Here is a 70,979-nt window from a genome sequence, read left to right as displayed (position 1 = left end):
AGGTGCAGTGAGACAATGCCACAGGAAGAGAACCAGAGAAATTTACTTACTTAAACTATTAATTCTACAATGACATCAATTATATATACTAGGTATTAAAAAGTGCTCTTAACACTTAAGCTATACCATCTTCAGTGGTGGGAATGGAAGGTGAAAGTGAATTCCTTGATTCATCATAGTCCTCTCCAAGGGGTGATTGCTCCACCCTGATCTCTTCAATCATCTTTGCAACTTCTGCCATCGTTGGCCTCTTCTCCGGCTGCGGCGCCACACAAGCCAACCCAACATGCAGCATTGAAACAAGCTCCTCCTCAATGTTCTTGTACCTCAATAACTCCTGATCAAACACCTCACCGGTCCACTCTTCCTTCACGACCGACCGAACCCATTTAGGAAGATCCAAAGCAAGTTCTTCCTCGTCATCTGGGCCACCACGAGGGCGAGCAGGAGAAGGGTAAGCCGATGAGGGAGCCCTTCCAGTTAGGACTTCCAAAAGCAAGACACCAAAACTATACACATCAGCCTGCTGAGACAGCCTCTTTTGTTCGGCCTGTTCCGGAGCTCTGTACCCTCCCAACCTTGCAATGGCATGAACAGGGTTCAATAGAAGGGATAAACCAAAGTCTGAGATGCAAGCAACACCATTCTTGTCAAGAAGCACATTGGAAGATTTCACATTTCCATGAGGCACTTTGGCTGAACTATACTCTGCATGGATCCTAGCAAGGCCTCTAGCTGCTCCTAACACCAAGCTTATTCTTGTGGTCCAATCTAATGGAATTCTTCCAGGGCCACGGTTCCCTATCAGTATCCAATATCCAAAAGAATAATCAGAGCAAGACAATTAATTAGTAAGGATTGAATTCAATAGTGTTAGTCTTCAAGTTTCAACACTAATTAGTAATATATGCAGCTTCTCATTTCTTGTATGTAACATAATCATGGTATCATGGTATATAGACAAACATAGATACTAATACAAAAATTGAATATCACTGAATTAGTTACCATGAAGAAGAGCATGGAGGCTTCCATTGGGGAGATAATCATAGACAAGAAGCTTCTCTTCCTTAGCATAGTAATATGCTCTGAGTCTAACAATGTTTGGATGCTTCAACCTCCCTATAACCTCCATGTATTGTTCAAATTCATGCCTTACACAAGGGTTTGTATCTTTAAGCCTTTTAACTGCAACAGTGCAACCATCATCAAGCACTGCCCTATACACAGTTCCCAAACTACCCTTCCCAAGCATCTCAGCAGAAGCTCTTAGCAGATCCTCAAGCTCAAACTGGTTCCTCCTATCAAAGAACACAAGCTTACTTCCATCACTTCCACTAGTTCCATCACTATCACCACCACCATTAACAACAACACCATTTGCATAAACCTTCTTGTTCTTGTTCCTGTTCTTGTTCTTGTTCTTTTCACTGCCGTAGCCGCCGCTAGTACTACTTCCACTACTCTTCCTCTTACCACTCTCACTTCCAACATAGGAACCAGAATTAGACCCTCTTTCTCTTCCACAACATTGAGCAACAAGAAAAGATGTTACCACCACCAATGCAACACAATTTGCCAAAACAATGGCTACAATGGCACCAGGGCTTAACCCTTTATGATGGTGGTGTGGTGTTCCTGGCCTTGCAACCTCACTTGTTTGTGGCATTGAGCTTGGATTTGAAGGAACAGTTTGTCCCAAATCATCATCATGACCATCTTCACCACCATAATTAGGAGGAGAATTCTCATTGGCAAATGAACAAACAGGTAGTGGGCTTGCACCACAGAGACCCTCATTTCCATAGAAGCTTTCAGCACCAAACTTCTTGAGCATTTGGTCAGGTAACTTTCCATATAACTCATTGTTGGTCATGTTGAGTTCACTGAGATTCTCCATGGAAGATGAAAGGTCAGGTATGAAGCCACTGAGCACATTGTCTTGAAGCCTCAGAGTAAGAAGCTTTGTCAAATTCAACAGTTCCTTTGGAACCTGATCCAAAATAATCTTAGCTTAGCCAAATGCAGCTACATTAATTATTTCTTACTTAATTACTTAACAAATATATATCATATAATTAAATTGTAGTTGGACTCGTAATTAAGTTGTGCAAAAATATATATAATTATAAAGGTAAAAATGTACGTGCAGTTTATTGATAATTAAAAATTATTATATAATAATTTAGTTAAATATATTAAATTATTTAAATTGCGTTATTAGCATGCACCTTGCCACCTATGTTGTTGCCGGATAGGTCGAGGCGGAGGAGGCCGGTGACAGAAGATATCTCCGGTGGAATCTCGCCGGAGAGATCGTTGCCGGAGAGATAGAGAAGCACGAGGTTGGTGCAATTGGAGATCAAAGGTGCAATGGTGCCGTTTAAACGGTTGTCGTGAAGATCAAGAAAGCGAAGGTGAGTGAGGAAGGAGAGAGGTGTTAAGGGTCCTCTAAGGTTCAGGGAAGGTAGGGAGAGTGTGGTGACACGGTTGTTTGGGGAGCAAGAAACTCCGCGCCATGGCGCGGCCAAGGAGCAGGCGTCGGCGCCGGTCCAGTTAGGGAGGAGGTGGCCGTGGATGTCGGCTTGGAGGCGGAAGAGGGTGAGTGCATGTGTGTCATTGTGGTGGCTCAATGCTTGTTGTGGTGTAAGAACAATGATAATGGTGGTGATGATGGTGAAGAACAAGAGCTTGTTCATGATAATATGTTGATCTTTGATCGTTTTGAGAATGTTTGCATTGATTGTTTGTGTTTGTGTTTTGATATTTGTTAAAAGGAGGGAAGTGGAAGCAATAATAATAATAATGAGTGTGTTTTGCATTTAAAAGAAGTGAAAGTGTGTTCTTCTTTTTCTTTCTCTTCTTTAAAAAAATGTGTAGTAGCTTAGGGATTTTTTTTTGTCTACGATATTTTTCGATTCGACAGTGATCTGAACTCTATTTTAATTATTGTATATACAAGATAGAATTCAAATTCTCGACACTCGTTTAAGTTAACGAATGAATTTACTACTCGACTAACTATTGTAATTTAGGGTTTTATTTATTTTGATACGTGTTCTCACTCTAAATTATTTTCTTAATAGTCACAAATCCGACATATAGCAACGGTTTTAAAAATAGTTACTACTTACCGATTTTTTTAAAGTCCGGCTCATGAATTATCTTGTCATTATGTAGAAAATTATGACCTAATAGTTAGATGTATTTTTCATTTATCTAATACTAGCTAGATGTAATTTTATCCCACCTAGTATTTTTCATGGCAATTAATTATATAATAGTGTAACTCTTTTTTATAATCATAATACTTATAATATATAACAATTAAACCCTAAGTTGTTGTGTTTGTGAGAGAGAAAACTAGGAAAGGTTCCAATAATTATGATATGGGATGGTGATTAGGATAGAGGTAATATTAAGCATGATGATTAAAGGTGGCAGCTAATTTTGGGATGGTTGTTGTGTGAATGATTGTTGTTGTCCACTCCTCTAAAGAAACAAGAATGATTTGTGTTCAGAGATTTTTGCTTTTTCTTTTTTCATGTTTTGTTCTGCAAAAAGTGGGAAAAGGAAGAAAAATGTTATGCTTTGCTTCTTGATCTTGGTGACCATGAGCTATGGTGTATGGTCCCTAATATTTTATAATATAGGGAGTGTCACTCACATAACATGCTCCTATGTTATAGGATTGAATTTAGTAGTAATAGAAAAGATTAATAATAAAAGAGTGAAATGAAGAGAAAAAAAATTACAATAATTTAAATTTAAATTTGGGTGAAATTATTGTATGTTTTCTTGTTTTTTCCTTTAATTTGATGTTTTCTTTTTGATAAGTCACTAAATAGTAAATACTACTCCACATTTTGTTATTTAGTAACATAAAATAATGGCCTAATGTTTATAGATTCAAGATCCTAGCTCATGGGCATTTGATTTGATGAAACACTTTTGATTCTAATTAATGGAGGATATGAAACTGATTTTCATGCATGTAATAGTTTTCAACAAAGGAAGCCTATTCCTATGAACTTTCCGACAATATTAGGTGTATGTTAATAAGTATTGTATTAATTCAAAGGAATTTTTTGGTATCTATGAATTTTTTTTTGTCAAATTTATCTAAAAGTAAAAATAAAAAAAGTGATTATATTTTTATTTTTAAATTCTATATCTAAAATTTAGGTATGAATCTAATATTCAAACCATATTTACATTTTGACTTTCAAATGATAATATTTATTAGTGGACAATAGCATGCACAAAAATAAACCTAATACATTATTATATATAAATTATTGATATCTATATGAATGAAACTTTATTTAATCCACATTAATATTATGGTAGCCTTATGTTGACTACCCATACAAATACTATTTTCTCATATATGCTGCTGAAAGTTGAGACTCAATAAACTCATCAAGGAAAAAATTGGTTAAATAATTATATGGCAATTGTATTACACAAGTAGAAAAAAAAAATTCCGACAGATTCTCTCAAAAATTTTATTTAATACTCTTTATTATATTATAGTTATGATATACTTTTAAATTTTTTAAAGACTTGTATAGAGATATATTTAATGATTATTCACCAAGGATTCATAATTTTTTCTGCATTAACTAACTACTTAATAGAACTAATAAATATATTATTATATCATCATGAAAAAATAATTTTGACAAAAATTTATGGCTAACACTAACATACTATAATCTTCTTATCTCTTGAATGCACTGGGGTGAGTATATATATATATATATATATATATATATATAAGTTTGATATAATATTTTTTTAAAATATATTAATGATATAATATTTTTTTAAAATATATTAATTATATATAATTTATAAAAAAATATTTTGTTAACACCAGAAATTAAAATTATGATCTTTTAATTTTAGTATAACATATTTATCATTAATTCTAAATAATCTATTATTATCATCCATATTTGTAAAAACCTATTGATACCTTCTATCCTTCTAAGGTCAACTTTTTCTTATTGAGGAAGTATAAAGCTTTTGAGAGAGTTGACTGTTGACAGTAATATTCACATCTAAATAATTGTTAGGTGATCACTTTCCTCATTTTGTTTTTATCTTTCAATTTTTCAACACAGGCAATAATTCCGTTTAATTTGCTTTCTCCACAGAAATTATTACCTCAATAATAAGGCCACAATAACTATTTGTTTCCTTACATAAATATCAATGTAAATTTTTACATTAACAATGTATGGAAAAACTAAGATTATATTATAACACAAAAATAACTTTTTTATTATAAATAATTTTTTTACGTTTAAACTTTAAAGGACTATTTTGATTATAAATAACTTTTTTATATCTTAAATGACACGTGGCGTGTCAGATGTCACTGACACGTCAACCAATCTTCTTATGACACGTAGCATTAATCCACCACGTCATCATCCAACTGATGAAATGACTAATATGACTAAGTCGTGTATCTTTCGGGAACGATTTCGATTAATTTTATCTTTTGAGAATCAAAATAAAAATCGAAATATCTTTCAGGACAATTTTGACTATTAACTCCACGTATTAATATATTTAACCAAATGAACTTTGATGCACATTTTCTTTAGCAAACTTTTGAAGTTTTCAACAACAAAAAATTAAAAAAGTGCATAGATGGTCTCATGATTTGATTTGCTTGCTGCCCCTCTTCAATCTTTTTTCATGTCCTGCTAAAAAAAGAAAAGAAGAAAAAAAAAAAGAAGAGTCTATGATATATAGAAACTTTAAGTCATGTTCAAGCAAAGTTTTTCTCTCACCAGTCTTAAAGTGATATAAACATGCAAAGCAACTAAAAAAAAAAAGCTTATTTATTTGATCTATAAAAGGAATAATATGATTTAATTTATAAATTATTGTCCTGACTATTAATATTCAAGTCAAATATACAATATATAATGTATAGTCAAATCAAAATATATACTTGAAACTGACAAAAAAGAACTTATTTAGAAAAAAATAGCATGACACAAATTAAGTCACAAACAATGCAGCCAAAGGACATATAATCTGAATACAATATAATAATGCACTTACACTTAATAAAGTACATGTATATATAGTTACTTCATCGTATATATCTGCTAGAATAATCCATAAAAACATATGATCTATATGAAATTTAATTCTATTATTATAAATTAAAGATACCTAGCTAATTAATGACACATGGGTGGGGGCAGTATAGTTGGTACTCTCATAGACTGCTATGTCACTACTCTTGTCTCTTCCCATAGTTCTTAATTATAAAATATTTTTTATTTTTAATTGTAGGTTGCAAATTTTGAATTACTGACGTATATAATATTATTTTTTCTATCAGTTATAAATCTCAACAACATAGATCATTCAATATTTTAAAAAAAATTTATGAGTGAATTATTAACTTTACATATTTGGATTAATTTTTTGAATTTACATATTATAAATATGTAAAATTTGTAGAATTCAATTTTAAAATACATTATTGTTATTTTTATAAAATTTGTGAGATTAAATTTAAATTTGTTGAAATACAATATTATTTCTAAAGAATTTAATTTTTATATTAAAAAGTTTTGATGTTGAAGAGATTATAATAATAGTTTAAAACAGTCAAATATATAAAAAAAAATTGTTATAGGAATTAATAATTTAGTAACGGTTTTAAATCGAAAAACTGTACTAAAAATATTGTGACGGTTTAAATAATCACTAAATATATTTAAAATTGTCATAAAAACTAATAATTTAGTGACGGTTTCAAATTGTCGTTATATATTGTCATGGTTTAAAATAATCACGAAATATAATTGTCACATGATTTAGTAATTTAACAACAGTTTTAAAACGTCACAAAATATGACATAAAAAATACCTTGACAAGTGTTACAAATTAGTAACGATTTTTTACTTTAAAAATCGTAACAAACAATTTAGTAACACTCTTTATCAACAGGAGTCTAAAATCATCACTATATTAACTAGCGACGTTTAAATCTATGACGCTTTATTTAACCATCATAAAAATATTTAGTAAAACTATCGCCAAATATGAACAAAAAAAAAACATTGTAAAAACACTGTTTTTGTTTTGTTGTAGTGATGAGTACAACATATCAAATATGTATATCACTTCTTCATACATACATATATAGATTTGATTCTTATACAGGGACAATCAAGTAATTTAATACCTCATCATATCTGGGGACGGAGTTTCATAAGGGAAATGGAGACTATAGCCCTCCCAAATATTTAAAAAAAAAGTTATTACTATTTATTTTAAATATATAAATATTACTGAGTTGTCTTTTATTCTTCTTGTAAATTTTGCACAATAATAAGTTTAATTTTTGCTACAATCGTCTCTTTTTTTTTAACGTCATCAAATCTTCATTTTTCTATTTTTATTTATTTATATATTTATTTTATATTATAATTATAGACAATATTTTTTAAGTTTATAATTAGAAAGACAAATTAATTATTTTAAATTATAATAATTTTACTAAATAAAATTCAACTATAAAATATTAAATAATATAAACAAATAATTTTATATTATTTTAGTAAGTTTAATATTTTATAATACAAAATTATATTTCAATTAACCTATAAAATAGATAAACTAATTTCACATTATTTCATATATATGTATATATATAAGTTTTATTAAATAAGTCTAATTTTTTAATATTCTATCTCATTGTTAAAATATGTTGCACAATAGAATAAGTAATATCATAAAATCAAATACAAAATATTGTTATTAGATTTTAAGCAATCCTATAATTATGAATTTATACTGATCAAAAAGTAATTTTTTTTGACACATTTAGTTTAAAATAAACATTTTTACATAATTTATATACTTAGTTATATATTTGGCCCTAAATTGTTTTTCAAGATCTGATCATATCTCTTTAACTAAGTTTATAGACAAAAATAAATAATAATAAATAGATTATATTCTACATACTCATCTCATCAAATATATGGGTGATGTTACATTGTTTGAAAACTTGTTTTGTTGTCAGAAAGTTTTGTAACACCCTTGATATTATATGAGTGATTTGATGAAAATCATAGACGATTAAATATTTAAAGTGTGTCTATCATATTTTGCCATAAAATTGTGGCAAATATATTTTGACAAAGATTTTGCTGTGAAATATGTTTTATTTATCAAGGTATACTCTTATTCATAAATTTTATCAAAATTTACATTGAATGCATTCAAATATGATATAGTAAATCTGTCCCACCTAAAAATATTTCTACTTCACATTAAAATCAATAATATAGACATGATTATTAGATGATTATCCAATTTCTTTTTCTTTTTTAATTCTTAATAGTAGAAAATTAAAACAAAATCTTGTACAGATAAAATGATGTGTATATAAATATGTATCAATAAATCAAATATTAATATGTACAGCATTGTTGTCCAAAAAGTGAAGGACTTGATTCAGCTTTAATTTATATATTTTTCCTTTATTGTTGGTTGTTGCATTAGATAGGGTGGCACAATAAGAAACATATAAAAGCAAAAGGAAAATAAAGCAAGCATGGATTCAAGGCGAGATTGGCGTTCTAAATCCAAAAAATAAAAAATAAAAAATCATAAAATAAAATAAAAATGCCAGCCATTCATTGAGTCAGCTAGATTTGAAAAAGAACACTTTTTTTTTCTTTTGGTACAGGAAAAGAAGAATATAGTACTGCATGAAGAGTAGCTGTATATGGAATCAAAATTTAGAGGTCTTCAAATTTAAATCAATCCAAATTATAACGTTCATTCAATTTAATTTAAATTGATTAAAATCGTACTAATTTGATATTGAATTGATAATTCTATTTTTTACAAACAGTTGGATCGGATAAGATTTTGGATCTACTTTTCATAATCGATCCAATCCAATTCAAATTGCACAATGTGCTATGATATTATTATTTTATTATTATATTTACAATCATACTTATAATATGTTCAATTTGTTATATATTTGTATATTATTCATGTATTATTATTATTTAATAAATATTTTATATTCAAAATGTGATTTATTTATTTATTTTAACTAACCTATCATTTTATTTCTGTTGTTATGTTATTGTTGGTTTTTAAGATATTATTAAGACTTGTTATTATGTCGTTGTTCGTTATTTAAAATTTGATATTGAGACTTATTATATATATTTAATTTTTTTAATTTACAAAACCATAAATTCGATCCAATCTAAACTACACTATAAATAAAATTAGTATTCAAATCAGATAAAATTTTAACTCAAAATTGACCAGACTGCACAACAAACACCCCAATCAAAATCTATATCATATTGGAAAATGTGGCAAATGGAATTGAAGTGTCTTTTTTTTCAAGAACATTCTTTATTTTGAGATAGAGGCCGAAGATCAAAGATTGCTTTAGTCACCAAAATATATCCATTTAATAATAGAAAAATGCTAGAGAGTAGAGATTATATATTATATTAGTCGCTGAAATATGTGACATGATTAATAATAATAATTTACATTTAGGTTAATTAGATGATATTATAACACAACAACACGTACCATTTGATTTATCAAGCTTTTATAATTAAATTAACTTTTCGAGAGAGGTAATTAAGTTTCATATTTATTGTATATGAAGGTTGAAGCTATTATTGGAAAGAATGAAGAGGCCATTAATTAATTTACATGCATTTACTAGCTGTAATTATTAATTTACATCATAACATACATGGATGAGTATGCAATAATGCTTCTGATCTAAATCCATTATTTCTAGGTTTGGTTCACACATATTTGGCTCAGAGGCTTTATATGCTTCCAGAGAAACAAATTAAATGTTAACATGAAATTTTTTCAGGCTAATATTTGAACTTGTCATGTCAATTTGATCTGTTACATTAGTTAATGTTAATAGTTAACGGGATAAACAAATTACAAAAAACAAAAGCCAAAAATTCATAGTTTATAGAAACTAAACTTATTTTAATCCTTTGTTATTTATAAAATTTGAACCTGAAAAACAATTATTTATTTTTTTGTGCTTTGACAACAATAAAATTTAAAATTAGAATTATATATATATATTATTTAATTTATTTTTAATATATATTTTGTATTTTAATATATATTATATACAGATGACTAATTTGATAACTAATTTTCGGTGTACACATAATATAATTATTACTAATTTTATAATTTTATAACATTAATAAATAGTTTTATGAAATAAAAGACACGTCATTGTCAACTCAACGAAAATAAAAGAACCATTTGTCTGTAATGTGTATCTCTTCTAATATTTTAGATACTCGAATAATTAAAAGAACCATCAATAAACTTCAAAATGAATGTTATAAGTACATTATTGTCCTCTTATTGAAAAATGAATATTATTTAAGGATAATTTTTCCTTTAATTAAGTTATAAAAATAATGTAACTATAAAAGCAGTTAAAAAACAAAATCAATATTATTTTCAAAGCAAAAGAAAAGTTAATAGATAAGTGAGGGGTGATGGACCATATATATATATATATATAGTTCTTCTACACCTGATGAATTGTCATTGAACTTTTTTTTTAAAGAGATCAAAGTGGTTTGCTTCTCTTTCTTCTTTCGTTTATTGGTACACTTTATTGGATAATTAAAGTGTAGCAATTAGAATCTTTTTGTTTTTTCTGTATTTTAGAATTAAAAATATTATTCAAATATATTTTTTGTGGTCATCTTTAAATGTTTATATATTGTACCTATTAAAATACTTGACATTTTTTGTCAAACAGTTCTTATAGTAATAAATGAGCAAAATATATAAACACCTAAAGGTGTTCCCCCAAAAAATATTTAAATAACACTGTTGTTTTAAATTCTCTTTACAACCCTTAAAAAACAGTAGCTGATTTTATCATCTACTTGACGATATATAACATATAATACTATATTACCAGCAAAAATATATAAATTAAACTATAGTGTAACAGCTAGTATGATTAGTTACTTTATCCATTATTTAAAATTTAAAGCATCAAAAAAAATATAATATATTTAAATTTCTAATAAAGGAATTAATTAATTATGAGTATGTAACTTTTATTTTGTTGACAAAATGGGAGATCTAACTAAGAAAGCGGCAGATAGAGACATGTGAAGGGATTGTTAGTTGTTAATATATCACTCATCTGAACCTTGCTGTTCAACAATAGTAGTATGCCAAAAAGTTTAATTAAGATGTGGATATATTATTTCTTGCTAGCTAGTGTAAACTGAAAAAAAATGAAGAATTAAAAAAAAAGTATTCTTTGTCTATAAATCAATTTTTTCCAATTTAGTTATTCCATTTACTTGAATGATCTCTTAATTTGTAATGATTATATCACACATAATTTACTAAAAGATGCTTTTTCTGTCAAAACAATAATATAATTATTTTATGAAATTATGTAATGTTTACAATATTCTAGCTAATACACATATTAAAATCTTAAAAAATATAATATAGAATTTTCAAAAATTATTTTTAATATAGAGATAAAGATGGTATTTTGAGTTGAATATTGATATTTGAAGTGTATTACAGTATTTTGAATATGTAAAAAAGGTATCCAACATGCATCCTACGTGTTGACCAGAATGTTGATACATGTACAACACGCACTCTGTTTGTTATCAGGATGATGATACATGTCCAACGCACATCTTACGTATTGACTCTCCACTTACAAAATCTACACACCTATAATTACGCCAAATAATATCATTTTCAACAAAAACACATTTTTTTCATATAAAAAAAATTAGCCTAGAATTTGTGGATGGGAAAAATTTGCATATCTAAGTTAGAGATAGCTACTAGCATGTGTTTTGGATTTGAATAGAGTAGTACCAAGTCCATGTGAGATCTTCATATAGTGCCTAGACCAAGGTGGAGAACAAGAAAAGGGTTATAGCTATCCAAAAAAGTTGTCACTAGTCTATGTTGCACATGTTAATTTGCTATTTCCATGTTAAGACCTTTAGGTACACCTTTGGAAAGTGATAATCTTCCTTAGCCCCTAGTTCCAAAGATAAGTGTATTTTTTAATAGAATTTCCATGAATTGGTCCAAGACTAGGACCTTAATTTAATACTTAGGAAAAACACCAACATGACCAAACAAAAATTAGGACAAGAAAAGGAAAACACACATTGTTGCAAGTGCTCGTGTTACCCTTATACCATTGTGTTTTTCTTACATATTCCTTATTTTTCAAACTAGTTTTTCATATTATAGTTTATGAACATGGAAAATAAAAAGAAGGAAAAAAAAAAGAAGGTTAATGGTTACCGACTAAAGAATTTCTCATATGATAATGAAGTGTCATAGATACAATTACGTATTTGTTAATGCTACTCACACACTTTCTGGTACATATCTAATCTAAAATTGGAGATGGTTAAATAAAACCTTCACATGGTAATTGGTCCTCAATGTCTATGTTATTATATAGCTAAGAGCCAAGTGAGCTACCATTATTTATTGGGCTTTATTAAGCTCCTTCTAGTTTCATCACATTTGATATATAAGAACATATATTCTTGTACATCATTTTCTATTTTAAACATCTATTTATACACAAACTTTATTTATTAATTTTAAACGTTTACATCATCAACTCCACATTTCAATAATTGAGGATCACTTTCATTCTCAATTTAGGCAATGCTATTTACACTTTTTTCGTAAAGATGGAGGGATAATCCTTCAGAGCTCTTTGGTTTTAATTATTTAGTTAACAAGAGCAAGAATTTAACATAATACAGTTAAAAAAAAAAAACCCTTTATGCAATAATTAATAAGATGTTTAAAAGAATTCATTAAAAAGATAAGTTATCTCTATAAATACAAATAAAGTTAAAAGTTTAGCTAATATGTGTACAATTAAAAAATTTATAAAAAATATAAAGTTTAAGTTTCCAATATATTTATTAAAATAAAAAACTTTAAAACTTCTACTAAATAATAACCTTAACATAGGACCAATTTTAGTTAAACTCTAAAGTTTACCTATGTATACTTCTAACTAATTTTGGACCATTGCCCCAAACTATCCAGTATGGACAATGACTATTAATCTCTAATCTCAAGACATTACTCTCCATACACATAGTTAAGGAGTCAAATTTTTCACTAGATGCTTAAAGATAATTGTTATGGTTTGGTATTGTTGGCCTTTAAGACTGTTTTTTTAAGAGAAGACTAAAACTGAAAGATAGAAATTAGAATATTAAAATTAAATTAATTTTAGTATCTTTGATGTAAAATATATAAAATTAAATTATGTTTTAGTATTTTATTTGATTTAAGATAAATATAAAAATAAAATAAAAATATTTACTAAAATACTTTTAATTGTTAAAAAAAATGTTAAAACTTCAATCTTCGTTCCCATAATTTTCAGTCACTTGTATTATCATTTTCGGAAATACTGAAAAGACCATAATTTTAATTTTAGTTTTTGACTACCAAACGCAATACTAACTTCAATCTCCCGATTTTAATTTCAGTTTCTGGAAACAAACACTACTTAAATGAATCGTTATATATGATATATGATGCAATATACAAATACAATGGCAAGAGGCCTCCAAAGTGATGAAAATAAATTTGGCGAATGATGATTCTTACTGAAACATGAGGTTGTGTTATATTGTCGGTCCCAATGCATTAACATTTAACAATAACATGTGAGGACACATGAGACACAGAGAAAAAGAAGCACACCAACTCTGAACTAACAACACTAATGGTACGTTTTCCTGGAATTGGTGCCATTTCCGTATACTTTTCCATTTCGTTTTGGGATAATCCTTGTGATTTAAACAGTACATTTAGGTTTATTGTGTACTAGTTTATGAAAAAATAATAATAATAAATTGTCAGTTACTGTTTGAAACAATGTTATTGATTAGGTGCAAAACATAGATCACGTTTCCTCGGTCCCTACTAGTCGGCAATTACCTTTACGGCATTGATCATTTTTTATTATATAGGCATAGTTATTCTCTTCTAATATATATTCAAATTTATAGGATTTAATAAGATATTAATAATGCAAAATTTTTTCATGACTATCCAATTATATTAATCCTTATTAGTGGTTAAATTTATAGTTTGGGTTCTTAAGGTTCATTTCAAAGTCAATAATTTAACCACTAATAACCAACAAGGATTAATATAAGAATTACTCAAAAAATAAAACTTGTGAAATTATATGTTAAAGGGGAACTTACATCTTCAAATTGAATTGGTGTGTTATTAGTTTAATAATTCAGCAACTTTCATGGTTAGTCCATACTTCCCGAAAGGTAATTAGTTGTTGGCTCTTAGTTGATGGATACCTGAAAGTTTACACCTAGTAAACCAAAAACAAATTTGGATAATTCAAAGTTCTTATAATAAAATTTGGATACTGGTTAAAACAGAAAAAATAAAGCAAAAAACCAAAAAGGATCGAGTTAGGAAAGATAACAAAATGATCAGCAAAAGCACAGAGTTGTGCCACTCCAAAATCATTAATAAGAGGCAACCAAATGCACTGTTTGTTAATTATTAATGACAAATTAAAGGAATCAATATAAAATATAAATAATGGAAACAGTAATGGCCTGGCAGCAGTGGGACAAAAAGGACTGCAGCAAACTACCATACCCAACCTTTGTCAAAATAATAATATTATGGATTTTGCTTCAGTCCTTTTCCTTAGCACACAATGTGTCTTCAATTTCATATCATAAAATGAAATATTAAAAGCGTATAATATAAATACAAGTATATGGTATGATTCATATATGCATATCACAACAATTAAGTCTACATACTCGATAGTCTACACCCCCAAAATAAGAACTTCAACCTCTTCATAAAAAAACAAGCATGGCTTGCATGTGGCTCAAGCAAGCTTGCAGTGGTGGCGGCTGTGGGAAGAAGCTTCCAGCCGATGTGCCACGAGGACACCTAGCCGTAACAGTTGGGGAAGCAAACCGGAGGTTCGTGATAAGGGCAGATTATTTGAACCATCCAGTACTACAACAATTGCTAGATCAATATGAAGGGCATGGATTCAACAAGAGTGGTCCTCTGTCTATACCTTGTGATGAGTTCCTCTTTGAGGACATAATTCAGTCCCTTAGAGGCGGTGGCACCGCAGCTGAATCACGTAGACCCTCTTGTCCCCATGTGCCAATGAAGGAGTCTACACCACTACTTCATAGCTTTGATAGCAAAAGGAGAAGTAGGAGCTAAAAAGCACTAAGGAGAACCAAATCTCTATTCAACTTTTTTCTTGAATGAAGCCTCCATTGAGGACAGTCTACAAGAACAGTTTCTTAGTAACTATGTTAGATTTACAAATAAAATCTGCAACCTACCCCCTTTTATTCAGTAGTCGAATTATATCACAAAAAGTACCCTTAGTACATTATATTGCATATGTAATTATATAATCTCTTCTTTTTTTTTCTCCCCCTTCACATTTATGATATGATCTGTGATGCATAAATACAGCTCATGATTATTAATATTATTACGACAGAGTAGAATATAGTCTTTAAGCTGGAAATAGAGGGAAAAGTGAAGGTTTTCAAAAGTGCACAATGGGCGGGCCAAAGATGTATCAGTGAATTAGGGACCATAAATAATCACCAGTAAATCTTGGTAGTTGACAGCAGAGGTCAAGATACAGCACAAGCTGAAGAGTTACCTATCTATCAAACCAAGTGTTTAATTTTTCTTCTCTTACAAACAAAACCAAGATTATAATGTGACAGATTGTGCTAGCAGCAAATTTTCTTGTTAGCTAAGTAAATTTCAGTGCCACCTGCCTACCTAGATAGTAGATACCTACCAGAGCAGGGTTCCATAATCCATAAGGGTTCAGAAAACCTTCATAGATTTGGATTTGATCAATGAGTAAATCTAATTCACCTTCAAAAATTAATTCAAGGAGTGAAAATTTGCCCATCACTTATAAAAAAGATTATGATCATATTTCCAAACAATGTGAAACTTCTAATAATTGCCCACCTTAAATTTGATTGTTATTCAGCCCATGAACTCAAAGGTTTTGAACTTTGAAGCATAAATTTAACAGTCAATATCAAATAAATTGTTTTATACATTGGTGACACTAAACTTAGAACCTCAAGTAAATCTCCCAAACCCCTAAACTCGTCCTTATGTACTTCATCAAGGTCTCATTTTTTAAGAAAAATAAAAAATCATAACACCACTCTACAATGGAAGTGAAAGTTACATCCTACTTACGATCTTCAAGTTCTAAACAGCAATAAGCTTCTAATATAAACAAAATAAATTTGATGAAAACTACAAAGCTTTAAGAAGTGTGAAGCTAATATGAAAAACAGAGAATGATTAACTTTATCTTCTATAATTTATAGCAATTTCTATTGAGATAATAAAAACCAATCATTCTAGGGAATGGGTTGCAATTTTATTATTCCTCTGTAGCAGGGATTAAATGAATTTAGTAAATAGGTATTCCTCGTTTTTCATATAATTTTAGTTTCCTATGCAGAAAATTTACTAAAGATCCGAGAATTTAGCAAATTCCATACGTTTGTGACAATGTCACTGGACAAACGAGAAAATGCTTCCTTTGCAGCTTTGCGATGTGCTTCCAATAGTGTTGCATTTGTCAAAAGCTGAATGAGAGTTTTTTCAAGCTCCATTTTTCCAGAGACCTACAAGTCCGCAATAATAGAGAACACTGTAAGAAAAATGCATACTGTGGTTATTTTCCAATGACATGCAAATAAGATGCCATTCCCACCTGAAGGACTGACAATGGATTCAATCGTTGCATTTCCAGCACCATGTGTGAGAAATGTCCAATATGACAACCTGAATCAATACTTTGTTCAAGTCACTGAAATTAAAATAACATGTTTTGAATTACATAAAAGGTCATACAAAATCAACCTGTCAAAACAGCACATCCAGCCGAAGCAGCTTCCGAGATATTATGGCCAGTTGAACCAGGGAGGAATGAACCCCCAATCACAGCGATTGGTGTTAACATATACAAGTGTCTTAATTCGCCTGCCAGATAGGGTGGTCAAGAATATATGTGATGGATGACTATCCTAAATAAGCATAAAAATCCCCATCAAAAACTCACTCAGGTACCCTTTACGCAAGTAATAGCCTTCAAATTGAAGTTCCATATTACTTAAAATCCGAGTAAACACCAAATTCAGTCTTTGTCCATTTTTACGAAGGACAAAGTGATCCCTATCCAAAAAAAGGGACACTTCGACCCTCAACCTTTTTATTTTGGGACAATACGATCCCTCTGTTAAAAAAATTAGTTAAATAATAATAAAAATTGGTTTTGTGGGGGTTTTATTTGTATTTTGTGGGAGTTTTAAACCTTCACAAAATTATTTTCAATAATATAGCTAATTACTACCACTACTACCACTACCTTCTTCATTTTCATTATTATGCCTCCTACTTCTATTATTTTTATTGATTTATCATCATCATCTCCTCTACCGTCATCATCACTAATACCAATATTATCAACATTAAAGTTCTCTTTTTTCATTTCTTATTCGATGTTATTTTTTTCTTTTAAAAAGTATTTGTACTATAATTACTATTTTTTTTGTGGCATCATTTTTATTGATAGTTTTTCTTCACTTTAACCACCATTGGTGAAGGAATTTTTCAAAAACAAACTTATTAATAGTTTGTGGAGGTTTAAAACCCCATAAAATGCAGATAAAATTCTCAAAAAATTAATTTTTATTATTATTTAAATAATTTTTTTAACAGATGGATCATATTGTTCCAAAATAAAAAGGTTGAGGATCGAAGTGTCCCTTTTTTTTAGACAGGGATCGCTTTGTCCTTCGTGAAAATGGACAAGGACCGGATTGGGTGTTTACTCTTAAAACCCAGCTTTCAAATTTGAATTTGCATAAGTGTGTTTCCATATATCATAGCATTTTATGTCGTGAAGAAAAAAACATACCCAGAGTGTCCACCACATATATGTTTGTTTCTGGCTTAAGCTTCTTATGTTGGGACCTCAAAATTACATTTTGTCCTTCCTTCTCCAGTTTCTGCACTATATCAAGTAGAAGCGTAATGAATTTGGAGATGACAAAATTATAAAAAAGAATGGCAAAATGTCATTATAATTTTTGCATAAGCAACATTTCTGTTGTATGAGAATGACTATGCGAAAGATTTACAAGTTAATTCCCATTCACATGCACCATGATTACAAACATAATTGAGTTGAGCTTTTAACATTTAAGAAGAACATAGCTGAAACCATATTTTGAGTTTGAACAAGTAATAACAAGGAGAAAAGGACAGTTGAAACATATTTTTAGTAACTTAGAATTTTACGCATCGATGATGGCATCAATATTGAATGAAGCCAAGGAGGGAATCAAGACATCCATAGCAAACATTTTTTAAGTCAAAGGATGGGATCAAAAGCTTACTTTGGCAATCTCACGCCCATGCTGTGGATGACGAGGGACAATAATAATCAATATATTAGGTTGCAGTTGCATAAGGGTAGTGTGAACTCCTAATATTACTGCAATCAAATCTTAATACATTACAACAAAGAAAGAACAGTGAATCACCAAAATACAGAGGGCAATGAATGAGATCCAGTTAACATATTAAGCTCATTCTGAATTAATCTAACAGGACGATCTATAAAAATATTTCAATTGCTAAGAATTAAAAATTATATAATAGTTAAATGAGGAAGAATATGAGAATATGAATAGCATATATGTTTAGTACTAGCATATGGAAAAAATTGAATCAACATTTATGTTATAATGCCCCTCACAGGTTTTTTATGCTACGAAAAATGTTTTAAGTGTTTCTTTGAACTCTGTTGGATAAACCAAAAAAAGTTATCGTGGAACAACGCCAAAGGTATAGAAAAAAAAAAACTAACTTTCTTCTTCTCCCCTATGAATGGAAGAAGCCATCCAAACCTGTTTGTGAGCAAGCTGTAATCTCAGATCATCTATACTTTTCCCCCCTCTTCCATTGACTCCAAAATCTTCTATTACTGAACAGAATGATAAATAAGACAAGCTTAGTACAGACCACTTCACCAATTCAATAAATCAACAATGGTGTAGCATACAACAAAAAACCGATATCAAATTTCAATTGAATAAGAAACTTAAGACTTACCGTACTTTAAATCACCAGAAAAGCTTATGATAGCAGGAGGAGCTTGCAGTAGCTGGAACCGGATGCCCTGCTCTGTACTCTATGACATTCAAAATCTTAACTGCCACCATCAAAGAAACAATAACATAAAAAATATTGGTGTCAAAAGATCTAGGGCTACATACCAATGGAGCAATCAAGGAAAATTTGGATAACATCAATGAAATTAGGGGTAGAAGCACTGGTCTTGACCAAACTTCAAAGGACTTTTCAGACATCCGAGCATTTAACAATGCCAGTGTTATCTGATGAGAATAAAAGAATATGTGAAAACCTGTTATATGATGCACTTGCAACATGCATAAGTGAACCATGCATATGTGCAAAGAAATTAATTGCTATTTGACCATTCTTTTTGTTTTAAAAAAAAAAAAGTAGGTCTCACATATTCGTTAACTACCATTTTCGAAGTAGGTTATCTAGTTCTAATTCTAGCGGATAGAGAATGAATCTATTCTTTGTAAGTGGTTGACGAGGGTATATCATGAGCCAAAGATAATAACTACTTACACCATTTTGGGAAGCATGCATGATAAGATTTGGCCAGAGTTCACTTTCCATCAGTATAATAGCTTTTGGTTTCCAGTAACGAAGGAATGAATCAATGGAACTAGGTGTATCAAGTGGAGAAAACTGCCAAATGTGAACAATTGAGAAAATCAAAACAATGTATTAATGCCTGATCTGAAAATTTGAAAGTAAGATATAGATCAAATGATTTCTTTATAAGCAAATTTAGGAACTGCTTCTCAAAATTTCAACTGGAAATAAAATTAATTCAACAAAAAAGAAGAGATTACTGCACCCATGTTAGCATTTCCAACATTTTACCTGAAAAATGATTTCACTTGGCAGCCAGTTCCTTAATACTTCACTGCATTACACCAAGAAACAAGTTTAGCCATGTTTCTTTCTCTACTAACAATGTCAAATTATCGGATATTCATTCATCTCCTTTAAGAAGCACCAACCCATCACCATAGCTAGCAGATGCCTATTTGATTAGAAAAATGATGCTCATGGAACATGGTTCACATTTCACTAGAATTTGGAAAAAGCATTATAAAATAACCAGATAAATGCAAAACTTATGCTTATGTCACAACTCACAAGTCCATCTTTTCAATAAGATTCTTGAAAAAACAAAACCTGGAAAACAACTAAATCTGTCTTCATTATTTAGCTTAATCTTTCTCTCTAACGTACTCTATGTCTAACCATTATGCTATACTCCATATACTTTTCTCTGCTCACAGGAAATTCTACACATCTTCACTAATCACTACACATAATTTGAAATTCTAAGATGTCTTGTCTCTTCCAGTTCCAAAATGATTTGATATCCCAACTTCAATTCATTTGTCACCCTATCCTTCACGCAAAATCAATCATACAAGAACCAATTTCCAACAACTGTTGAAAATCGCCATTTTTTGAAAAGTTTATCCAAACACAGAATAATCATAATCGTGAATCTGAAATTATGATACTTCCTAACATTTCAACATATTCAACTGCTAACTACACTTAGAAAGCAAAAGTAATTAATTCAAAATATGTCAATTTTTCTTCGAAGTTTTGCACGCATAAACAACTAAAAAGCATGCAAACAACGCAATTCGAATTAGAGTTTATCTTACAACGCAGACATAGTAGTGATTGTCATCAACACGTTCACGTTCGGCATCTTCCGAACGCACTCTCTGATCACTGGAACCGCCGCCATTCCTTCTCCTAATGACACAGCGTGAAACCACACCAGAGGTCCCGGTCGCCGTGGTAGGGAAGGGCGACCGAGTCGCTCCGGCCACCGGCAACGGTGGTCGAGGCCTCGGGAAATGCGCCACCTCAAGTGGAGCCGAATCAGCGGCGAGAGAGCGTAGGTTAAAGTTCTATATACGTTGTACAGTAGCAAACCCTTCTTCGTTGAATACGCCATTGCTGCTTCTTCAGCTTCAGCTACTACTACTACAGAAGGAAGTGTAATATTCGGTGGGCGAGGGTGTATGATAGAGGCCCAAGGAATAAGCACATTAATTGGGCCTATCGGCCCAATCAAGTGGAACACTTCTAATAACGGGCTCCAGACGTGTTTGGTTCGTAGACCCAAAAAAACTGTTTTTTTTTTCACCAAAAATTTGGTTTTTTATATTTTAATGAAAACAATTTATTTTGCAAATAAATATTGATACTTTTAGGGATAAATGCAAATTTTAAAATAATAATAAAAATTATAGACAATTGGTGAATTGGACAGATAGACAGTTACAAGCTTCAATTACGGATTGGAAAAACAAAATTGGTGCTTTGAGTTTATATTTTTTTCTCCCCTAAAGTTACTAGTGACATTCAAACTCAAGACCGATAAAAAAATTATGTCATTTGAATTTATATGTTTATTTTTTATTTTGATGATTTTGTGGAAAAAATAATAAAAATAATAAAAAATTCTGTTTTTTTTTTTATATATACAAAATTCTAATAACAAAAAACGTTAAAAAAATGAGAACACAAATCAAACACACTCTAAATAGCGCATAGTTATTTTTTCACATTCTAACTATGCAAATGAGAAAGAATGAAAGATAAATAATATGGAGGTCACTCAGATAAAGACGCTTAAAACGTCTTTTTTTAAAGATGTTTTCATGTTGTGTTTTAATTGGTTTCTGTATAATTTATTCGGTGTCCCTCATCATATATTATTAAATTTCTCAAAAGATTTTCTTTTCAAAAAGAATAAAAAATATTTAATTTGAACTGAAACAAAAAGGTAATAGATTAACTATTAGATTTTTTTTAAAAGATTATTTACATAAAAAAAAATATATCACATTCATCAATATATATATATATATATATATATATATATATATATATATATATATATATATATATATATATATATATATATATATATATATAACAAGCTCAAACCTCTTAAAATTTTTATAAATAAAAAAATAATTAATTTATATTTATACAATATATAAAATAATTACTATATTATTATTATATTATAGATTAAGATTCACTAATTTAAATTTTTTTTATTTTTAATATAAGCATTAGAAATAAATAAAATTTTTATAATTAAATATAGTGTAACAAAATATATATAATATTAATTAATTCTTAAAAAATTCTAAAAAAATAGTTTCTTTTATTTTTAGTAAAATAACTATTTATTAAAGTAGGCAAATTAATTATTTTCTTCTCATATACAATTTTTTTAAGACATAAAAGTAATTAATTAGAACATTGGTTAAGATAATTAAAGTCACTATTTCATTAAATTTTTAATTTAAAGAAAATCATAGTTAATTTTGGTATAGAAATTTTGAATTTGAAAACATTGATAAAAATTATGTTGAATTTTGATTTATTTGATTCTCATTTAAATTAATCACTACATAAGTTAAAGTTATATTTTGAAGTTATATTCGAGCTTTAATCTGATTTTTAAATTTTCAATTTACTTAGTTTGATTTTTTAACTTAGGTATCCATGACTCATATTAGGGTTTTAAGTGTTTAGTTAAAAAAATAAGGTAAAAAAATTTTCAATTGTCATAACTATTAAGTTGGGAGACTAATTGAGTAAATCGAAATTTTTAAAATTAGATTGAAACATAGTTGTTAGAACCGAACCAGTGATCGAACCGGTCAAGCTACTGGTTTACTGGTTTATTGGTTCAATCGATAAATCACTGATTGAACTGATAAAACTGGTCTCACGTAAATATAAAATATAAAATAGTTAAAAACTTAAAATTAAAATTTGAAATACATATCTTCACTAACATTTTATGGAGAATCAAGTCTCAACTTCTAAAAATAACTAATATAAAAAACCATAAAATTTTAATACTACAATAGTATTTTATTTTGACACAATAAAAAAATAATTAATTCACAAAACCTATCATCTAACTATAATATCAGTAGATTTTAACACTAACATCAAAACAAATAACCTTAATCACAATACTAGCAATAAAATAGATCAAGTAAATTAATAAATTTTTAGTGAAATTTATATTTATATTAATAATGGTATATAATTAAAATATAATTAATTTTAAAAATAGAAAAAAATAAAAATTATATTATATTAGATATTTATGTATACTATATAATTAGTATTTGTCAAATAAAGTACTTAGAAGTGCAATAGCTAAGTGGCAAATAGAGGTTGTTTTTGCTTCAAGGTTCTTGGTTCGAGACCTTGTGGAGACATTTTAAAAAATTTTTCAAGCAAACTAGTTCGATTAGACCGGTTCTTACCAGTTAACACCGGTTTTATTCCTTAGACGGTCTAAGGAGTAAACCGAATCGATTCTAGTCCGATTCACTAATTTTTCGGTCGAACCAGCCAATCCAGTTCAGTTTTTACAACTATAGTTTGAAATACGAACATAATTTCAGAGACCAATAAGTATTATCTCTTTGTTGACAATTAAGTTGTTTTAATGGTAATTAAGATCTAATAATGATTTATAATAAAAGAAGCATTCTTTTGCAACAATGAACCTATAGTAGTAGTTAGGAGTGTTCATAGATTAGATCATATCCATATAAATCTACAGTATTTATCCGTATCTGATTTGTAATTTGAGGATATGATCTGATCTGTAAGATGATCGGATTGGATCGAATCGGATCCACACTCTAATTAGATAGAAGTAAATATGATTTAAAAAGTAAACAAAAAAATTATTGACTTTTTTTATAAAAATAAAATTTTTTAATATTTTTTATTTTATGGATATATTTGATACATGATCCAAACATAAAAAGTGCGAATATCGAATTTGATCTAATAAGTTTAGTGTGGATTTGATCGAAATTTCAGTCATATCCTATCTGTAAACACCCCTAGCAATAATAACTACAAAATTATAATGATTATATTTGTAACTAAGAGGAAGTGCCAAAAAAAGTACTAAATACAAGAACATTTAATCAAATATTAAAAGAAAATTTTACTTTAAAACAGTTGGACTTTTTTTGCTCATATATATATATATATATATATATATATATATATATATATATATATATATATATATATAATGTAATAATAATAATAATATGATAATTGTTTTATATATCACACAAATATAAACTTTTTTTTCTATGATCTTAAGAAAGGTTTTGTAAGTCCCTAACCTTGTTATCGATTTTTGTAGTGTTAGCCCTCATATTATCAATTTGATTCATATATAATTCGGATGATAAATTATTTGGTGACAGGCTTCCTTTTTTACTGTGATATACTTATTTATTATTATTATTATTATTATTATTATTATTATTATTATTATTATTATTATGTACATTAAAAAATAACAGGCTAAATTATTGCCATAACATAATAGAAGTATGGAAGTTTATCATTCTTCTCTAGTGGAGAAAACAAAATTATTTTCAATAGTTTATTTAACGTTTAGTAGAATAAAAATAAATTTTATTAGAATAAATTTTAGTACGAGTTTAATATTTTTATTCATCATAAAATATTTATAGAATTACTCGTAGATAAATTTTGGAAAAAAAGAAAAAAAACCATGATTTTTAATTTTAAAATAAATTTTATTTTTATTTTTTAATAATATTAATTTTTCACCGTATATAATTATTCAATTATTTTTGAATCATATATAAATAAATTACTCTTAATAAGACTTTTTTATGTTATTCAATTATCTTTTTTAAAAAATAATTAATTATTAAAATAATTAAACTTTTCACAACAAAAATAATAAAAAAAATTATGAACGAAAAAAATTAACCATCCTAATAATTTTTGTATTTTTATTTATATTTTAATTATAAACATAAATATAATTTAATTATATTATTTATGAAATGTGACTACAGATATAGATAAAATTTAGTTATATTACTTATATATAATTTCATTATATTGTATTGCTTATAAAATTAGATTATAATTATGACAATAGAATTGTTTTTGTACTTTTATATGTGTGACTAATTGGTGGTGTTAAAACATTACTCTTAATTATAAATAAGGTTTATAATTTAAAAAATCAAAGACTCAATTAAAAAGATACGAAAAAAATGATGTTAAAATATTCTAACTCTTTAAAATAAAAATTTTTAAAATTCAATTAAAAATTATTTAAAATTTAAACTCAATAAAAATTTATATTCAATATTTTTTGTATTAAATATATTTAATAACCTATTATATCATATTGGTTGAAATTAGTTTTATCATGTTAATTTTTTAATAACACTTTATTAGAAAAAACCATCTTTTCAGAATTTTTTAAAAACTAATTAATATTATATATATTTTGTTACGTTACATCTTGTTATAAAAAATTTATTTATTTATAATGCTTATATTAAAAATAAAAACAAAATTTAAATTAGTAAATTTTAATCTATAATATAATAATAATATAGTAATTGTTTTAAATATTATACGAATAAAAATTAATTATTTTTTTATTTATAAAAATTTTAAGAGCTTGTTATATATATATATATATATATATATATATATATATATATATATATATTATGAATGTGATATATTTTTTATGTAAATAATCTTTTAAAAAAATCTAATAGTTAATTTATTACCTTTTTTTGTTTTAGTCCAAATTAAATATTTTTTATTGTTTTTGGAAAGAAAATCTTTTGAGAAATTTAATAATATGTAGTGAGGAATACCGAATGAATTATACAAAAACTAATTAAAACACAACATGAAAACATCTTTAAAAAAAGACGTTTTAAGCGTCTTTATCTGAGTGGCCTCCAAATAATATACTTTGAACATTAATAATCTGATATAAGTACATCAAAGCAAAATTGATTCATCCGAATGTAACATTTGCTAAGAATAAGCATCTTAATATTCAAAGTACTATTTGGAGGAAAAATAGAAAAAGAAACCTCCCATATGAAAAATGAGAGCTATACAAGAGAGAGTGATCTATTCATACAGTGCACAAAAGCATAGTCTATTAAATCTCATAGCACAAATCATGATTTCTCAATTGAGCACGATTGAAAGACCTTGATCTAGAGAATTCCGGCTGCCGCGCCTCTCGGATTTGAGCTTCTCTGTTAATCCGGCAAACATAGTTTAGACCAACAAGGAGCTCAACAATTGCAGCTTCAGTTTTTGCTTTGTTTGCAAAGTAAAGTGTTTGAACAAGCAAAACACTTGCTTCTGAAGTAGTGTGTTCCTTCTCAAAGTTCCTCTCTTCATGCCACCTTATCATGTTGTGAGCAAGCGGCGCCAACCATCCAAGAATCTGTGTCATCGCCACGCTCCATTCGGCTGCAATGCTCGGATCATGCTTGCGTTTTGCATACCATTTAAGCTTTGCCCTCAGATCAGTCCTTATTGTAGTTGGTAACTTGCTATACAAGTCATCTCTAGTATGATGATCAATAAGATGCGGGGATGACACTATTTTCTCTATCAATTCAATCACATTTGCATAATGCAGGGCTAAAGCCGCATCACCTAGGGTCAATTGCGCCGTCTTTAAGAAACAACCCTTTTCAGGTAGTTTAGAATATATTCTAATTCTACAAGATTGAGAGTCAATATACCTCTTAGAAACACCTTGGAAGGCGCCGATATGCCTCGACTGCTGCAGTTCTTTCTTTATGTTCTTGTTCTTGTTCTTATTCTTTTTCTTTTCAGCTTCGGATTCAGAGCTCACCGGCCTCTTAGTCTCAGAAGGATGAACATAAGAACTAGTATTAACCGGTAAGGAAGGGCTGCGCCGAAGAGCATGCTTAGATTCTATAATTATAGAATCGCCCTGTTGTTGCGAAATTGGGAGATGAATGTTTCCAAACACAAGTATGATTCTCTCCAAAATTGTAAACAATGATCTTGCCAACAATCTCACAATATAATCAAAACTTCTGTTCCAAGGAGATATGTCTTTGAGATTCTTCACTTCCTGCTGATGCCAATTGAACTTCTTCTCGAACTCGGCCAATTTCCCTTTATGAGTCTTAGGATTCGCCTTCATTCGCTTCAGAGTTCGTTGGCGATCCTCCAACACTTCAAGCTCTTGGAACAATTGTGACATAGCAGCAACAAACCTCTCCATTTTCTTTACCTTCCTATCCATCTTCTTCCATGCATACTCCCAACCACACCATTGAACATAGTTCTTAGCCGGGTTGCGAACAAAGCTTTCGTACCGATGATACACCGGATCCTTGCACCTTTTCCCCAATCTAGCCACATACCTTGCTAGACATTGAAAGCTACTGAGAATCTCATCCAATGCAAGTTCCATCAAGTAATAATAGTCATCCGAAACAAGCATTTTTACCCCGACCGAGTTTGTTATCCATTCTTTTAAACTCGCTACGCCTCGATCGCTTAAAGAATGCCACAAATTTACAATCTTAGACATCACTCCAACAATCTCAGATGCCAGGATTCCAATTGCTTCTTTTTCATCTGATACAATCTTTCTTGAAAGTGGCCAAATAGCACTTAGCCATGCCCCATTGACAGTTTCACCCCCACCCATTGATGAACCCAACTTCAATTAGGGTACCTTAACAATCTAATTAACAATCGTAATAGAATTATTATAGTACCCTGTATATATAAAACAAAAGAAACACAAATTAGAGAGTCCAAAACCCTTTATTTAAGGCCAAATAAGATGTAAACTATATCATCATCAAAATAAACCTTTTTTTTTCTTAAACATCATATTTTGATTTGCTTAAAATATTGGGGTAAAAAATATATATATATATATCAAGAACTTCCTAAGTAAACTTTTGATTCTAATCTGATTAATTCAAGCATGCAATTATCAAGAAGAAAAAATCCTAAGTCATAACCCAAACTCCTTTCTAAAAATTCAATTTTTTTCTTTCTTTTCACACTTTCTCAACCAAAACCAAATCAAACACAAACAGCATATCAAGTGAGTTCAGCATTCTTAATATTCAAAACATGATAATCATAATCATATACATAGAAAGATAGATAGATAAAGAGAGAGAGAGGAACATACCGTTCACAAAGTAGTGATATGAAGCAACATTGAAGTGAAGGAGAATGAGTATAGTATAGCAGAGGAAGCATGAGAGGGTGATATTGAAAAGAGGGTAAATGAAAGAGACAAAGTTTCAATTACCAAAGTGAGAGAAAAAAACAGAACAAAAATTCGGTCCAAACGAGGTAATAAGATATGCTTTTGGGAAACGTGGATATTACTATTGTGACAGTTCAGTGCTTCGTTGCGTTTGGTAAGTGCTAAGTTCAAACTTCAAACATGCAACTCTTCCAATGTGACCATTCACAATGCCTTAAAGATCTTTTGAATTTTGTTCTTCTCTCTAAATTATCAATTTTTTAATACACGTTAATTTGTTCAAATTAGATTAACATATCAGAAGAATTAAGATTTGTTAATAATAGGATTAGATTTCAGTGTCTAACTCAATTCTAAAAATAGTTTATGGGGTTATAAATTTCGACTTTATTTATTGAGTGATATTAATTAGTCACTAAAATTAGTTAATAATAAAAATTAGAATAATTATTCAAGTTAGTTTTTTTATGAAGTTTTTAAAATTAGATATTTTAATTTTTTTTAAATTTCAGAATATACAATATTTTTTAATGGTTATTTCTATTAGACAATGTAGTTTTCTTCTAATTTAATTCGAAAAGTAAATTATAAAACAGTTTTCAAATTTTAAAAACTCTTAAAATAGTTTTTGAAAAATTTTAAAAATTTTAAAATATTTATTTCGATTAAGCGGATCAAATTAAAGAAGAACAGTATAGTTTAACAAAAATAAACGTTTAAGATTGTTTGTATTTTGAGACTTCAAAAACTAAAATATCTGATATTAAAAATTTTAGAAATTAATTTGGATAATTATTCGAAAAATTAAGCAAGAGTTCGATTATATTAAAATTGGGATTGCACCAAATTATTTAACTAGGAAAAAATATATATTGACATATAATATAATAGTTCAAATGTGTGAAAGATAGTGTTTTGACCCAGCCCATTAAGAGCTTTGGGTCTGATTCGAAGCCATCGACTTGCCATGTCTACTGACCCAAACTACGAGGCGATTCATGCGGCACCTCACAGTTTCTAGAAGATCTAGGCAGTTAGCAGAAGCTTTCAGACATATGAGTCTGGTCACAGGAACCCACCCCGAGTACAGAATATAAATAGGGAGGGACCTACCTCTTTCCAGAGGTACGCCACCCTTCTAATACTAATTGACTGCCTATTCGTACGAACTCTAACTTTAGTATTGGAGTGTCCTTACAGGTGGCCCCACCCGTCGACGCATAGACTGAACGCACCCCTCCAATAGCTCGCGCCCAGGTCCAAATTCTTTCATTCTCTTGCTCCGTTATTCACCTTACCAATCCACCAAACACCCGAATAACCAGAACACATAGTTTCCATGATTTTATTACTATATGATATCTACTTATATTGTTATATTGGTAAACTTATTTTAACTCCAATATTCCTTATCTTACACATTTTATAAGAATTTATATCTTTTAAAATAAAAAAATTGACAAAATAATTAATTAAATGAGAAATTAATCACTATTAAATTTATAACTTTTATAAAATGTGTGTTTTATTATCTTAATTTAAAGTAATTAATTTTTTATTTTACTATTTTATTAACTTTCTTATTTTAAAATTTTTTGATTATTTTACAAATATAAATATCTAATAGGTAGATGATCATTTTAAACTCTTGCATTATGAATTAGGGACATAATAGGATAAATATGTGGTGCATTAATTGTGGATTATAGTAGTAGAAGTTGGTGGTGTGAATACGTTTTTTCTTGTCCAAATACATTAATTTTCATTGTGTCATTGTACCTGAAATTTTGAGGAGTATATACCTGAAATGCACAACAATAAATTAATTGCTAATAAAAGCTCTTGTTTGTACATGTTGATTCATGAATCGGAATATATGCCATAACGTCTCATTTTGGAGGAAAAAAACATTGGATTTGATGACTTTTAGAAAATGGAAGCAATTTGTCATTAACTAACAAGAGGCAAATGGATGATGCATGCTTCCTTATTTATTTTTAATAGAATTTAATGTAATTTATCTCTCTTGTATTATGTCAATTATTCTTCTAAAATATCACTTATATATCATCAATTATTACTATTTTTCAAAAACTCATTTTTAAATGCTTCTTGTTAAATAAAAAACGTTATATTTTTATTAATTAAACAATTCAAATTTAAAAAATTACATGTTAATCAAGTTAATCACTTTTTTGTAAGATGATAATAAAATAAAATAAAAAACTAAAACCTTTTTAATTTATATTTATATATTACCTTTAATAGCAGATTATTTTCTAAAAAGCACTAAATGTTATTTTTTGAAACACATTAGCATTTGCCTATCTTCACAAAGGGAAAAAAATTCTTTTTTAAATTATTTCAATATTTTCTTCTTTAGTTTAAAAATATCAAACCTAGATATTAGATTACTCAAAAAAGTTTTTTTTTTTAAATAGCTAGAATTGTTTTCATCAAAATATAATGATGTACGGTTTTTTTAATGTGTGGTGTTTTAACATTGTAATATAGGTATCTAAGTAGGTCACCATCTAAGTAAAGTAATAGTAATTAGTTATTTACATGCATTGTGCATTCCGCACAGAACACTGCAAGTTTTGTACTTTTATTGTATTATTATCGTTTCGCCGCAACGCTGTCGAGAAAATTATATAACTTAGTTCTACGACTTTGTGGAAAAAAAAAATATATATATATATATATAAGTAATATTAATTAAACTCATTTTAAACAAAACTATTTAATCCAAACACAATCTAAAGGTCTGAATCACACTTGTTTAAGCTGACTAATAAACTAACCATTAATCACTAGATTATAACCTAACTTAATTGTATATATATAATTATATATTGTATATAGTTTAATAATTTAGAATTATTTTTAATCAAAATTATTATTCTCTCTTCTATAAATGAAGAGTGAGAGATTGAGCAAAAAAAAAGGAACGGAACTTGTATTTATTAGGGTGTTCAGATTTAAATCGATCTAAATTAAATTGCTCATCTAATTCAATTTAAATAGAAAATTGATTAAATCTGCACTAATTAAGATTTGATTGGATTCTATTTTTTGCAGATCGCTGGATCGGATCGGATTTCAGATCTACTTTTTATAACCGTTCCAATCCAATTCAAACCGCATAATGTATTATAATATTATTATTTTATTATTATATTTACAATTATATTTATAACATGTTCACTTTTTATATATTTTTATATTATTCATGTATTATTATTATTTAATAATTATTTTATGTTTAAAATATTATTTATTTATTTATTTTAATTAACTTATAATTTTATTTCTATTGTTATGTTATAGTTGACTTTTTAAGATATTGTTGAAACTTGTTATGTCATTATTTATTATTTAAAATTTGATGTTGAGACTTGTTATATGTATTTAATTTTTTAATTTATAAAACCGCAAATCCAATCCAAACCGCTTGAAATTGGATCAGATCGAATCTAATATATTTTTTTAAAGCATTCAATTCAAACCATACGTATACCGCAAGTAAAATTAGTGTTCGAATCGAATAAATTTTTACTCAAAACTGATCCAAACCGTACTGCAAACACTCCTACTTGTACTTATCGCTCAGATTTTGACGAGTCATTTCCATTTTACTAACGAAAAACCATAGGAACCAACTTTTAATAATTAGCTAATTTTAAGAATTAAGTTTATTTATATTTTAGAATTTAAGATTAATATTTAAATTGATGATTTAATGTGTAAATTTAAAATAAATAAAATAATTTTAAAAATAATTAACTGATGTTAATTAAAACAAAAAGTTAGATTACTTAACTTTACTCGTATTATATTATTAGTGCTACTTGTACAACAAATAAACCATCAATGCACATTAGTTATTTAGGGTTCAAAATTTTTCATCTTGTTCCTTTAGATTTTTAAAAAGTCAACAATTATTTTATCATTTGTTCTTGTAAATCAGCTTTTAAATTGAACATTCAACTAAATACTTGAGGAATTCACAATAGAGAGAAAAGAAACTTTCAATTGAAGCAATTTATCATAGTGCTTTAGCTAGTACCCTCAAATAAAGAGATAAAAGAGTTAAATGCTCATAATAGTTTTTGAATATTACTAGAAAATAATTTTTAGCATTTATTTATTTTGTTTTTGGTAATAATAAAAATAGTTGTTAATATTATTTATTCTTATTAAAAAAATAAAATAAGAAGAAACTTGAGAATATAAAAAAAAATGAATAAGAAAAAAAAGTGATGATGATGATCGATGATGAAAAAGAAGAAGAAGAAGTAGTAGAAGATGAGGAAGAGGGAGAAGAAGAGTTTTGAATTATGCTGACAGCACATATACAGCGAAAATTCTTAAATAATACACTCAAATATCTTCGTGTTACACCCAAATTTGTTGCAAATACAGAAAAATATTTTCTTTAATGCATAACTTTTACATTACATTCAATTCAAACCATCAACGATGAAACATTATTCTCCTACAGAATCATAAACCACTAATAAAAAAATTAACTATAATCAAACTACACTACAGCCACTTGATTGGATTTAAAACAATAATCAATTTGTGCTGGTTCAATTGACAATATAAACTTGAATTATTCATTATCTTCAACAACGAGATAAGTGATGATGGAGGAGAAGGAGAAAAAGAAAGGATGAGAAGAAATTCTAATGAAAAAATTCGGAAGAAGAAGAAGAGGATGAGGAGGAGAAGGAGGAGGAGGTGGTGGTGGTGTTGGTGACGACGATAATGAAAGAAAAAATAACGAAGAACGTGCAATAACGGCACGAAGAAGAATGTGTGCGCATGAATATAAATGACCTGTATAAATTTATATTAAAAAATGGCTTGTACCTGAAAAATAATTGAAAAATTATAATGTGATGTAATAAATTAAAAAAAAATAAACATTTATTATTTAAGATTTAGAACGAATCTCATCTTATTTATTTAACATTTTAAATGTCAATAAATTTAATTCTTTTTTCTTCTTATAAATTCGTATGAGAATTGACTAATTTCAACTAAATACTTAAGAAATTTATAGTAGAGAGAGAAACTACTAACGAAAACATTGTATTGTACTATTTTAGCTAATAAACTCAAATAAAAGGAAAAAAGAGAATAACGTTACTATTTTAGTTAACTTTGCAAAATATTCCTTTATAATAAGAGATTAAGAAAAAGAGTTTCATAATAATATCTACTAGTCTTCAAAAAAAAAAAAACTAAGAAGCATTATATTGTAGTGTGATTGATAAAAAAATAAATAAACAAACAATGCATAAATATTATTTACGGTTTAAAATCTCTTATCTTTTTCGTATAACATTTAAAAAGTCAACAAAATTTTTTTTTCGATAAATTCGCCTGAAAATTGAATCATCAAATATTATTACTCATTCTTCCATAAATAAAGAATTTAAATTTATACTAGTCTTCAAATATTAAACTCGCTTAAAAAAATTTGAAAAATGTAGTGCTATAAATTAACAGTCAATACGCATTCATTATTTATTATTTAAATTTTCTAATTTTATTCATTTAGCGTTTTAAATGTCAATATTTTATAGTCCATTCCATTCTTCAAACTTCGTTCACCTTTTCTCTCTTCTCTTCTATTCTCTTTGTGTATTTCATTATCTTTCCAAAAAACCAGTTTCCATGGCTTACATAATATTAGTTATTTTATTTTTATTTTTAAATTTTAAATTTAGATGAGATTTTAATTAATTTTGTTTTAAATTGAATTATAATATGATATATTTCATAAATTTTTAATTTAAAATAAAATAAGATTCAAATTTAAAATAAGATAAAATTTAAATTTAAAATAAATAACAAATCTCATACTATATATATGAATAATAAGAGCTATGAAGTACAGATACTTTACCGAGTTATCATATCTGGGCACCTCATATCTGCTTATTGAACACATTTTGATTACGATATTCATTGATACTCGTTTGATACGTGTGTTTGTTATGTCTAATCGTATCTTAATAAAAATTAAAAAATATTTTTCAAACATGCTTGAACCATATAGTTGTCATAATTAAACCGATAATCAAATCTATCAGATTATTGGTTCATTAATTCATTAATTCAACCAATAAATAATTGGTTGAACTGATAAAACCAATCTCATTTAAAAAATTATATAAAATTTAAATATTTTCTTTTTCACAATAAATAAATTTTTCATTTTATTTTTATACCAAAATAACTATTATTTTTAAATCTTAATAACTAATTAATTATTTTATACCTATTATATTGTTATATATTATGTACAATTATTAAAAGTAATATTAATAAATATTATATAATCATAAAAAATGTTACGATTAACAAAAATATTTGTTATTTTTTGGAAGGTGTTTACTAAAATTTATATGATAATAATAATTAATTTAAAAATAAGTGAGTATAAAATTAAAATAATATAAAATAATTTAATTATATTTTTTTATTATATATTAATCAAATAACATATTTATCATTAAGAACATCATAGCTTAGTGACAAGTTAAACACTCTTCAATCTAAAGACCCTAAGTTGGAACATCCGAACATGCATGCTAAATCGGACCGGTTTGGGATCCGATTCAGTTTTTACAATTATGGTTTGAAAATACTTAAATAATATATATTATTATTTATTAAAATAAAAAATATTTTAAATATTTTATATAATTAAAATAAGACGTTAAAATTTAAGAAATTAATTTATATTTTAATATCAATAAAATATTAAAATATCATTACGATTTATCTAAAAATATTTTATATTTTATATATATGTGTCTCTTTTGTCTTATAAAATTTTAAAAATTGTGTATCCTCGTGTCCCGTATTATGTCGTGTCCTATGTTCTGTGTCTATGTCAGTGTCCATGCATTAGAAAACAAGAGTAAAGGAAACAAATATAAAAGAGTTTTATTCATTTGTCAACAAAGATTGGTATTGATGTGGATATGCATGTGCCTTCGCACCAGCGAAAGAGAAAATTATTTTTACTAATATATTCAAGTATTTGTATCTGATTTATGTTATTTGAATAAAATTTTAAATATTTTCATTTAATGAATGTAAAACAAATGTATTTTTTTCACAATGCCTCATGGAAGTGAGGAGACCACAACGGACGAACTTGTAGAAGACGATGATCTGGAGTTTCCGTACTTGTACGATGGTCCATGTCGTGAGGCACAGAATTTTACCGATCTTCTTGCGGATGGAGCGGAGGAATTATATCCCAGCTGCTCGAAATACTTAAAGTTGTCTTTCCTAGTGAAGCTTTATCATATTAAGTGTATGTGTGGTGTGAGTAACAAGGCTATATCGATGATTCTGGACTTATTGCGGGATGCATTTGAGCAACCCAAACTCCCGTCCACATTGTATGAAGCCAAAAAAACTATTCGAAAATTAGGGATTGAATACAAAAAGATAGATGCATGCCCGAATGATTGCATGTTATATCGGGGTGATGATGAGGACGCGACCAAATGCAAGCAGCATGGGACTTCACGATGGAAGCAAAAGACGCGAAAGAGTTCCGTTACAAAACTCAAAATACCTGTCAGGAAAAATGGAAAGCCTCTCCTAGCAAAGACTCTCCGTTACTTTCCTCTTATACCATGACTGCAACGGTTATTCATGTGTAGCAAAACTTCAACTGACATGTTATGGCATAAAGAGGCTGATAATAATGATGGGCACTTGAGGCATCCAAGGGATGCTGAAGCATGGAAAGAATTTGATGTAAAGTATCCATTTTTTTCTGACGATCCGTGCAGTGTTCGTTTAGCTTTAGCTAGTGACGGATTTAATCCTTTCGAAAATATGAGTACAAAGCATTCCATTTGGCCTATGATTCTTATTTCGTACAGTCTTTCTCCATGGCTTTGCTTGAAACATACATCTTTTATACTATCTATGATTATTCCCGGTCCTAAAATATCGGGTAAAGATATAGATGTTTATTTGGAGCTTTTGGTGGATGAGTTGAAGCAACTCTGGGATGGCGTTGAAACTTATGATGCTAATAACGGGACCACTTTCAAGATGCGTGCGGCGCTAATGTGGACTATTAGTGATTTTTCAAGTTTGGAAAATCTATCTGGGTGGAACACGTACAGTGTGTTAGCATGTCCCACGTGTAACGTGGACGCTAAGGCTCGGTGACTAACATTCAGTCGAAAATGGTGTTACATGGGTCATCGTCGTTTCCTGAATTAGGGTCATATATATAGACTAGACCGGAATAGATTTGAGAAACAAGTTGAAAGCAGAGTTCCACCGAATAAATATTCTGGAATGGATGTCTTAAAGCAATAGTCTAACATGCAAGTTTCATTTGGGAAGAACTCAACTTTGACAGCCAAAAGAAGACACATTGGTGAAGATGCAGATCAAGATGACTAGTAGTGGAAAAAGAGGAGTGTGTTCTTTGAACTCCCGTACTGGAAGGATCACATGTTGCGTCATAACCTTGACGTGATGCATATAGAGAAAAACATTTGTGACAATGTGGTCTTCACTATCTTAAACGATAGCGTCGAATCAAAAGACAATCTTAAAACTCGCAAAGATTTACAAAGCATGGGCATAAGGCTTGAATTGTGGCCGGGCGAAGGTGGTAAATATCCTTCAGCAATCTTCACAATGTCAAATCCACAGAATGATGTATTCCTGAAGACTCTACAGAACGTGGTCTTTCCAGATGGTTACTCAAGCAATATTGCTCGTTGTGTTGACATTCGACAGCGCAAGTTGTATGGGTTGAAAATTCACAATTGCCATATTCTAATGGAACAATTACTTCTGATTTTGGTGAAGAATGCATTGTCGAGTCTGGTGTCGACTGTGATTGTGAATTTGTCTTCATTTTTTTGAGAACTCTGTGGGAAAGCTATAAACCATATGCAGCGTGGTGGCCTTCAGAATCATGTTGTGCAAACTCTGTGTCAGATGGAGATGATTTTTCATCCATCCTTTTTCACTGTCATGGTTCACCTTACGGTGCATCTCATTGATGAACTAAAACTTAGTGGCCTGGTACATTATCGGTGGATGTATCTAATAGAAAGGTTAGCTTGCTACTAAACACCTTTAATACATTTATTTTGTCTCATTACATATATACTAAGCGTTATGTCCTATTTAAATAAAAGGTATCTAGGATGATTGAAGCAATATGTGCGTAACAACTAACAAGGCACAAGCAGAAGGCTCAATTGCGAAGGGCTATTTATTTGAGGAGATTTTGACATTCTGTTCCAGATATTTGGATAAAATTGAGACTAAAATCAACCGACCAGCGCGAGTTAATGATCAACCTATTGATATTACAAACAATACAGGAAAAACTATGTTCCCAAAAATTGGAAAAGCTTCAGGGCTGTTTCACATTTTGGACTGACCCCGATGGAAAAGAATCAGGCACATCGTCATGTGCTAGTCAATTGCGATGCCGTCGTTCCATTCATTGAGTAAGTATGCACATGTACTTTTTAAGCATAATTATAACCCATTTCAAACAATCAGTCGTTGGATTAATTTCTTGTTTTGTCATAAAGTACATTTAGGGCATAAATGAAGCAAAAATTACGACATCAAACAAGGTCACAATCTAAGATAGACTGTGTTGTGCATGCAGAATTTTCTCGCTGGTTCAAGCATGAGGTTGGTAGAAATTTAATATGACCAACTTATTTGTGCCCTAGAATTATCATTTACAAATTCCAATGGTTTATAAAAATAAACTCTAATTTATGGTGTCAGGTTCCAATGGACAGTACTATACATTCGAAAGAAATGAAGTTGCTGGCATGTGGTCCCATGCTTCAAGCAAGACGTTTTGCGACATACAACGTCAATTGGTACAATTTTATAACTATCACAAAGGAAGATGGTCTAAAAACCAAAAATAGTGGAGTTTATGTCTCATCCAATACAAGAAGTTATGCAAGCATGCGTGACAATAGAGTGGCTGTTGGTAGTGTTCCATATTATGGAAAAATTGTGGACATAATCGAATTGAACTACAGCTGCCGTTTCACAATGGTTTTGTTTAGATGTATTTGTGCTGATACAACTACGAGTAGAGGTATCAAACAAGACCATCTGGGCCTTACCAATGTTAATTTCACTCGTCCGATTCACACCGGTGATCGAGAAGAGGATGAACCATACATATTGGCATCAGAAGCTCATCTTGTGTACTATGTACGTGATGAAGTAGATCAAGAATGGAGTGTAGTGGTTCATGTAAAACCATGAGACTTGTATGACATGGGAGGAGAGAATGAAGAAGTTGAAGCTGCCTTTTTTCCACAGCCCGGGTTGAACATGTCAGCGACAGGTGACGTCAGTGATTTACAGTTGACAAGGGATGATGATATAGAAGACCCAATAGAAGATGTTTCTGATAACATCGATGATGTGGCATTGTGAAAATATGGAAAATGTGTACATCATGTATAGAGGATCTGTGTGTGTTTAATAAGTTTAATATTGTTTATGATGTACGCAGTTTGCTGGTTATATTACTATCTGTGTTTTCGTATTTGAATTAAGTTTTCATTTATTGTTGACTTTCATGAATACCATCAGTTTCTCATTTCTTCCAACGATTGTTGCTAGCAAAAGTCAGTTTTCAAGGCTTTGTTGTTGGCATCATCATTGTTGTTGTTCTTAGTCTCCAATGAAGAAAATTATAGTATCGAGTAAATTGCGTTGAATTACAATATTGTTAGCATTGGCCCAAATAGTAAATATAATTTAGTGTTGTAACAGGAGAAATGAAAACGGAGGATTTCTCATCATGCTGTGCAGGCACAACATTCGCTAACAAAATGGCTATGGCCTCTCCATTCTCTTCATTAGAACATGCAATTACGGTTGTTAGAGACATATGGTCCCGTAAGTTGAATGTTAGGTCTTGGTTGGAGGCTATATCAGGACAATCTTATTCTAATGAATACTTGGAAACGGCGAACGAAGTTACTGTGCAGGTCTGTTCATTAGCCATACCCTTAAAAACTTAAGTTAAACTATATTTGAATAATAAGTATTTTAAGTTAATATATGCTTACAACATTTAACCAATGATAGTTGTTACATGCTAAAATTTGTAGAAACTTCATGAATGGGGATCAATGTACGAGGAGAAATTTAGGTATGTTTTTGTTACATTTGTAGCGGGTAGGACCTCTGAATACATACTTGCTGAATTAAAGGTTAGAAATAAATTTCTAGCATAGAAAGTGAATCACAGAGACACAATATGCTTTACAAAAAAGACCATGAACTATACATTTTATTATGATGCAGACGCGCTTTAGTAACACGCATGTTGTTGAGTTGGAGATTGCTTCAAAAGAGGAATTAAAGTATATAGAACGTTCTATTAGAGAGTTTCTTTCCAAGAAATCTGTCCAAACTACCGACGAAGGAGATGGTAATCGTTAATTTTGTATTTGTTAATGTTTAAAGTCCTTTTCCCATAATTTTGCAATTTTTTTCTTAATTACTAGGTAATGACCTGGAATTTATCATTTTCTTTTAAGTAGATTTATGTTGTTGGTTGCATGTTCATATTTTCAGTGTCAGCTGAATATTCAGGCGAAATAGTTGATGACACTCTAGATGGGGTATACACTGATTCGGAAGACGATTTAGATGCTATCTCCTCCGGTGGATATGACATCTCCACGAATGTTGAGCTCAATAAGGTTTCAAAAGAAGACAATGAAACTTTAATACACCCAACATAGAGAAAATGACGTACATGCTGCAAAAAGGGGCTTCGATCTGAACAAGTTGCCATGGTTTGGAGATGACTTATCAGATCCTTTATCACGTGACTGCAGTAGATTTTTGACAAAGTATTTATGGCCAGGTCAATACGATATTGATGAGAAATTTTGACTCAATACTTGTTTGTCTACTTTAGTAATTCTGATTTTTATGCTCTATTGAACTTTGTTTTGACTTTATGAATTCACACGTTCACTTGATTTTTTCTTTATCATTTATGCTTGAATACAAACTCAAAATGCGCTGATAATATAAGAGAAAACCTGATTCGTAAATTTGTGTACATTATTAATTTATAAATATTTTTTCAATTAATGAATTATTTTTTCGTAACACAAAATCAAAAATTTATTTAATGCATTAAGTTGTAGTGTTTGAAACATGTTTTTTGTAAAAAAAAAACAGCGAGGACTAGAATCAATTTAACAAGGCAATGTTTAAACAAAAAAATTCAAGTTAAAAATAATATTGCAGTGGTTGGAAGAAAACCGCTGCAAAAAAGATAACTAAGCATATTCGCCAACTCGACATTTTGCGGCAGTTACAACAAAATTGCTGCAAAATGAGAGCTTTTGGTAGCCTCTCCCAAATCCGCCACAAGAATCGCTGGCAGTTTCTATTTAGCAGCGGTTGAAAAAAACCGTCACTAAATATCTGCCGCTATAGCTGGTTTTCTTGTAGTGATATTCCTTCTAGGTATTTTTTTAATCATTTTAACATTCTATTTTTATTATTAAATTTTTATTTTACATTGTGTTTGGTATGAAATCTCAGTTTTAATTTTATTTTTTCACATGTGATTTTATTTTTATATAGCTTACTATTATTTTTATAGTTGGTTATAGCAAGTTCTTGATCCCAATAAACGAGGAAGGAGTTCTAACAGGAGTAAAAAAATAAAAAATAAAAAAAGCAGCAACAAAATATACATTAACATACATTTAATATTTATTTTTTATTTTTACCTACCATATTATCATACACAATAAAAGAGCAAATACTAACTACACAATAATTTCTTTGGCATTACCATTAAAATTATTGTGAATTAGAATTTTGTTACTATTCACCACATACAAGAACACCGTTAGAGATGATGTAAAAGAACCAATTTCTAATGATATTACGTGGGAAGAACCGAATCGCTATAAAAATAAAACTAATAAGAGAACAAATAATGAATCAATTGCCTCATCGATTGTAATCTTAGTGATTAAGTTATGTAAACCTTTAATATTGAAAAGTATTTGTTATCATCATTGTTATTTTAATATCTATTTTTTTGTGTAAAAAAATTGTATTTTAATATACAACTTTAAATAGGTACTTCTATAACTAAAAATCGAAACACAAAATAACTTATTTATAAGATGTTATTAATAAAAGTCCTTGTGCTTTAAACTCTTCTTCCAAAAGAACTTATTTAAATTATTTATTCAAACTGGACCTTAGTCCGACGGTATGAACAAAGCAATCATTCACAACCACAACGCACATTTATTATTCAAGGTTCTAAATCTCTTATTTTATTCATTTAATATTTTAAAAGTCAATAAACTCTCGTTTTTTCTCGCAAAAAAAAACATGGTTATAAATTAAATTTTGAAATAAATACTTAAGACTTGTTAAAAACTATCTCTTATTTTATTCATTTAACATTTTAAAAGTTAACAAACTCTATTTTTTTCTGCTGATAAACATGCTTATAAATTATATTTTGAAATAAATACTTAAAGAATTCATAAACATTATCATTTAAAATGTTGAATTATATATTTATACTATTTAACTTTTTTTGTTGTTCACGATATCTCTTAACCCGACAATATGAACTAATCATTCCTTTACTACCAAGAATGCACATTTATTATTCAAGATTCTAAATCTCTTATTTTATTTATTTAATATTTTAAGAGTCACCAAACTCTTAGCTTTTTTGGCCAAAAAACATGGTTTTAAATTGAATTTTGAAATAAATACATAAAAACTTCATAAAATCTATCTCATATTTTATTCATTTAACATTTTAAGAGTCAATAAACGGTCATTTTTTTAGAAAAAAGATCTTCTAAAGTGATAATATTAGTAAAGTGATAAAGTGATGCTTTAATTACCTTTGAATTTATAACATTTATTATTTGTGAGTCTCACTATTTTAATCCAAAGGTGATTAATGGTGTATTTTTTTCTCTAAAGTGATAATATAACTTTAGAGGAGTCGGATCCTTGTCATAACTGATAAACGCGCTTATAAATTGAATCTTTAAATTAATACTTAAATACTTCATAAAAACTATCAATCAAAATATTGAATTGTAGTATTTAACTTTTTTTTAGTTGTCCACGATATCTCTTAGTATGAAAAATTTGATTATTATTCAATATTCTAAATCTCTTATTTTATTCATTTAACATTTTAAGAGTCAACAAACTCTCATTTTTTCTCGCCGAAAAATATGGTTATAAATTGAATTTTGAAATAAATATTTAAAGACTTCATAGAAGCTATCTCTTATTTTATCCATTTAACATTCTAAGAGTGGGTTAATAGTCAAATTAGTCCCTAAAAAATAAGACATTTTTTAAATTCATCACTGAAAGATTTTTTCAATCAAATTGGTACTTCAAATATTGCAAAATAATCATATTTGTCCTCGAGTGACTCCATCAACAATTTTCTTCAAAGATTGATGTTGTAAAACGTTAATTGATAACATATATAATACCTGATATGTCTAATTGGATATTGACCAAATATGTTTATAAAAAAATTATTAATTTAATCATTTTCTTCAATTACAAAAATTCTATTTCTAATATGACCTAGTGACTAAATTAATAGATTTTTGTAAACATATTTAGTTAACGTCTATTGAAATATATTATGTGTCATGTATGCTATCAGTTAATATTTCACATCATCAATTGTTGACGAAAATTGTGAGTGGAATAACTGAAGGACATATATGATTAATTCGTAGTATTTGAAGGATCACTTTGATTGAAAAAATCCTTCAAAACGAATTTGAAGAATGCATTATTTTTCCAGGACTAATTTGACTATTAATCCGTTTTAAAGTAAACAAACTCTCATTTTTTTCCACTGATAAACATGCTTATAAATTGTATTTTGAAATAAATGCTTAAAGATTTGATAAATATTATCAATTAAAACGTTGAATTATACTATTTAATTTTTTTTGTCCACGATATTTCTTAACCCGACAATATGAACAAAGCAATCCTTTACAACCTAGAATGCACATTTATTATTCAAGGTTCTAAATCTCTTATTTTATTCATTTAATATTTTAAGAGTCACCAAACTCTAATTCTTTTTACCGAAAAACATGGTTTTAAATTAAATTTTGAAATAAATACTTAAAAGACTTCATAAAAATTATCTCTTATTTTATTCATTTAACATTTTAAGAGTCAATAAACTCCCATTTTTTTCGCTGATAAATGCGCTTATAAATTGAATTTTTAAATTAATACTTAAAGACGTCATAAAAGCTATCAATCAAAACATTAAATTGTAGATTTGTAGTGTTTACTTTTTTTTAGTTGTCCATAATATTTCTTAGTCCGACAGGATGAACAAAGCAATCCTTCACCACCAACAAAGCACATTTATTATTCAAGGTCCTAAATCTCTTATTTTATACCTTTAATATTTTAAGAGTAAACAAATTCTCATTTTTTTCGCCGAAAAACATGGTTATAAATTGAATTTTGAAATAAATACTTAAAAACTTCATAAAAATTATCTCTTATTTTATTCATTTAATATTTTAAAAGTCAACCAACTCTCATTTTTTTCGCTAATAAATATGCTTATAAATTATATTTTAAAATAAATACTTAAAGATTTCATAAACATTATCAATTAAAACGTTGAATTATACTAGTTAACTTTTTAAAAAGACTTCATAAAAATTATCTCTTATCTTATTCATTTAATATTTTAAGAGTCAATAAACTCTCATTAACTAATGTCATGGATCTAAACTTTATTTAAGGATTTATCATTGGCCAATAGGTTACAGTATATACGAGTCAGGATTTAAACTCCTAACACTTAGATAAGATAAATGAATGAATAAGTTAATCACTCGACCAACATAAATTGATTAATTATAATGTTTAACTAATATACTCAACCAAAGGAAAAAATATTACTACTTTAAAAAGAAAAGCAGGCATTAAATTCCAAAAATTAAAGTAAATAAAATATAACACTATTTTAAAAAGAAAAGCAGGCATTAAATTCCAAAAATTAAAGTAAATAAAATGAGTTATGTTAAGTGTATACTAAAATCAGCTATCAAAGTCAGTCACCAGTATAAAATACATGCTAAAATATAAATATACATTGAAAATAAATTAAACCACACATATATTTATACACAAATACATTTATGACTGATTTTAGTGACTGATTTTGGTGTACAAATAGCATTTTTAAAATAAAATATAACACTATAAAAAGGATGATAGAAAATTGCTACAACACCATCCCATTTTCTATTCCTTTCTTCCTTCTTCTTTCTGGCGCCATTGCTATTGAATACTCACTCTCCATTCTATTCTTCAAACTCCATTCACATTTTCTCTCTTCTCTTCTCTTTTTGTGTTTCATTATCTTTCCAAAAAACCAAAATTTCCATGGCAGAAACTCTAAGCACCTCTGTTTTTGCATCAATGGCATCCCTTTCATCACCAAAACAAGCTCAAGAACTTGCTATGATGAGCATGAAAGTGGAAACCAATGCTGGAGCTACACCACCACCACCACTACCACCACCACAACCAATAGCAGTAGCAACAATGGCTACAACAAGTGGGAGCTTAGAGAATAAGAAGCTGAAGAAGAAGAGAGGAAGGCCAAGGAAGTATGACCCAAATGGGATCATGGGGTTGACATGTCCTCCAAATGCAGAATCAATGGCATTTGCATCACCACAACAGTCTCATTTTGGTGAGTGTTTTGGTTGCTATTTGATAATGACATGTTTGGTTGCTGAGAAAATGCATGATCTTTTTCTATTATAACAAAACACCCACAAAATTCTATTCCTTTTTTGAAACAATTTTGTTGAGAGAAATAATGTGATAGTGAATGAGACTTCTGTCTTTGAACAAATAATGAGTGGTTTTTGAAATCCTTTTTTGAAGCTTGCAAAATTGGTTCTTTTTGTTTGCTCAAGGAAAAAAAATGCAGGAGTATCTGTTGTTACTGCATGGATGTTAAATTATTTCTGTTATTGTTTCTTGAATCATTTGTTTTGTTGGATAAAGAAAAATTGTGCATTTCTTAAGTTGGTGCTCATGATTGATGAAAAAGACATGAACTTTACTCTTTTTGGAAAATAATCTAGAGTTGGCAGTTTGTATATAAACATTTTCTTGAATTTCGTTGCTAGAAATGTGTATGTGTGTGTTACTTTGTTTCAAATTTTGGTTGTGAAATTTTTAGTTGAATTGATATATGGTACTTTTTGGATATAGCACATACATATGTATTGATAATTTTTTTCTCTCTCTATAATCTGTGAAGGTGAGGTTGCAAATTTGGATGGTGTAGGCTTTACACCACATGTGGTGAATCTTCATGCTGGAGAGGTAATGTATAAAATCTCAGACTCTCAGTACTATTATGCTGCATTTCTTGAACAAATTTAAAGTATCTGTCATTTTGTAATCTAGATAGAGATCATACTTTGATGCTTTGCAGGATGTTGCTGCAAAGATCATGTCATTCGTCGAAAAGTATCCAGGAGGAATTTGTGTTCTTTCTGCCAATGGAGCAATCTCTAGTGTTACCTTAGACCGTTCTGGTTCTTCTGGTGGTTTGTGGACTTATGAGGTATGAATCTGATCTGTTTGATAAAAGCTCTTTCAATGCAATGTTATCTTTTCTGTTATATATTTTTTCCTTTTTGAATGTTGATTTATTACATGATACTATGATTCTTGTTATTGTTGTTGATAAGATTGATGGTGCTGTAACAAAAATTACTTTAGTGGACTAATTGAACTGAATTTTGATTGCACGAGGAAGTGATTTTATAGCTTTGAGTATTGAAATTTGATTAGAACTTAGTAACACAAACGCCTTATTCATTTACCATTTTAAAAGTCAACGAATTCATTCGTTTTTTCCGCCGATAAACGCGCTTAAAGTTGTAAACTTGTTTTCTGCTTTTGTGAAATTTTTTCTGTGTGACATAAGTGTTTGGTACAAATGCAATTGTTATCGTAATTAATCTTCTAGATTCTTCAATAATTTTAGACCATTTTTTAACTTTCATCAATATTTTATATTTTATTCATTTAATATTTTAAAAGTTAACAAATTCATTGTTTTCTGCTGATAAATATGTCTAAAGATTGTAGACTTATTTTCTGCTTTTGTAAACTTTTTTCTATGTGACATAAGTGTTTGGTAGAAATATAATTGTTATGGTAATTAATCTTCCACATTTTTCAATAATTTTAGACCATTTTTTTAACATTCATCAATATCTCTTATCTTATTCATTTAATATTTTAAAAGTCAACAAATTTAATCTTTTTTCTGCCAATAAACACGCCTTAAGATTGTAGACTTGTTTTCTCCTATTGTGAACTTTTTCCTATGTCAAAGGTGTTTGGTACAAATGCAATTAGTATGGTAATTAATCTTCTAGATTGTTCAATAATTTTAGACCATTTTTTTATATTTTCATCAGTATCTCTTATCTTATTCATTTAACATTTTAAAAGTCAACAAATTCAATCATTTTTTTCGTCGATAAACACGCCTAAAGATTGTAGACTTTTTCTGCTATTGTGATTTTTTTTTGTGTGACATAAGTGTTTGGTACAAATGCAATTACTATAGTAATTGATCTTCTAGATTCTTCAATAATTTTAGGCCTTTTTTTTTACTTTCATCAGTATCTCTTATCTTATTCATTTAACATTTTAAAAGTCAAGCAATTCAAAAAAATTTTTCCGCCGATAAGCGCACCTAAAAATTATAGACTTGTTTTCTGTTGTTGAGAGCTTTTTCTTATGTGACATAAGTGTTTGATATAATTGCAAATACGATGGTAATTGATCTTCTAAATTCTTCAATAATTTTAGGCCATTTTTTTTACTTTCATCGGTATCTCTTGTCTTATTCATTTAACATTTTAAAAGTCAATAAATCCAATCTTTTTTTTCCTATAAACGCGTCTAAAAATTGCACCATCAAATAACTACTTAAAGACAAATATAATTACATTATTACATAAAATTTTTGGTAAAAAATTACATTATGACTAGTGCCACAAATATAATTTTATAAGACTACATTTGGTTGATGTATGGATTGAGACAGAGACACAAAAATACAGACACTGAAGACATAAATATAATGAGACACAATTTTTTCAATTTGTTTGGTAACTACGTACACAAACAAATAATAAAATATAAATGTCAATATTGTCCTCACTATTATGAAACCACTACCACCATTATCACATCTTCTTTTCTACCACTATCAATACCACTTTTCTACCACCATTTATAACTCTTAAACTAATCAACAAATTCAATTAGACAAAATATCATCATCAGATCTAACAAATATTAATTAAAATTTAAATAAATAAATAATAAATAAAAAATTAAAAAAATAGAGAACTCGAATGCAATAGACATAGTGGAAATGGATCTGGAGGTAGAAGAAGGTGATTGCATGAAAGAGAGCAGATTCAGAGAAAGAGAGGGAGAAAAACATATCCAAAAACTAGCAACGCCAAAAATGATGACAATCACGACTTGAAGTAGAGACAACGACGAATTTGGAAATAAGGGCAGACGCAATAGTGAATAGCAATTACGATGACAATGGCTGCGACAGAGAATTTTGATTTGGAAGAAGGAGAGATGGAGAAGATGAGGCTCTGAAAATGAGAAACTGGAAGGGAATGAAATAGGAGGAAAGACAGGGGGAGAAAAGGAGGAAGGAAGAGTGGGAGAAGAGGAAGAAGGAGGAGGGCGGTGTCGCAATGTGTGAAGGAGGCAGACAGTGGGTAAGGCAGATAAGGGAAGGAAGAAGGAGGAGGAAGGAGGAAGAAGGAAGGTGACGGTGGAACAGATCAGAAAAAAAGGGAAAGGTGAGAAGGAATAAGAAGATTAGGGTTAAGGTTACCATAAGGATAAAATTATAATTTAATAAAAAATGAAGGGACAAAAGTGAAAAATTTTGTGTCTTAAGATAAAAGGAGAGACACTAAAGATAGACATGTATTTTGTGTGCTCTTGGGCTGTGTTTGGTTCATATCTTAAAATTATGAAGACATTGACACAAATACACAAGAGTACATAGACACAAAAAGATATTAGTTTTGCATTCTATTTGATAATTAAGACATGTACAGAACACACAACTCATAATTCTACTAAAAAGTCAATTTTACCCAATTCATTCCTGTATCACCACCATGACTACTTATGCCTTTTCACTCTCCTTCAAAATCATCACAATTTACCATGCCATCACCATCTTCAAAACCAACACAGTTTTTTTTTTTTTGTAATTCTTCATCCAAAAGAAAATCAACCCCATAAGCATAAAAACTAACCCAAAATTGCTAAAAATCAGCATAATACACAAATCTCCATAAATCTGAATAAAGAATTAGCTATCACCCCATCCACGACAAAGAACACCACAAATAAAATTCAATTCAAAATTTGATATTTAGAAAATAAACAAAAGTCCTTCAATATCATCCTAATTGAATAATACAAACAGATTCAAAATTTTTATTTAAAAAAATTGAAACAAATACAAATTGAATCTGAGGTAGAACAAGCAACAAAGTATATGAAAGAAAAGAAAGAGATAAAGAAAAATGAAAAGAAGATGAAAATGAGGAAAGGTGGAAGGAGGATGAGGCCAGCGAGAAAATATCATATCTATAATGAGATATGTGATTGCTTCCGCTATAGATCTATAGCCCGCTGCCAAAGAGAGGAAGAATGAAATGCGAACGGGGGAGAGAGCGTCTTCTCGTTACGGCAGTCGCTGTTGATGCTGATCTAAGGGTGAAGCAGAAAAACCTTCTTCTTTGTTGTGATGCCGCCTGAAAGGAGAAGACAGAAGACGAACAACGTCATCAGAGAGAGGATGGAAGCAACGACGTCGAAGCCCAAATCGGGCAACAACAATGGGCAGAGAGTATGGAGGCTACAAAGAGAGGAAATGAAGAATGGTTGAAGAAAAGAAAATTAGGTTGAATGGATAAAATGGTAAAAATTTCAGTGTCTCAAACTAAAAATTAATGTCTCAGCTAATTGGAAAGACACAAAATACATGTTTTTTGTGAGTATCTCTGTGTCACTGTGTCTCTCTTAGTTTTGTGTCTCACATACCAAACAAAGAACACGTCCTATGTGTCTCTATCTTTGACATACACAGACATCAACCAAACAGTGCCTTGTGTACCACCATGTCCATCGAAAATTTGTGTCTTCTGAACTAAATGACAGACATATACCACCATGTCTATATTTTGATAGACATGTATCACAAAACAAACGCTGCATAAAGGTCTTGTAGAAAGATATATATATATATATATATATATATATATATATATATATAAGAAATTCTTATTTTAATTTGGGAGCACTTTTCATATAAATTATTACTCACTCTTCTATGAATCTGCTATGAATGAAAAATAAAAGAATGAGAAAGAGTCAAATAATTTTTACTAATTTTCAAAAGTTAACTTTGCCTAAAAATATATATATTGTAGTGCTGTTTGTATCAGAAATAAATGGTCAATGTATGTTCATTATTTAAAGATAAGTACTTAGATTCAGGATTCTTGGTCAAATCCTATTTATTTAACATTTTAAAAGTCAACAAATTTAATCTTTTTTTCCAGCGATAAACACGCCTAAAAATTGTACCGTTAAATAAATACTTAAAGACTTCACAGAATCTGCCAATTAAAACATTGTATTATAGTGTTTTATTAATACACTCAAACACAGAAAAAACACTACTACTATAGTTAATATCTTTTAGAATACTTGTAAATAAGCTAGTTGTTATTCAATTTCTATCATAATTTTCAGTCAAAGTTATGATTAAATGATGGGTTCTGAGTCAAATATGACATTATTACTAGTGCCACAAATATAATGCCACTAAATATCTTATAGAAAGAAAAACAAAGAGAGAGATTAAAACAATTTTTTATTTTGATTTTGGAGCATTTTTAATTCGAATTATTTGTCACTCTTCTATGAATTTTCTACAAATGAAGAATAAAAGATTTAGAAGGAATCAAATAATTTTTACTAATTTTGAAATGTTAAATTCGCCTAAAAATATTATATTGTGATACTATTTGTATCAAGAATAAATGGTCAACGTATGTTCATTAGTTAGAATTCAAAATTGTTTGTCTTATCTATTCACACATTTTAAAAGTCAATAAATTCAATTTTTTTTCCGCCGATAAACGCGCCAAAAAACTTAAACCTTTAAATAAATACTTAAAGACTTTACAGAAACTACCAATTAAAACGTCGTATTGTAGTATTTCACTGATACACTCAAACACAGAAAAAATACAACTACTTTAGTTAACATCTTTTAGAATAATTGTAAATAAGCTCCTTATTCTTCAATCTCTATAATAATTTTCGGTCATAATTATGGTTAAATGGTGGGTTTCATATCAAATATCACATTATTACTAGTACCACAAATACAATGCCACTAAACATGTTATAAAAAGAGAGACATAGAAAGATTAAAACAATTTCTTATTTTGATTTTGGAGCACTTTATATTTGAATTATTACTCACTCTTCTATGAATTAGCTATGAAAGGAAGAATAAAAGATTGAGAAGGAATAAAATGGTTTTTACTAGTTTTCCAAAGTTAAATTCGCCTAAAAAAATTATATTGTAGTGCTATTTTGTATCAGGAACAAATGGTCAATGTATGTTCATTATTTAGAAATCAAAATTTCTGATCCTATCTTATTCATTTAACGTTTTAAAAGTTAACGAATTCAATCTTTTATTTTCTACTGATAGACACGCCTAAAGATTGTATGCTTATTTTTTGCTGTTATGAACCTTTTCCTGTGTGACATGAGTATTTGGTAAAAATGCAATTACTATGGTAATTAATCTTATAGATTCTTCAAAAATTTTAGACATTTTTATTAATTTTCATCAGTATCTCATATCTTATTCATTTAACATCTTAAAATTTCACAAAAAAAAATTCTGTCAATAAATGTGTCTAAAGATTGTAGACTTATTTTCTGCTTTTGTGAACTTTTTCCTGTGTAACATAAGTGTTTGGTACAAATACAATAACTATGGTAATTAATCTTTTAGATTCTTCAATAATTTTATACCTTTTTTTAACTTTTATTAGTATCTCTTATCTTATTCATTTACCATTTTAAAAGTCAACAAATTCAACCTTTTTTTTCGTTGATAAACGCGCCTAAAGATTGTAGACTTGTTTTCTTCTGTTGTAAACTTTTCGTGTGTGACATAAGTGTTTGGTACAAATACAATTGTTACGGTAATTGATCTTTTAGATTCTTCAATAATTTTAGGCCAATTATTTTTTTTACTTTCATCATATCTCATGTCTTATTCATTTAAAATTTTACAAGTCAATAAATCCAATTTTTTTCCGCCTATAAATGCGCCTAAAAATTTCACCATCAAATAAATACTTAAAGACATCATAGAAATAGCCAATTAAAATGTTATACTGTATTGTTTAATTAATACACTCAAACACATAAATAAAACACTACTACTTTGGTCAACATCTTTTAGAATAGTTATAAATTAACTCAACCGCTATCATAATTTTTAGTAATAATTATGATTAAATGATGAGTTTCAAATCAAATATGACATTGTTACTACTGCCACAAATATAATTCTCTAAAGGTCTTATAGAAAGATAGGCATAAAGAGAGATAAGAAGAATTTCTTATTTTAATTTTGGAACCCTTTTCATCTAAATTATTACTCACTCTTCTAAAAATCTGCGATAAATGAAGAATAAGAGAATGAGAAAGAGGCAAACTAGTTTTCCAAAGTTAAATTCGCTTAAAAAATTATATTGTAGTGCTATTTGTATTAGGAACAAATGGTCAATGTATGTTCATTATTTAGAATTCAAAATTTTTGGTCCTATCTTATTCATTTAACATTTTAAAAGTTAACGAATTCAATCTTTTATTTTTTGCTGATAAACGCGCCTAAAAATTGTAGACTTGTTTTTTGTTGTGAACTTTTTCCTGTGTGGCATAAGTATTTGGTACAAATGCAATTACTATGGTAATTAATCTTCTAGATTCTTTAATAATTTTAGACATTTTTTTTAACTTTCATCAGTAACTCATATCTTATTCATTTAACATTTTAAAATTTCACAAATTTATTCTCTTTTCTGTCAATAAATGTGTCTAAAGATTGTAGGCTTATTTTCTACTTTTGTGAATTTTTTCTTGTGTAACATAAGTGTTTGGTACAAATACAATGCTATCGTAATTAATCTTCTAGATTCTTTAATAATTTTAGCCTTTTTTTTTTAACTTTCATCAGTATCTCTTATCTTATTCATTTACCATTTTAAAAGTCAACAAATTCAACCTTTTTTTTGGCCGATAAACGTGCCTAAAGATTGTAGACTTGTTTTCTGCTGTTGTGAACTTTTCGTGTGTGACATAAGTGTTTGGTACAAATACAATTGCTACGGTAATTGATCTTCTAGATTCTTCAATAATTTTAGGCCAATTATTTTATTTTTTTACTTTCATCGGTATCTCATGTCTTATTCATTTAAAATTTTACAAGTCAATAAATTCAATTATTTTCCGCCTATAAATGCGCCTAAAAATTTCACCATCAAATAAATACTTAAAGACATCACAGAAACAACCATTAAAATGTTGTATTGTACTGTTTAACTAATACACTCAAACACATAAATAAAACACTACTACTTTGGTCAACATCTTTTAGAATAGTTGTAAATTAACTCAACCACTATCATAATTTTCAATAATAATTATGATTAAATGATGAGTTCCAAATCAAATATGACATTGTTACTACTGCCACAAATATAATTCTCTAAAGGTCTAATAGAAAGATAGACATAAAGAAAGATAAGAAGAATTTCTTATTTTAATTTTGGAACATTTTTCATCTGAATTATTACTCACTCTTCTAAAAATCTACTATGAATGAAGAATAAGAGAATGAGAACGAGTCAAATAATTTTTACTAGTTTTCAAAAGATAACTTTGCCTAAAAAAGTATTTGTATCAGAAATAAATGGTCAATATATGTTCATTATTTAGAGATCAGTACTTAGAATTCAGGATTTCTAGTCATATCTTATTCATTTGACATTTTAAAAGTCAACAAATTTAATCTTTTTTCCGCCAATAAATACACCTGAAAATTGAACCTTCAAATAAATACTTAAAGAGTTCACAAAAACTGCCAACTAAAATATTGTATTATAGTGTTTAACTAATACACTCAAATAGGAAAAACACTATTACTATAGTTAACATCTTTTAGAATATATACTTGTAAATAAATTCCTTGTTATTCAATCTCTATCATAACTTTTAGTCATCATTATGGTTAAATGATGGGTTCCAAATCAAATATGACATTAGTACTAGTGCCACAAATATAATGCCACTAAATATCTTATAGCAAGAGAGACATAAACATAGAGTAGAACAATTTCTTATTTTGATTTTGGAGCACTTTTCATCCGAATTATTACTTACTCTTCTATGTATTTGCTATGAATGAAGAATAAAAGATTGAGAAGGAACAAATAATTTTTATTAGTTTTCAAAAGTTAAATTCGCCTAAAAATATTATATTATAGTGCTATTTGTATCAGGAACAAATGGTCAATGTATGTTCATTATTTAGAATTCAAAATTTTTGGTCCTATCTTATTCATTTAACATTTTAAAAGTTAACAAATTCAATCTTTTGTTTTTTGCTGATAAACACGCCTAAAGATTATAGACTTGTTTTCTATTGTTGTGAACTTTTTTCCCGTGTGATATAAATGTTTGGTACAAATGTAATTGCTATGGTAATTAATCTTCTAGATTCTTCAATAATTTTAGACCCCTTTTTTTAACTTTCATCGATATCTCATATCTTATTTATTTAACACTTTAAAATTCCACAAATTCATTCTTTTTTCTGTCGAGTAAACTTGTTTTCTGCTCTTGTAAACATTTTCCTATGGTGACATAAGTGGTACAAATGCAATTGCAATGGTAATTAATCTGCTATATTCTTCAATAATTTTAGACCATTTTTTTAACTTTCATAAGTATCTCTTATTCATTTACCATTTTAAAAGTCAATAAACTCAATCTTTTTTTGGCCGATAAGGGCACTTAAAGATTGTAGACTTACTTTCTGCTGTTGTGAACTTTTTCTTCTATGACAAAAGTGTTTGGTACAAATGCAATTGCTATGGTAGTTGATCTTCTAGATTCTTCAATAGTTTTAGGCCAATTTTTTTTCTTTCATAAATATCTCATGTCTTATTCATTTAAAATTTTAAAAGTGACCAAATTCAATCTTTTTTTTGCCTATAAACACGCCTAAAAATTGCACCATCAAATAAATATTTAAAGACATCATAGAAACGACCAATCAAAACGTTTTACTGTAGTGTTTCACTAATACACTCAAACACACACAAAAAAAATCCTACTACTTTGTCAACATATTTTGGAATATTTGTAAATAAACTCGACCACTATCATAATTTTCAGTCATAATTATGATTAAATGATGGGTTCTGAATCAAATATGATATTTTTATTACTGATATAAATATAATTCTTTAAAGGTCTTATATAGAAAGAGAGACATAGAGAGATAAAAACAATTTCTTATTTTAATTTGGAAGCACTTTTCATCTGAATTATTACTCACTTTTCTATGAATCTGCTATGAATGAAGAATAAAAGAATGAGAAAGAGTCAAATAATTTTTACAAATTTTCAAAAGTTAACTTCACCTAAAAAAAATAATATTGTAGAGCTATTTGTATCAGAAATAAATGGTGATTGTATGTTCATCATTTAGATATCAGTATTTATAATTTAGGATTCCTAATCTTATCTTATTCACTTAACATTTTAAAAGTCAATAAATTTAATCTTTTTTCAACCGTTAAACATGCCTAAAAATTGAACCTTCAAATAAATAGTTAAAGACTTTGCAGAAACTACCAATTAAAACATTGTATTGTAGTGTTTAACTAATTCTCTCAAACACAAAAAAAAAAAGAAAACACTACTACTATAGTTAACATCTTTTAGAATACTTGTAAACAAGCTCATTTTTATTCAATATCTATCATAACTTCCAGTCATAATTATGGTTAGATGATAGATTCCAGATCAAATATGACATTATTACTAGTGCCACAAATATAGTGCCACTGAATATCTTATTGAAAGAGAGACATACAGAGAGAGATTATAACAATTTTTTATTTTGATTTTGGAGCACTTTTAATCTAAATTATTACTCACTCTTCTATGAATTTTCTACTAATGAAAAACAAAAGATTGAGAAGGAATCAAATAATTTTTACTAGTTTTCAAAAGTTAAAGTTGCCTAATAATTATATTGTGGTGTTATTTGTATCAAGAATAAATGGTCAATGTATGTTCATTAGATAGAATTCAAATATATTGGTCTTATTTTATTCATTTCACATTTTAAAAGTCAATAAATTCAATCTTCTTTTCCACCGATAAACGCATCTAAAAATTGAACCTTCAAATAAATACTTAAAGACTTCATAGAAACTACTAATTAAAATATTGTATTTAGTGTTTCACTGATACATTCAAACACAGAAAAAGCACTACTACTTTAATAACATCTTTTAGAATACTTGTACATAAACTCCTCATTATTCATCTTCTATAATAATTTTCAGTCATAATTATGGTTAAATGATGTATTCCAAATCAAATATCATATTATTACTAGTGCTACAAATGTAATATCACTAAATCTCTTATAGAAAAAGAGACATAGAGAGAGATTAGAACAATTTCTTATTTTGATTTTGAAGCACTTTTCATCTGAATTATTACTCACTCTTCTATGAATTAGCTATGAAAAGAGGAATAAAAGATTGAGAAGAATCAAATAATTTTTACTAGTTTTCAAAAGTTAAATTTGCCTAAGAAAATTATAGTGTAGTGCTATTTGTATCAGAAACAAATGGTCAATGTATGTTCATTATTTAGAATTCAAATTTTTTAGTCATATCGTATTCATTTAACATTTTAAAAGTTAACAAATTTGATCTTTTTTTCGATAAACGTGCCTAAAGATTGTAAACTTATTTTTTGCTATTGTGAATTTTTTCATGTGACATAAGCGTTTGGTACAAATACAATTGCTATAGTAATTAATCTTCTAAATTCTTCAATAATTTTAGACTTTCCTTTTTTAACTTTCATCAGTATCTCATATTTTAGTCATTTAACATTTTAAAATTCCACAAATTCATTTTTTTTTCTGTCAATAAACACACCTAAAGATTTTAGACTTGTTTTTTTTGCTTTTGTGAGCTTTTTCCTGTGTAACATAAGTGTTTGGTACAAATGCAATAGCTATGGTAATTAATCTTCTAGATTTTTCAATAGCTTTAGACCTTTTTTTTAAACTTTCATCAATATCTCTTATCTTATTCATTTACTATTTTAAAAGTCAACAAATTCAAGCATTTTTTGCCGATAGAGGTGCCTAAAGATTGTAGACTTGTTTTCGATGTTATGAACCTTTTCTTGTGTGACATAAGTATTTGGTACAAATGCAATTGCTATGATAATTGACTTTTTAGATTCTTCAATAATTTTAGGTCAATTTTTTTTTTTACTTTCATTGGTATCTCTTGCCTTATTCATTTAGCATTTTAATAGTCAATAAATTTAATCTTTTTTTCGACTATAAACGTGTCTAAAAATTGCACCGTCAAATAAATACTTAAAGACATCACAGAAATGACTAATTAAAATATTGTACTATAGTGTTTAACTAATACATTTAAATACAGAAAAAACACTAGTACTTTGGTCAACATCTTTTAGAATAGTTATAAATAAATTCAACCGTTATCATAATTTTCAGTCATAATTATAATTAAATAATGGGTTCCAAATCAAATATCACATTATTACTAGTGCCACAAATATAATGCCACTAAATGTATGACAGATAGAGAGACACAAGGAAAGACTAGCTAGAACAATTTTTTATTTTGATTTTGGAATACTTTTTATCTGAATTATTACTCACTCTTCTATGAATTTGCTATGAATGAAGAATAAAAGATTGAGAAAGAATCAAATAATTTTTACTAGTTTTCAAAAATTAAATCTGCTTAAAAATATTATATTGTAGTTTTGTTTGTGTGAGACATAAATAGTAGATGTATGCTCATTATTTAGAATTCAAAATTTTTGATCTTATGTTATTCATTTAATATTTTAAAAGTAAACAAATTTAATTTTTTTTTTCGCCGATACCTAAAAACTAAACCTTCAAATAAATACTTAAAGAATTTACAGAAATTACCAATTAAAATATTGCATTGTAGTATTTAACTAATACATGACAAAAAAAAACACTACTACTTTAGTTAACATCTTTAAAAATATTTGTAAATAAGCTCACTATTATTTAACCTTTAACATAATTTTCGGTCATAATTATGATTAAATTATGGGTTCTAAATCAAACATCACATTATATTACTAATGCTACAAATATAATACCTCTAAATGTCTTATAGAAAGAGAGATATAAAAAGAGATTAGAACAATTTCTTAATTTAATTTTAGATAATTTTTTATCTGAATTACTCACTTTTATATGAATAAAGAATAAAAGATTGAAAAAGAGTCAAATAATTTTTACTAATTTTAAAAAATCAAATGGTTAATGTACGTTCATTATTTGAAATTCAGGATTCATGATCTTATCTTATTAATTTACATTTTCATTTTTTATCAGGGTCGATATGAGATTTTACGTTTATCTGGATCATACACACCTATAGAGAGTTGTGGGATGAGAAGCAGGAATGGTGGACTGAGTATCATGCTAGTCAATCCTAACGGCCATGTTTTCGGCGGTGGCATTGCTGGTGTGCTAACTGCTGCTGGCCCCATTCAAGTATGATACTTTCTTTAATGTGTTCTTTATCTTCTAAGCTGTAAAGCCAAGCTCTTTGAATCTCTTCCGTAGTTCAAATAAAAAAAAATAATAAAAAATACTATTCGTATACTAAAATCAGCTACCAATGTATCTATGTATAAATAGATGTGTAGTTTAATTTATTTTTAATATATATTTATATTTCAATATATATTACTACAAGAAAATAGAGTTATTTTGACACTTTATTTTTTAACACCATAATTAAATGTCAAAATTAATATATATTTTTGACAAATATCACAAATGTCAAATTTTCTATATTTTCTTGACGAAAAATTTGACCGTAGAAAATTACTCCTCAATTTTGACACTCATTTGTTTTCAATTTACTCTACTATTTTTTTTCTTCTTTGGACTCTGTTAATTTTGACATCACACTGCTCTCAGTTTAGGATTATACTACTCATTCTTTATCTTCAAAATCTCAATTTATTCTTTAGTTTCAAGATCACATCTCATTCTTTGTTAAAATTTTTTGTTGAGAATATTTTATAGTCAATAAGTGTCAAAATAAATAGTATTTTTGACAATTAATAAGTATCACAGAAAATATGTTCTCAAAATTTTCTAACAAATTATTTTTTACAGTCATTATTTATCAAAATAAGATTTAAATTTTTTTCACAATCGCTTATATGTTAAAAATACTATTTTTGACAAAACTTTTATTAACATATTTTCATAGTTAAAATAGTGTCAAAATTTGTTTTTTTGACAAATTTTAATTTTTTTTTACACATTATAACCCTAAAAAATAATTTATATTATTATAGTGTATTTTACAGTGATAACTGATTTTAGTATATATATAACATAGTCGAAAAAAATAACTTTTATAACTTGATTGTTGTAGACATAGTTTTCTACGGTAGAATGTTATCTGATCTATGTAGCTGACCCTATTTTTCATAAGACTATTAATGTCCTATATCTTTTTTTACCACTATAAAGAGTTAACTTTAGCAATGGTTTTCAGCTTGTACTAGGGAGCTTCAGGACACGTGTTAGCAAAACCCCTAGAAAGAAGCGCGGCGGCCATGAACACACTACAAGTCAGCTTGTAGTGGCTGCGCCGATTGCAGGCGGTTCAAACACACCGATAGAGGCAAGGCCTATCTCACAAGCAAATCCTAATTAATGGTGAGAATTTTCTTATACTTAATTCATCTCAAGAGTTTGCTACTACGTACTACTTAAAATAGTTCTTTACGGCGTTTGTTTTGAGGTACTGAGACAGAGACTGAAAAACTGAGATTTAGTATTGTGTTTGTTAGTTCAGAGACTGGTACAAAAATTTCTGTCTCTGTCTCTAAAATTTCAGTATTTCAGTACCTCTAAAAAATAGGGACACAGGGGACTAAAATTTTTAGAGATGAAGACTAAAACTTTAATAATATTTTATACCTAAAATACTTTTATTTCAATTAATTAATTTCAATTTTACCCTTTATGCAAATTAAATTAGAGTTTCATTCTTATTTCAATTTCTGTCTCTCATTTTGCACCAAACAAAATAATGAGATTTATTTCGATCCCTGTCTCTTAGTCTTTGTCTTTCAGTCTCAGTCTTTCCATCTCTGTCTCTCCACCAAACACTACCTAAGAGTTTTCAGCTCAGAAAATATCTCTAATATCAACATAACATTATCTGATAAATAGAAAAATAAAAGATTAATTGCTTATTTTTGGTCTAATAATAATATTTTATTTTTGAGTTAACCGATGAACTCTTGGAATAAGACTAGTGCATGGATTTCGATTCTCTCATCGTTTGTTTTAAACATGAGAAGATCGTCACCCATAAAAACATTGAGTATTGAATGATTTAAAGCAAAGTTTGGTTACTAATCTTTCCAATATTTGATTATATTTTTTTTTCTTTCTTGTGTTTGCAGGTGATTGAGTGAATCTAAGAACAGGAGTTTGAATCATAATATAGATTTATTGTGAGTAATTAAAAACAGGGTTGAGGCCTCTACTTATGATTTTATAGTATTTGTTGGAAACTTCAAAGGTTTTCTTGAGTTGGAAATTAGGGTGATGATAATGAAATATTGTAAGCTATTTTGGGATTGTTTCAGTTTATGCATTGCATTAGTTGAGGTTTGCTGGTCCATGAACAATTTACTTCAAAATGAAAATTGTAGTGAAAATTAAGAAAGATTATATGTTATCAAAAATTCATTTTGCATACAAAAAATTCGAAACTAAATTTGTTATATTTTTATATTTGCATGTGTTATTTCATATTTGTTTAATGTGTATTTTGTATTTTAACTAATTATGGGTTATATTGTTAGTATCATTTTTTTTCCTTCAAATAAAATATTTTGCTTTTTGGGTCGTTTTTTTTTTTTGGTATTGATTTGGGTCGAAAAATATATTTGTTTCAATATTTTATTTTTATTTTTTTTTAATAAAAGATATTTTCATTGGGTCTTAAATGAAAGCTCTTGAATAACTCTTGAATATTACAAATTATTGAAGTGCTTAGCCCATTGGACCTATTTAACACATGAAAAATATAATTTTACTATCTATCATTTTCAGGCCTAGACAAAATTATTAAGACTGATAAGTGATAGCTACAAACAAAAAAATAAAATAATAAAAAAAAAAAGAGAGCAATAGCTATATAATTATTATGTATTTTTTTATTGCCTTAAATTTTTTAGTCAAATAATTTTATAATATGGAAAAAAAATCTTTAACATAAGGGGAATTAAAAAACCTATAAAATTTACGTAAACCTAAATAAAAGGCTCTTGTGTAAAAAAATTTAAGATAAAGTGTGTTTTATTATTTCTATTCAACTTTATTTTTTATTTTAAAATAAATTTTAATTTTATCCATACTATTATCTTTTTAACAATTAGTGAATAAATTATTTTCTAATTTTACTCCAAAATAATCATCGTTATCACTGTCCAGTCTCCAAAATAACCCTTTTATTATTAGCCATATTTTTGGATCAATATAATAAATAGTTGAAGGAAAAAAAAAGCAATGAAGTATTATGAAATTTTAAAAATATTAGTATTTAGTATTTACTATGTATAGTGGGTGCATTCCCACTAGGCAACTTTTACTACAAAGTTCAAATAATTGAACATTACATCATACATTATATCATTGGAAAATTTTTAAATATATCTAAAATATCAATTAATATATATTATAATCGTTAATTTTAATTAATATTATATATATATATATTATAATTAAAATTAATAATCAAAATTATTGAAATATCGATGTTTCAAGATATGCTTAAAAATCTTCCTATATCATAACTATACACGGAGGATCATGCAGTTTTCTTTATTTCATCAAAAACTCAAGATTAAAAAAATTATATTGAAACATAAATAATGAATATATACATAACATACCGTTATTATATTGTGCCATTGATTATTATTATATTAAGATGAATGATTCCATTTAAAAGAAATAATTGTCTATAGAGTAAAGAAATGGGAATCTCCTATGAATCTCTGCACTTTTGAAAAATAAAAAGTTAAAATATTGAACTTCATCCAAACAGTAATTATGTAGTGACACTTGTTTGGCTTTTTTTTTTTAATTTAAAAAGTTTAAACTTTTAATTAGATAATTGAATCGAAATAATAAGCATGCACGTGTTTTGTACTTTTGTCTTTTTTTTTTTTTTTTTTTGAGAAAAAACAAATCCCAACTATTTGATTAGCTGTTAATACACAAGAGAAGAAAAAAAAAATAATAACTAAAATGGTAATAATAATGTTTAGGGTAATTTCAAGGAACGATTGTTGGTGGTACTCAAACCAAACTTGTGCGTTTGTCATGATAATTCTTTGTATTAATACCAGTTATTATTATGGAATTCTTTTATTAATAAATAATAATGAACAGATTCATCATAGATTTGAGAGGTGAATGAATAATAAGATTAATTTTTATAAACTGTTGGCAGCACAAGAGTTTTCAAATAATTATGATATTTTGTTACTAATTGATTATTGGAGATATAACAATTACACAAGGTGATATAAAATTCACCACAATTTTACAAACACAAAAAGTGGGAAAAGGGGGAAAATAAACTAATTAATTGTATAATAACAACGACATAATAATGATAATAATAATAATAATAATAATAATAATAATAATAATAATAATAATAATAATAATAATAATTAATTGTGTAAGTGAAGTTTATATATATATATATATATATATATATATATATATATATATATATATATATATATATATATATATATATATATATATATATATTCACTATTTGAAAAAGCAGTGTTATAATTAATAATTAGGATTAACGTGCTTACACTGGGATTCCTTTTATGTATTACACTATTATTACTTGAGTAGGGTAAAATTATTAGGTGAAGATTTAGAAAGATTTGTGTTGTGACTATTGATAAGATTGTTCCTCGGATCTCCCTCCTTTGATTAATTATAGTTTATTCATCATTACATAATGTACCAATTACATATTCATATTTATTATTTCCCAATTTTTTTCCATATACTTTTTATTTCACAATAATAAATCATGTTGCTAAATAGTTTTTCAATTATTACACGAAAGGCATAATTTTTTATATGATAAAAATATAATTATTAAACACATGCATTTTTATTATATTTTAATCTTAAAATAAGTACAATGTAATTAAACAACGAAAAATATTAAAGAATTAATATTTTATTAATATTAACCAATATTTTATTAACACCTTATTTTTATACTATTAGAATTTAAAATTTAAAATATTAACCAAATATTAATTAAAAATATTAATTTTATTAGTCATTTAGCATTAGTCTTAAACATCATTTTCCCTCGTTAATATGCAGAAGTGCAGAACCATATTACTTTAAAAAAAAAATCAACTGCATATTTTCATTATTAATAGAGAAAAGAATAATATATACCATATATGCTTATCATTTTCATTCTCCACCATTCCATTTTAATAATCGCACTTCGTATTTCATTTCTACCCCCCAAAAAGGAGATGTTCAATAAGTTCAAGATAAAAACTGTGGACGTTTAATTAAAATAGCAAGTAAATACTTGTACTCTTAGAATATATAGAAAATAATTTTTTTAATATTATTGAGGAAACGATAAAATTATTTTACTTTGCTTTTAAAATAAAATTCTCCTTTTGTTTTTATATTATTGAACACTCATCTCCATTCCACATAACATACTTCTTTATGTGATTAGAATTTAATATATGTATGGGCCGTATAAATTAAATAACTTTGCATAAACATTAAACTATATATCCTTTAATATAAATAAAAATATTTAAGTTAAACGCCGCAATTATTATATTTCTCTTTTCTTTTTCTTTTTAAAGTATACAACTCTTTATATATACAAAAGTTTATCTCAATCAACTCATAATTAATTAAGTATTAATTTTTTATTTTCTATTATCATAAAATCATTTATTTAAAAATTTAAGTTAATAAAAAAATAATATTAATAATTATATCTCTTGTTAAATAAGAATATCTTTTAAATTTGTTTAATTTTTTTATAAATTTTTTTTATTTATCTTATACTATTTTTTCACTTTCAAAGTCTATTAAGAATCGAATTTTATTATTTTAAATTTTTTAAATATAAACCTCTAATATTGATACTATATCATAAAATTATTAGTATTGACACATACATTATATTAATAATAATGGATGCAACTAGAAGCATGGGTTTAATTTCTAGGTATATATAGTGAGGACAAAACACACACACTATATAAACGCCAACACCAATAGAAAGATCATAGCACCAATCACATAAACCAGATGAAGAACATTCTCTAGCTATAAACGCTTTTAATTTCTTTCAAAAAGGTTCACATTTCTCATCTCTTACTCATTTTAATTAATTATTTATTTATTTACTTCAATTTTCTGTTTGTGTGTGTGCAAAACTCTATATTTTAATTTGAGTTTGTAGCTTGAAGTAAAAAAGATGTATGTAAATTTCATTATTTTATAAATCCTTCTTCATTTTACATATGTTTGATAAAATCACATTATTTGACTTACATTTTCAAACAATTTTTTTAGTCTCTCAAGTTATGCTTCAAACTTTCCTTTTAATTAGTTCATTTGAACTAATAACTAACCTATGACTTGCAAATTATATATTTGCATTGAAGTATGAATGTGCTAAAATTTTAAAGTAACATATAATATTATGTAAATTGAAACCTAATAAATATATTATTTCACCCTAAAGTTATTTCTTAATCAATAATTTTATAGTAAAATGAAAGGGGCGGTGGCCGCGGCGGAGACAATGGTGGTGGCATTGCTGAATTTGATAGTGTTGGTGTGTTTGGGCATGTCACTTATGATGTTTGTTGAGAGAATGTATTTAGGAGTTGCCATTTGCTTTGTGAAGCTCTTTGGTAGAAAACCAGAGAAGCGTTACAAATGGGTGCCTATTAAAGATGACATTGAATTTGGAAACTCCACTTACCCTATGATTCTTGTTCAAATACCAATGTATAATGAAAGGGAGGTTAGTTCTATCTTCATTAATATTTTGTTACTTTTTTTTATTATTATTTGTTAGTTGTCCACGGTATCTCCCAGTCTGATAGGATAAAGATTAATCTATCGTGAAGTTGAATTTCATTTAAAAGTCTGTTACTGACTAATAAATTGCTCCATGCACAACTAAGCAATCATTCGACCAATCTAAATTGGTTAAACAAAAAATAATAATACATTTTCTTATTATTATTATTTGTTCTTGTCACTTAATCTATACATTTTTTTTTTCAATAATAGATATAGTGTACCATCACTTAATTGGTAATTCTTTTTTATTTGTAAATCAATATATAATTAAATGAAAGTAATAAATAAAAGAGTAGAATAAAATATTATTAAGAGAATTAATATCTTATTTTTCTTCAACCATTATTAAGGAACACTACTTTTGAATGTCTCTCTTCAAAACAAAATGCTTAATTACATATTCCTAAAACATATATTTATAGATAGTGGAATGCATTTTTATATAACTTCTAGTTACTATTATAAACCTAATTATTAAAGATATGCTAAATAGTGGTATTTATTTTTTATATTTATTATTGGAGCTAAGATTGAGATTTGCTTCCAAAATGCAGGTTTATCAATTATCAATTGGTTCAGCTTGTGGACTTTCTTGGCCTTCAGATAGGATCATCATACAAGTTCTTGATGATTCAACTGACCCAACAATCAAAGTAAGTGATGCATATATATATATATATACACACATATTTGTATCTTATATTTTTTAATATATATATAGTTAGTTTTTTAATATTTAACATTGTGCATATTATCCTTAGCTTTAATAATAGTGTACCCAAAATAAAATTAAACTATATCATCATATGCTTCTTCTTTTTCTATATAGGTTTAAACACATTTTGGTGGAGGTGACATATACATGACAATATGCACCCATTATTATTTATGTTATTATTACATACATTTCTTTTTGCAGCAGTTTCAGTAAACTGTTGCAAAATTTCTGTCGCTATCTGTCAAATTTATTGTAATGTTTATTTATTTATTTATTTATTTTTCATGAACATATGGTTAATGATTATTTGATCAATGAATTAATTGCAGGAGTTGGTAGAAGTTGAATGTGCAAAATGGGAAAAGAAAGGAATTAACATAAAGTATGAATATAGAGGCAATAGAAATGGATACAAAGCTGGGGCGTTAAGAGATGGAATGAAACTAAGTTATGCAAAACAATGTGATTATGTTGCTATCTTTGATGCTGATTTTCAACCTCAACCTGATTTTCTTTGGCGCACTATTCCATTCTTAGTCAACAATTCTCAATTGGCTTTAGTACAAGCAAGGTGGAAATTTGGTAAACCCTAATTTTTAATCTCATTCTTTTTCTTTTTTTTTAGTGGATTTTTAAATTCTTTGTATTTATTATTATTTAACCTTGATATACCTAGCTTTTTTGTAAAAAGTTGTTGGTTATTTTATGTTTTGGATTTTTTTTCTAGAGTTTATACTTTTAGATATGGAAATAAACAATTAATTTTTAATTTTATACTAATATATTATCTCAAAATAAAAGGAAAATATCTATGTGAGTAATTAATTAGGTCTTGGAATTATTTTTTTAATAGTAACGGTATCTATAATTATTTTTTTATACAAATATAATACTTTATATTTAAGCTTATATCTCAAAACAAGAGTTGATGACAATATATAATGGATTGCATCTTTTAATAAAGTTATAGTAAACTTAATTTTTCATCATGAATTAAATCTGAATTGTCTTATTCTAGTCTAGCCACGTATAAAGATGAGTGTTCAATGGCAACACAGAAAATAATTAATAATTATTATTTACAATTTTTACATTATTTATTCTGTCATTACAAGTCATCATCATCAATTGATTGAAAATAAATTTAGTTTTTTTTTTAGGTATTACATTATCAATACTAGTGAATAGTGATTCATTTATAGAAGGAATGGTGTTTAGGTAGTGCAATTGGACCACAACTTAAGCAAAAGAAAAAAATGAAAAATAATAATAATTAGATATTTGAGGATAACTATTATTCTCAAAACCTTCAAATATAAGTTTTGTTTTATGTGAGTCACTGGATAATACTTTTTTGTCGTACAATTTTTAGTAATCAATCGTAAATATGTTAAACTACAAATTTAAAATTTACTAATTATTTAATTTGTTTCTTACGTCTAATTTTTATTTTATTCGGAGCGCATTATATAATATCTATCTTAATTTTATAACTTATCCAAGTAATTAGTTAATTTTTTCTACTATACATGACATATATCATGCACACACTCGTGCATCTACTAACATAAAAAGAGATATATTTTCAATAATTATGCCATTCATTAAAAGTTTCTACTTGCTTCAATAATAATAATACATCATATATATTAGTATTTAATGAGTGTAACTGAGTGAAGCAATCTCTTCTACAAAATCATTCATAAATCATGATAAGTTATAATTATACGATGGCACGTAATAATACTTTAATTATTTTTTTTCATTGCATATTTACATCAAGTTTGTTGATTTAATAATTAACATGCTTACTTTTTTTTTCCACAGTGAATGCCGATGAATGTTTGATGACTAGGATGCAAGAGATATCACTGGATTACCACTTCATTGTGGAACAAGAAGTAGGGTCTTCCATGTATTCCTTTTTTGGCTTCAATGGTAATGTGATGCCAAATGTTATGTGCAATATAATTATGTTATTCATCATGATTCGTATTTACTTTTACAATTTTTTATTAAGAAGAAGAAAATTAAAATTTAGACTCATTAAAAAACAAAATCAATTATTTGATTTGTGATAGTTATACCAACAGTAATTAAAAATCATCGCAAATACTAATTTCTACTATTTAAAGGAGTACAATTTTTAAACCGTTAATATTGTATTTTGCAGCAGTTTTAAATTATCGCAAAACTCTTAAAAAATTACTGCTATTTTTCGTCTCTTTTGTATTAATATACTTGCTTACATATTTGATATGGGCAAGGGTTATTATTTCATAAATTCTTTTAAATGATATTATTTTAAAATATTGAAATTTGAAAGGATATAATGATTTATTTGTTATATATTTATTTAAAATTGACTATCTTATTACTATTTTTAAGGATTATTAAATTATTGATTTTAAAATTTTAGAAACGAAATTAAATTTTGGGTAAACTACTAAAAATTCACCTGAATAATTTTGTTATTGATAAAAATGCATCCGAATTTTATTATCAACACAAATATCCTAAAATAATTTTAAAATATGACAAAAATATTTATAAATGGTAAATAACTTTTGTATTTGACAAATTGTTGTTTATGCATTTGATCCAAAATTTTATATAAATGTTTAGATAACTGTTTAAAAAATACACCCAATAAATAGGAGAAAAATTTGATATCTATATTTTTATTTTATTTTTTAAAAGTATTATTGGTTGTTGACAAAAAATTCAAGAAAAATTATATATTTAGTGAAAAATCACTAAATTTTAAGTATAAAAATATATATTTTTTAATTATATTTGTAAAAAATCGAATAAAAATTCAATCTCTAAAAAATTTTTCAAGAACACATATTTAATAATGTGGATAATTTTATCATATTTTTAAATTATTTAAAAATATTTTTATCGATAACAAAATTCAAATACATTTTTATCAACAACAAAATTATTTGAGTGCATGTTTGGTTATTTATCCTTCAATTTTTACCTTTTCGTGATCATATATATGGACATGAATGGTTGTTACTTAGCTTGAGAAATTTACATTTAATATAGGGACTGCTGGTGTATGGAGAATTTCAGCCATCAATGAGGCTGGTGGATGGAAGGATAGGACCACGGTAGAAGATATGGACCTTGCTATTCGAGCCACTCTCCAAGGATGGAAATTTTTATATCTACATAATTTACAGGTTCCTAAACCAATTTTATATATTATCAACGCTACAATAAATTATCAAAATAAACAATTTTATTAATTGATTGCTAAAATTTTGATAATTAAATTACAATTAATAATCGATTTTTAAATAAGGGACACCAATCGAATTAATTAATTATGTTTTGATAAAAAAATTAAAAGATACTTTTAAAAATATAATTATAATAAACACATTTAAATAAAATCACATGTCAAATTTAATTTTCTACCTTAATTAGATTGTTAGCACGAGCCACTTATAAATAGTGTGTATTATTATTGATTTTGAATATAATAGTTAAATATATAATTGTTTATGTATCTCTTTTTATCAGTTTAATTTTATAACATAAGTATTTTTGTAATATTAGAATTTTTATAACTAAAAAATTTAAAATTCATTTGTGTTACTTCTAAAAGAAAAAAATACAAGACAAACTTAAAAAAAGACTTATATGCATCATCATAATTCAAATTCAAAAGAAACCCTAATTTTTAATTGACCTAACACTTTAAATTTATAGAATAAATAATTTTGTGATAATAGTATGAATTTGTTTTCTATATGAACTCATAATTTATTTGATTATAGGTTAAAAATGAATTGCCAAGCACTTTAAAGGCTTACCGCTACCAACAACACCGATGGTGTTGTGGACCAGCCAATCTTTTCAGGAAAATGTTCGTAGAGATTATTACAAACAAGGTAAGAGATTATATATATTTTCACACTTAATAATTAATTAAACAAGCAATACCAAACAAACTAAAACATATACTATATATTATTAGTTGGAATTTAATTTTAATGCACTCTCGTTATAAAGTAGTTTTACATATACATCTAATTATATAACGAATATAACTGCACGACTGTGTAAAATGTTTTATATTATCAGTGTATCAAAATTAAACTTATATATATTGATTGTTATTAATTGTTATTGATATCTAAATTATATATTTATTAATTGATTGCAGAAAGTGTGTTTATGGAAGAAGATACATGTGATTTATAGCTTCTTCTTTGTTCGGAAGGTTGTGGCTCATTTCAACACATTTGTGTTTTATTGCATTGTGTTGCCATCAACAGTTTTGGTTCCTCAGATTGTTGTGCCAAAATGGGGTTCTCTATATCTTCCTTTCATAATCACAATTCTAAATGTACTTGCAAGTCCAAGGTAATATAATATACTCAGGTGCAGATAACTTTATGTGAAGTTGATAGTTGAGAGTCGTTAAATGATAATTTAATTAAACTTGTCAAATCATTTAACGAATCTCAACTATCAATTTCACATGAAATTAAATATACCTGAATTTTCACCATAATATACAAGAATAAGTACAGGACGAAATTAATTTTTAATAAGTTAATATTAGTTCATTTTTTATTTATTATAAAATCATATTTTTTAAATTCTCAATTTTGGAGAGTTTAAAGTTTAGGGTTAGAATTTAAAATTTAAAATTTAAAATAAAAGATATTATTTTTAAAAAAGTAATTAACCATTTAGTTTAACTCAATATATAATTTCATTTTATCTGTTGTTTCTTAATAAGTTGTCTTTTACTTCTTCCTTTTTTTGAATTTATAAACGATTATATTTGCATTTCATGATTAATGGTTCGTTATATACTATCAATAGAATTGTTATAGATATAATCATTTATGTTGTATTTTTTCGTTAGTTTAAAGTTTTAAATTCTTGGAATGTGTGGTTTCATAACATGATTTTATAGCTCTATGTTTAAAAAATCTAAAATTCGATTCTTGATGAACTCCAAAAATAATAA

At 27.6% G+C, this 70,979-nt stretch overlaps 6 protein-coding genes across 10 annotated transcripts in view; 3 read left to right on the top strand and 3 right to left on the bottom strand.

Annotated features, from left to right (window-relative positions):
- Nucleotides 1–2,841, bottom strand: part of LOC112759035 (leucine-rich repeat receptor-like protein kinase PXC1) — a 2,933-nt gene extending 92 nt beyond the window's left edge. Inside the window, exons 1-3 of the mRNA XM_025807856.3 lie at nucleotides 2,232–2,841; nucleotides 1,009–1,993; nucleotides 1–801 (exon numbers count right to left, since the gene is read on the bottom strand). The exon at nucleotides 1–801 is cut by the window's left edge and continues 92 nt beyond it. Of these exons, the coding sequence (XP_025663641.2) occupies nucleotides 116–801; nucleotides 1,009–1,993; nucleotides 2,232–2,822 (2,262 nt within the window). The 5' untranslated portion in view covers nucleotides 2,823–2,841 and the 3' untranslated portion in view covers nucleotides 1–115. The remainder of the gene's footprint in view (nucleotides 802–1,008; nucleotides 1,994–2,231) is intronic.
- An 11,966-nt stretch (nucleotides 2,842–14,807) lies between these two features.
- On the bottom strand, nucleotides 14,808–21,319 carry LOC112759012 (probable 3-deoxy-D-manno-octulosonic acid transferase, mitochondrial). Of its 5 annotated transcripts, none has more exons than XR_011874890.1 (12): nucleotides 20,968–21,319; nucleotides 20,159–20,201; nucleotides 19,838–19,960; nucleotides 19,453–19,572; nucleotides 19,289–19,367; nucleotides 19,044–19,160; nucleotides 18,571–18,668; nucleotides 18,090–18,180; nucleotides 17,033–17,196; nucleotides 16,884–16,954; nucleotides 16,669–16,794; nucleotides 14,808–15,404 (listed from the first exon to the last, which is right to left on the bottom strand). XR_011874890.1 is itself a non-coding variant. In XM_025807832.3 (12 exons), exons 1-12 carry the CDS (start codon nucleotides 21,264–21,266, stop codon nucleotides 15,366–15,368), a joined length of 1,326 nt encoding a protein of 441 aa, XP_025663617.1. In that variant the 5' UTR covers nucleotides 21,267–21,319; the 3' UTR covers nucleotides 14,808–15,365. The 5 variants fall into 5 exon arrangements, 3 of the variants coding, with proteins under 3 accessions (XP_025663617.1, XP_025663608.1, XP_072078359.1); XM_025807832.3 differs by having other exon boundaries at nucleotides 17,033–17,152; XR_011874889.1 differs by lacking the exon at nucleotides 14,808–15,404 and having other exon boundaries at nucleotides 16,523–16,794.
- LOC140177668 (auxin-induced protein 15A-like) lies at nucleotides 14,969–15,337 on the top strand. Its single transcript, XM_072210818.1, has one exon. The coding sequence runs from the start codon at nucleotides 14,969–14,971 to the stop codon at nucleotides 15,335–15,337; it is 369 nt and encodes a 122-aa protein (XP_072066919.1).
- A 4,700-nt stretch (nucleotides 21,320–26,019) lies between the features above and the next one.
- Nucleotides 26,020–28,619, bottom strand: LOC112758997 (protein PSK SIMULATOR 1-like). The gene is made up of 2 exons (XM_025807806.3): nucleotides 28,371–28,619; nucleotides 26,020–27,943 (listed from the first exon to the last, which is right to left on the bottom strand). The coding sequence occupies exon 2, from the start codon at nucleotides 27,870–27,872 to the stop codon at nucleotides 26,331–26,333; it is 1,542 nt and encodes a 513-aa protein (XP_025663591.1). The 5' UTR covers nucleotides 27,873–27,943; nucleotides 28,371–28,619; the 3' UTR covers nucleotides 26,020–26,330.
- Nucleotides 28,620–44,833: 16,214 nt separating this feature from the next.
- LOC112758992 (AT-hook motif nuclear-localized protein 10-like) lies at nucleotides 44,834–61,083 on the top strand. Its single transcript, XM_025807795.3, has 6 exons — nucleotides 44,834–45,285; nucleotides 45,865–45,929; nucleotides 46,042–46,173; nucleotides 58,438–58,599; nucleotides 59,621–59,784; nucleotides 60,540–61,083. Exons 1-5 carry the CDS (start codon nucleotides 44,973–44,975, stop codon nucleotides 59,780–59,782), a joined length of 834 nt encoding a protein of 277 aa, XP_025663580.1. The 5' UTR covers nucleotides 44,834–44,972; the 3' UTR covers nucleotides 59,783–59,784; nucleotides 60,540–61,083.
- A 3,298-nt stretch (nucleotides 61,084–64,381) lies between these two features.
- The window catches only part of LOC112730016 (glucomannan 4-beta-mannosyltransferase 9-like), a 7,641-nt gene continuing 1,043 nt past the window's right edge, over nucleotides 64,382–70,979 (top strand). Inside the window, exons 1-8 of the mRNA XM_025780138.3 lie at nucleotides 64,382–64,527; nucleotides 64,945–65,203; nucleotides 65,820–65,918; nucleotides 66,313–66,565; nucleotides 67,811–67,921; nucleotides 69,038–69,174; nucleotides 69,775–69,888; nucleotides 70,164–70,363. Coding sequence (XP_025635923.3) covers nucleotides 64,949–65,203; nucleotides 65,820–65,918; nucleotides 66,313–66,565; nucleotides 67,811–67,921; nucleotides 69,038–69,174; nucleotides 69,775–69,888; nucleotides 70,164–70,363 — 1,169 coding nt within the window. The 5' untranslated portion in view covers nucleotides 64,382–64,527; nucleotides 64,945–64,948. The remainder of the gene's footprint in view (nucleotides 64,528–64,944; nucleotides 65,204–65,819; nucleotides 65,919–66,312; nucleotides 66,566–67,810; nucleotides 67,922–69,037; nucleotides 69,175–69,774; nucleotides 69,889–70,163; nucleotides 70,364–70,979) is intronic.

Source organism: Arachis hypogaea, chromosome 2 (genome assembly GCF_003086295.3).
Source record: "Arachis hypogaea cultivar Tifrunner chromosome 2, arahy.Tifrunner.gnm2.J5K5, whole genome shotgun sequence".
Lineage (NCBI taxonomy): Eukaryota > Viridiplantae > Streptophyta > Magnoliopsida > Fabales > Fabaceae > Arachis > Arachis hypogaea.
Note: the sequence above shows the minus strand (reverse complement) of the source record. Positions and strands in the feature narration are given on the sequence as shown.

Bases quoted from the DNA above. Each gene is read 5' to 3' on its own strand.
- LOC112758997 (XM_025807806.3), bottom strand. From the start codon at position 27,872: ATGGGTGGGGGTGAAACTGTCAATGGGGCATGGCTAAGTGCTATTTGG.
- LOC112759012 (XM_025807823.3), bottom strand. From the start codon at position 21,266: ATGGCGTATTCAACGAAGAAGGGTTTGCTACTGTACAACGTATATAGA. The intron at 17,153-18,089 runs GTATGTTTTTTT...CCTATCTGGCAG, and splicing joins ATATGTGGTGGACACTCTGG to GCGAATTAAGACACTTGTAT. The intron at 16,795-16,883 runs GTGGGAATGGCA...GCGGACTTGTAG, and splicing joins ATCCATTGTCAGTCCTTCAG to GTCTCTGGAAAAATGGAGCT.
- LOC140177668 (XM_072210818.1), top strand. From the start codon at position 14,969: ATGGCTTGCATGTGGCTCAAGCAAGCTTGCAGTGGTGGCGGCTGTGGG.
- LOC112758992 (XM_025807795.3), top strand. From the start codon at position 44,973: ATGGCAGAAACTCTAAGCACCTCTGTTTTTGCATCAATGGCATCCCTT. The intron at 46,174-58,437 runs GTATGAATCTGA...ATTTTTTATCAG, and splicing joins GTGGTTTGTGGACTTATGAG to GGTCGATATGAGATTTTACG. The intron at 58,600-59,620 runs GTATGATACTTT...AATGGTTTTCAG, and splicing joins CTGCTGCTGGCCCCATTCAA to CTTGTACTAGGGAGCTTCAG.